This window comes from Salminus brasiliensis, chromosome 16, assembly GCF_030463535.1.
Source record: "Salminus brasiliensis chromosome 16, fSalBra1.hap2, whole genome shotgun sequence".
NCBI lineage: Eukaryota > Metazoa > Chordata > Actinopteri > Characiformes > Bryconidae > Salminus > Salminus brasiliensis.
Window position 1 is genome coordinate 12,579,679 of NC_132893.1, and position 72,089 is coordinate 12,651,767.

Sequence of the window (72,089 nt, forward strand, 5' to 3'; positions counted from 1 at the left end):
AAATTCTCATTTGGGCCTGTTGTCATGTGCTTATGGTCTTATTGGGCCTGTTGTGCTGGTTCTTTAGGTCTCGTTGGGCCTGTTGTGGCATAAAACAAATCCTACAACTTAGGCCTACTTGAAGCCATAGCTGGCACCCATATGACTCCAGTGTTGAGACAAATGGCATGTTTTTTTCTTGGTAATTCCTACTCCGTCCACTATGTGGCAGTATATTGAAAATAGGCCAGGTTACAAGCCAAAAGAAGGGAACCGAGCAGTATCAATGAGATTTAGTTGAGGCTCACTTCAGACCTCACTGTAATGAAGACTGAATGAAGGAACTTTAGGTTTTAATACTCATGGTAAGTTTGCAATCCTTCAATTCTTTGTATATTTTGTCAAGGTTTGTGTATGTTTTATGCATGAGGTTGTGTGCTGTTGTGCTTTTGCAGAAAGCTTCTCTTTTTTCTTGATCTTTGTTTGTTTCTCTATTTGTACTTCCTATATATATATACATTGCTAATATCAGGACCGATATCCAATTGTATTATCGTATGGGTGCATCACTAGTCTCATCGGACCTGTTGTGCTGTTTCTTTAGGTCTTATTGGGCCTGTTTTCATGTTTCTAAATTCTCATTTGGGCCTGTTGTCATGTGCTTATGGTCTTATTGGGCCTGTTGTGCTGGTTCTTTAGGTTTCATTGGGCCTGTTTTCATGTTTCTAAATTCTCATTTGGGCCTGTTGTCATATGCTTATGGTCTTATTGGGCCTGTTGTGCTGGTTCTTTAGGTCTCATCGGGCCTGTTGTGGCATAAAACAAATCCTACAACTTAGGCCTACTTGAAGCCACAGCTGGCACCCATATGACTCTAGTGTTGAGACAAATGGCATGTTTTTTTTCTTTTCTTGGTAATTCCTGCTCCGTCTCCTATGTGGCAGTATATTGAAGAAAAAAAAAATATGCATCACTAGTGTCATCGGGCCTGTTGTGCTGTTTTTTTAGGTCTCATTGGGCCTATTTTCATGTTCCTAAGTTCTCATTTGGGCCTGTTGTCATGTGCTTATGGTCTCATTGGGCCTGTTGTCATGTGCCTATGGACTCATTGGGCCTGTTGTGCTGGTTCTTTAGGTTTCATTGGGCCTTTTTTCATGTTCCTAAGTTCTCATTTGGGCATGTTGTCATATGCTTATGGTCTCATTGGGCCTGATGTACTGGTTCTTTAGGTTTCATTGGGCCTGTTTTCATGTTTCTAAATTCTCATTTGGGCCTGTTGTCATATGCTTATGGTCTTATTGGGCCTGTTGTGCTGGTTCTTTAGGTCTCATCGGGCCTGTTGTGGCATAAAACAAATCCTACAACTTAGGCCTACTTGAAGCCACAGCTGGCACCCATATGACTCTAGTGTTGAGACAAATGGCATGTTTTGTTTTTTTTTTTTTTGGTAATTCCTGCTCCGTCTCCTATGTGGCAGTATATTGAAGAAAAAAAAAAAAAAAAAAAAAAAAAAAAAATTATATATATATATATATATATATATATATATATATATATATATATATATATATATATATTATATACACACTATAACTCCTATGTTTTGAATTGTTTTTATGGACTCCACATTTTCCATACTCATCATGATGCAGTTAAAAAAAGTGCTGACACCTGCAGAGCTGATTGTGCTGACTCCCACAGAACTGAGAACTTTGGACGCTCTCCAAGCTGTTCACCTGTATTTCACCCCTAACTAAGCCCCTCCCTTTTTCGCAAGGGCTTTACACCAGTTTAAGTGCGAGTGTGAGTTTAAGTGTAAGTTGTGTCACGCTAAGGCCTATTGGTATAATATATTTGTTTAACATATTTTTAATGTAAATAACCATCACTTCTCTCTGTGAGAGTTTTAGGTTTCCGCACTTTATAGACAGGCTTTTACCATCTACAGCACCTGCTGCAGGAATTCTGGCTATTTTGATTATAAGACTGGAAATGTTGAGGAAATATAATGATTGTAGTTTCTGTTCTCCATCGTTTCAAAAAAATCTGAGATTTTAAGACCTTGTGAGTGAGAGAAGAAAAGAAGTGAATATCTGCTGATCCAATATCAAACTAACTTGACTGAGCTCTTAAGTGAAAAAACTTAAGTGAAATTTAATTTGCTAGCGTTTTCTGAGGAGACCCTGAAAGCTGTTTGTCATGAAATTCACATGTGTCATACTGTTATATGTGTTCTCTTGTATGATCTTTGTTCTTTGAAATGCAGCTTCTCCTAGTCTTAGAAATATGTGGAAATAGTACCACCAGTGAAAGTGGTGAGATTGGGTATGGGGGGTGAGATTCGGCGCAGACATGTTAACTGAGTTTAGTAAGTTTCTGTGGGTTGCTTTCCTGTCAAACCACAACGCTCTGTCTGTCGATCTAGGCTGATGGGTCTTCTCCTCTGCTGTTTGCTAACTCTCATGTTGCTTGTTAATCCTAGTCATTTTTTATTATTATTTTATTAGCTTTGGCTTGTTTTTTAGCCAGTGTCAATCCTTGTGCTATCGACTATGTGTGTTCCTTTACATTGCTTTGCTTTACTAACCTCTGTGTTTATTCTCAGGAAACATGATGGCCGTGGAGAGACACTGTTAGGAAGAAGACAGACGCCAGAATCGAAGGAACAAGCCATTCAGCAGACTTTTTGCGCTCCACTGCTGACTGCAGGTTTGACGTCCGGTCCTCTACCACCTAGAAAGGCTTCACCTGCGCTGCCTGGGATCTGTCTTGCTTTCCGGTAACATTGAGAAGGTGCTACTCTAGGAATTATTGTCCCTACCCAGTCACACAGGTAAGTCAGGTAAGTATTGATTTACTCGATTCAAATAATTTGTTCTGCCATTTCTCTACTTGTATTAACATAATATTAGTATCATTTGCTCATATTTCAAACCCTGCAGTATCGAGACTATGTCTGTGTTTGTAATCATAGATGAGAAATTGAGTTATAACAATCTTTGGAACAAAAGGAAACATATGTATCAATTTGCCTTCAGCAAATGTATATGGTTGTCTGCATCTCCATCTGGAACTTTGGCTGGCTGATATTCTGATGATCTGCAACTGTATGAGGCTGACTGTTTGTATGCAGCTGTGTAACAGGTAAGTGATCATTCAGTTTCTATACATGTATTGACTCTCTTTCTTGTCATACAGGTTTGCAGGACACCATGATCGACTCCCTCTCTGAAGGTGGACTAACAAGGTTCTATACATCTGATTCACTGTTTACAACTATGGCTGGCTAGTTGGGTTTCCGTCCATCTGCATCTGTATTAGGCTGACTGTTCGCATACAGCTGTGTAACAGGTAAGTGATCATTCAGTTTCTATACATGTATTCTCTATCTTTTTTTGTCATACAGGCTCGCAGGACCACATGACTGGCTCACTTTAAAGCTGGATGCAGACATCAAGGGATTTGACGACTGCAATTGTTCGCAGGACCCCTTGACTGGTTCACTTTGAAGCTGGTTGAAGTTCTGATGATCTGCAAATATATGAGGCTGACTGTTCATATGCATCTTTGTAACAGGTAAGTGATCATTTAGTCTCTATACATGTATTGACTCTCTTTCTTGTCATACAGGTTTGCAGAACCACATAATCGACTCCCTCTCTGAAGCTGGTCTAACAAGGTTCTATGCATCTGCATCACCGTTTACAACTATGGCTGGCTGGCTGACTTTCTGTCGATCTGCAACAGTATGAGGGTGACTGTTCGTATGCAGCTGTGTAAGAGGTAAGTGATCGTTCAGTTTCTATACTTGTATTGACTTTTTTTCTTGTCATACAGGTTCGACGGACCCCTTTGACTGGTTCACTTTGAAGCTGGCTGAAGTTCTGATGATCTGCAACTGTATGAGGCTGACTGTTCGTATGCAGCTTTGTAACAAGTAACTGATCATTCAATTTTGTATACATGTATTGAGTCTCTTTCTTGACATACAGGTTCGCAGGACACCATGATCGACTCCCTCTCTGAAGGGGGACTAACAAGGTTCTATACATCTGGTTCACTGTTTACAACTATGGCTGGCTAGTTGGGTTTCCTTCCATCTGCGACTGTATTAGGCTGACTGTTCGCATACAGCTCTGTAACAGGTAAGTGGTCATTCAGTTTCTATACATGTATTGACTCTCTTTCTTGTCATACAGGTTTGCAGGACCCCATGACCGAATTCCTTTCTGAAGGTGGACTAACAAGGTTCTATGTATCTGCATCACCGTTTACAACTATGGCTGTCTGGCTGACTTTCTGTCGATCTGCAACTGTATGAGGGTGGCTATTCGTATGCAGCTGTATAACAGGTAAGTGATCATTCAGTTTCTATACATGTATTGACTCTCTTTCTTGTCATACAGGTTCGCAGGACCCCTTGACTGGTTCACTTTGAAGCTGGATGCAGACAACAAGGGATTTGACGACTGCAAATGAATGTGGTTGTCTGCATCTCCATCTGGAACTTTGGCTGGCTGAAGTTCTGATGATCTGCAAATATATGAGGCTGACTGTTTGTATGCATCTTTATAACAGGTAAGTGATCTTTCAGTTTCTATACATGTATTGACTCTCTTTCTTGTCATACAGGTTCGCAGGACACCATGATCGACTCCCTCTCTGAAGGTGGACTAACAAGGTTCTATACATCTGATTCACTGTTTACAACTATGGCTGGCTAGTTGGGTTTCCGTCCATCTGCAACTGTATGAGGCTGACTGTTCGCATACAGCTGTGTAACAGGTAAGTGATCATTCAGTTTCTATACATGTATTCTCTATCTTTTTTTGTCATACAGGCTCGCAGGACCACATGACTGGCTCAATTTGAAGCTGGATGCAGACAACAAGGGATTTGACGACTGCAATTGTACCATCTGGAACTTTGGCTGGCTGAAGTTCTGATGATCTGCAACTGTAGGAGGTTGACTGTTCGCATACAGTGATCATTCAGTTTTTATATATGTATTCTCTATCTTTTTTTGTCATACAGGTTCGCAGGACACCATGACCGAATCCCTTTCTAAATGTGGACTAACAAGGTTCTTTACATCTGCATCTCAGTTTACAACGATGGCTGGCTCACCTTCTGTCCATCTGCAACTGTATGTGGATGACTGTTCATATGCATCTGTGTAAAAGGTAAGTGATCATTCAGTTTCTATACATGTATTCTCTATCTTTTTTTGCCATACAGGCTCGCCGGACCCCTTTGACTGGTTCACGTTGAAGCTGGCTGAAGTTCTGATGATCTGCAACTGGAGAAGGCTGACGGTTCGTATGCGTCTGTATAACAGGTAAGTGATCATTCAGTCTCTATACATGTATTGACTCTCTTTCTTGTCATACAGGTTCGCAGGACACCATGATCGACTCCTTCTCTGAAGGTGGACTAACAAGGTTCTATACATCTGATTCACTGTTTACAACTGTGGCTGGCTAGATGGGTTTCCATTCATCTGCATCTGTATTAGGCTGACTGTTCGTATGCAGCTGTGTAACAGGTAAGTGATCATTCAGTTTCTATACATGTATTGACTTTTCTTGTCATACAGGTTCACCGGACCCCTTAACTGGTTCACATCGAAGCTGGTTGAAGTTCTGATGATCTGCAACTGAAGGAGGCTGACTGTTCATATGCATCTTTGTAACAGGTAAGTGATCATTTAGTTTCTATACATGTATTGACTTTTCTTGTCATACAGGTTCACCGGACCCCTTGACTGGTTCACTTTGAAGCTGGTTGAAGTTCTGATGATCTGCAACTGTAGGAGGCTGACTGTTCGTATGCATCTGTGTAACAGGTAAGTGATCGTTCAGTTTCTATACATGTATTGACTTTTTTTCTCTTCATACAGGTTTGCAGGACCCCTTGACTGGTTCACTTTGTAGCTGGTTGAAGTTCTGATGATCTGCAACTGTAGGAGGCTGACTGTTCGTATGCATCTGTGTAACAGGTAAGTGATCATTCAGTTTCTATACATGTATTGACTTTTCTTGTCATACAGGTTCACCGGACCCCTTAACTGGTTCACATCGAAGCTGGTTGAAGTTCTGATGATCTGCAATTGAAGGAGGCTGACTGTTCATATGCATCTTTGTAACAGGTAAGTGATCATTTAGTTTCTATACATGTATTTACTTTTCTTGTCATACAGGTTCACCGGACCCCTTGACTGGTTCACTTTGAAGCTGGTTGAAGTTCTGATGATCTGCAACTGTAGGAGGCTGACTGTTCGTATGCATCTGTGTAACAGGTAAGTGATCGTTCAGTTTCTATACATGTATTGACTTTTTTTCTCTTCATACAGGTTTGCAGGACCCCTTCACTGGTTCACTTTGTAGCTGGTTGAAGTTCTGATGATCTGCAACTGTAGGAGGCTGAATTTTCGTATGCATCTGTGTAACAGGTAAGTGATCATTTAGTTTCTATACATGTATTCTCTATCTTTTTTTGCCATACAGGTTCGCCGGACCCCTTTGACTGGTTCACTTTGAAGCTGGCTGAAGTTCTGATGATCTGAAACTGGAGAAGGCTGACGGTTCGTATGCGTCTTTGTAACAGGTAAGTGATCATTCAGTCTTTATACATGTATTGACTCTCTTTCTTGTCATACAGGTTCGCAGGACCCCTTGACTGGTTCACTTTGAAGCTGGTTGAAGTTCTGATGATCTGCAAATATATGAGGCTTACTGTTCATATGCATCTTTGTAACAGGTAAGTGATCATTTAGTCTCTATACATGTATTGACTCTCTTTCTTGTCATACAGGTTCGCAGGACCCCTTGACTGGTTCACTTTGAAGCTGGTTGAAATTCTGATGATCTGCAACTGTAGGAGGCTGACTGTTCGTATGCATCTATGTAAAATGTAAGTGATCATTTAGTTTCTATACATATATTGACTTTTCTTGTCATACAGGTTCGCCGGACCCCTTGACTGGTTCACTTTGAAGCTGGTTGAAGTTCTGATGATCTGCAAATATATGAGGCTGACTGTTCATATGCATCTTTGTAACAGGTAAGTGATCCTTTAGTCTCTATACATGTATTGACTCTCTTTCTTGTCATACAGGTTTGCAGAACCACATAATCGACTCCCTCTCTGAAGCTGGTCTAACAAGGTTCTATGCATCTGCATCACTGTTTACAACTATGGCTGGCTGGCTGACTTTTTGTCGATCTGCAACAGTATGAGGGTGACTGTTCATATGCAGCTGTGTAACAGGTAAGTGATCGTTCAGTTTCTATACCTGTATTGACTTTTTTTCTTGTCATACAGGTTCGACGGACCCCTTTGACTGGTTCACTTTGAAGCTGGCTGAAGTTCTGATGATCTGCAACTCTATGAGTCTGACTGTTCGTATGCAGCTGTGTAACAGGTAAGTGATCATTCAGTTTCTATACATGTATTGACTTTTTTTCTTTTCATACAGGTTCGCAGGACCTTTTGACTGGTTCACTTTGAAGCTGGATGCAGACAACAAGGGACTTGCCTTCTGCAAATGTATTTTGTTGTCTGCATCCAGCTTCAATCTGGAACTTTGGCTGGCTGATTTTCTTATGATCTGCAACTGTATGAGGCTGCCTGTTCGTATGCAGCTGTGTAACAGGTAAGTGATCATTCAGTTTCTATACATGTATTGACTTTCTTTTTTGTCATACAGGTTTGCAGGACACCATGACCGAATCCCTTTCTGAAGGTGGACCTGCAACTGTATGAGGATGACCGTTCGTATGCATCTGTGTAACAGGTAAGTGATCATTCAGTTTCTATACATGTATTGACTTTTTTTCTTGTCATACAGGTTCGCAGGACCCCTTGACTGGTTCACTTTGAAGCTGGTTGAAATTCTGATGATCTGCAACTGTAGGAGGCTGACTGTTCGTATGCATCTATGTAAAATGTAAGTGATCATTCAGTTTCTATACATGTATTCTCCATCTTTTTTGTCATACAGGTTCGCAGGACCCCTTAACTGGTTCAATTTGACCCTGGATGCAGACAACAAGGGACTTGCCTTCTGCAAATTTATGTGGTTGTCTGCATCTCCATCTGGAATTTTGGCTGGCTGATGTTCTGACGACGTGCAGCTGAGGGTGACTGTTCGTATGCATCTGTGTAACAAGTAAGTGATCATTCAGTTTCTATACATGTATTGACTCTCTTTCTTGTCATACAGGTTTGCAGGACCCCATGACTGGCTCACTTTGAAGCTGGATGCAGACAACAAGGGATTTGACGACTGCAATTGTTCGCAGGACCCCTTGACTGGTTCACTTTGAAGCTGGTTGAAGTTCTGATGATCTGCAAATATATGAGGCTGACTGTTCATATGCATCTTTGTAACAGGTAAGTAATCATTTAGTCTCTATACATGTATTGACTCTCTTTCTTGTCATACAGGTTTGCAGAACCACATAATCGACTCCCTCTCTGAAGCTGGTCTAACAAGGTTCTATGCATCTGCATCACCGTTTACAACTATGGCTGGCTGGCTGACTTTCTGTCGATCTGCAACAGTATGAGGGTGACTGTTCGTATGCAGCTGTGTAAGAGGTAAGTGATCGTTCAGTTTCTATACTTGTATTGACTTTTTTTCTTGTCATACAGGTTCGACGGACCCCTTTGACTGGTTCACTTTGAAGCTGGCTGAAGTTCTGATGATCTGCAACTGTATGAGGCTGACTGTTCGTATGCAGCTTTGTAACAAGTAACTGATCATTCAATTTTGTATACATGTATTGAGTCTCTTTCTTGACATACAGGTTCGCAGGACACCATGATCGACTCCCTCTCTGAAGGGGGACTAACAAGGTTCTATACATCTGGTTCACTGTTTACAACTATGGCTGGCTAGTTGGGTTTCCTTCCATCTGCGACTGTATTAGGCTGACTGTTCGCATACAGCTCTGTAACAGGTAAGTGGTCATTCAGTTTCTATACATGTATTGACTCTCTTTTTTGTCATACAGGTTCGCAAGACACCCTGATCGAATCCCTTTCTGAAGGTGGATTAACAAGGTTCTTTGCATCTGCATCTCAGTTTACAACTATGGCTGGCTGTCTGACTTTCTGTCGATCTGCAACTGTATGAGGGTGACTATTCGTATGCAGCTGTATAACAGGTAAGTGATCATTCAGTTTCTATACATGTATTGACTCTTTCTTGTCATACAGGTTCGCAGGACCCCTTGACTGGTTCACTTTGAAGCTGGATGCAGACAACAAGGGATTTGACGACTGCAAATGAATGTGGTTGTCTGCATCTCCATCTGGAACTTTGGCTGGCTGAAGTTCTGATGATCTGCAAATATATGAGGCTGACTGTTTGTATGCATCTTTATAACAGGTAAGTGATCTTTCAGTTTCTATACATGTATTGACTCTCTTTCTTGTCATACAGGTTCGCAGGACACCATGATCGACTCCCTCTCTGAAGGTGGACTAACAAGGTTCTATACATCTGATTCACTGTTTACAACTATGGCTGGCTAGTTGGGTTTCCGTCCATCTGCAACTGTATGAGGCTGACTGTTCGCATACAGCTGTGTAACAGGTAAGTGATCATTCAGTTTCTATACATGTATTCTCTATCTTTTTTTGTCATACAGGCTCGCAGGACCACATGACTGGCTCAATTTGAAGCTGGATGCAGACAACAAGGGATTTGACGACTGCAATTGTACCATCTGGAACTGTGGCTGGCTGAAGTTCTGATGATCTGCAACTGTAGGAGGTTGACTGTTCGCATACAGTGATCATTCAGTTTCTATATATGTATTCTCTATCTTTTTTTGTCATACAGGTTCGCAGGACACCATGACCGAATCCCTTTCTAAATGTGGACTAACAAGGTTCTTTACATCTGCATCTCAGTTTACAACGATGGCTGGCTCACCTTCTGTCCATCTGCAACTGTATGTGGATGACTGTTCATATGCATCTGTGTAAAAGGTAAGTGATCATTCAGTTTCTATACATGTATTCTCTATCTTTTTTTGCCATACAGGCTCGCCGGACCCCTTTGACTGGTTCACGTTGAAGCTGGCTGAAGTTCTGATGATCTGCAACTGGAGAAGGCTGACGGTTCGTATGCGTCTGTATAACAGGTAAGTGATCATTCAGTCTCTATACATATATTGACTCTCTTTCTTGTCATACAGGTTCGCAGGACACCATGATCGACTCCTTCTCTGAAGGTGGACTAACAAGGTTCTATACATCTGATTCACTGTTTACAACTGTGGCTGGCTAGATGGGTTTCCATTCATCTGCAACTGTATTAGGCTGACTGTTCGCATACAGCTGTGTAACAGGTAAGTGATCATTCAGTTTCTATACATGTATTCTCTATCTTTTTTTGTCATACAGGCTCGCAGGACCACACGACTGGCTCACTTTGAAGCTGGATGCAGAAAACAAGGGATTTGATGACTGCAAATGTATGTGGTTGTCTGCATCTCCATCTTGATCTTTGGCTGGCTGAAGTTCTGATGATCTGCAACTGTACGAGGCTGACTGTTCGCATACCGCTGTGTAAGAGGTAAGTGATCATTCAGTTTCTATACATGTATTGACTTTTTTTTATGTCATACAGGTTCGACGGACCCCTTTGACTGGTTCACTTTGAAGCTGGCTGTAGTTCTGATGATCTGCAACTGTATGAGGATGACTGTTCGTATGCATCTGTGTAACAGGTAAGTGATCATTCAGTTTCTATACATGTATTGACTTTTTTTCTCTTCATACAGGTTTGCAGGACCCCTTGACTGGTTCACTTTGTAGCTGGTTGAAGTTCTGATGATCTGCAACTGTAGGAGGCTGAATTTTCGTATGCATCTGTGTAACAGGTAAGTGATCATTTAGTTTCTATACATGTATTGACTTTTTTTCTTGTCATACAGGTTCGCAGGACCCCTTGACTGGTTCACTTTGAAGCTGGATGCAGACAACAAGGAATTTGACGACTGCAAATGTATGTGGTTGTCTGCATCTCCATCTGGAACTTTGGCTGGCTGAAGTTCTGATGATCTGCAACTGTATGAGGATGACTGTTCGTATGCATCTGTGTAACAGGTAAGTGATCATTCAGTTTCTATACATGTATTAACTTTTCTTGTCATACAGGTTCACCGGACCCCTTGACTGGTTCACATCGAAGCTGGTTGAAGTTCTGATGATCTGCAACTGTAGGAGGCTGACTGTTCATATGCATCTGTGTAACAGGTAAGTGATCGTTCAGTTTCTATACATGTATTGACTTTTTTTCTCTTCATACAGGTTTGCAGGATCCCTTGACTGGTTCACTTTGTAGCTGGTTGAAGTTCTGATGATCTGCAACTGTAGGAGGCTGAATTTTCGTATGCATCTGTGTAACAGGTAAGTGATCATTTAGTTTCTATACATGTATTCTCTATCTTTTTTTGCCATACAGGTTCGCCGGACCCCTTTGACTGGTTCACTTTGAAGCTGGCTGAAGTTCTGATGATCTGCAACTGGAGGAGGCTGACGGTTCGTATGCGTCTGTGTAACAGGTAAGTGATCATTCAGTCTTTATACATGTATTGACTCTCTTTCTTGTCATACAGGTTCGCAGGACCCCTTGACTGGTTCACTTTGAAGCTGGTTGAAGTTCTGATGATCTGCAAATATATGAGGCTGACTGTTCATATGCATCTTTGTAACAGGTAAGTGATCATTTAGTCTCTATACATGTATTGACTCTCTTTCTTGTCATACAGGTTTGCAGAACCACATAATCGACTCCCTCTCTGAAGCTGGTCTAACAAGGTTCTATGCATCTGCATCACCGTTTACAACTATGGCTGGCTGGCTGACTTTTTGTCGATCTGCAACAGTATGAGGGTGACTGTTCGTATGCATCTGTGTAACAGGTAAGTGATCGTTCAGTTTCTATACTTGTATTGACTTTTTTTCTTGTCATACAGGTTGGACGGACCCCTTTGACTGGTTCACTTTGGAGCTGGCTGAAGTTCTGATGATCTGCAACTCTAGGAGTCTGACTGTTCGTATGCAGCTGTGTAACAGGTAAGTGATCATTCAGTTTCTATGCATGTATTGACTTTTTTTCTTTTCATACAGGTTCGCAGGACCTTTTGACTGGTTCACTTTGAAGCTGGATGCAGACAACAAGGGACTTGCCTTCTGCAAATGTATTTTGTTGTCTGCATCCAGCTTCAATCTGGAACTTTGGCTGGCTGATTTTCTTATGATCTGCAACTGTATGAGGCTGACTGTTCGTATGCAGCTGTGTAACAGGTAAGTGATCATTCAGTTTCTATACATGTATTGACTTTCTTTTTTGTCATACAGGTTTGCAGGACACCATGACCGAATCCCTTTCTGAAGGTGGACCTGCAACTGTATGAGGATGACTGTTCGTATGCATCTGTGTAAGACGTAAGTGATCATTCAGTTTCTATACATGTATTGACTTTTTTTCTTGTCATACAGGTTCGCAGGACCCCTTGACTGGTTCACTTTGAAGCTGGTTGAAATTCTGATGATCTGCAACTGTAGGAGGCTAACTGTTCGTATGCATCTATGTAAAATGTAAGTGATCATTTAGTTTCTATACATATATTGACTTTTCTTGTCATACAGGTTCGCCGGACCCCTTGACTGGTTCACTTTGAAGCTGGTTGAAGTTCTGACGATCTGCAAATATATGAGGCTGACTGTTCATATGCATCTTTGTAACAGGTAAGTGATCATTTAGTCTCTATACATGTATTGACTCTCTTTCTTGTCATACAGGTTTGCAGAACCACATAATCGACTCCCTCTCTGAAGCTGGTCTAACAAGGTTCTATGCATCTGCATCACCGTTTACAACTATGGCTGGCTGGCTGACTTTCTGTCGATCTGCAACAGTATGAGGGTGACTGTTCGTATGCAGCTGTGTAACAGGTAAGTGATCGTTCAGTTTCTATACTTGTATTGACTTTTTTTCTTGTCATACAGGTTCGACGGACCCCTTTGACTGGTTCACTTTGAAGCTGGCTGAAGTTCTGATGATCTGCAACTGTAGGAGGCTGACTGTTCGTATGCAGCTTTGTAACAAGTAAGTGATCATTCAATTTTGTATACATGTATTGAGTCTCTTTGTTGACATACAGGTTCGCAGGACACCATGATCGACTCCCTCTCTGAAGGGGGACTAACAAGGTTCTATACATCTGGTTCACTGTTTACAACTATGGCTGGCTAATTGGGTTTCCGTCCATCTGCGACTGTATTAGGCTGACTGTTCGCATACAGCTCTGTAACAGGTAAGTGGTCATTCAGTTTCTATACATGTATTGACTCTCTTTTTTGTCATACAGGTTCGCAGGACACCCTGATCGAATCCCTTTCTGAAGGTGGATTAACAAGGATCTTTGCATCTGCATCTCAGTTTACAACTATGGCTGGCTGTCTGACTTTCTGTCGATCTGCAACTGTATGAGGGTGACTATTCGTATGCAGCTGTATAACAGGTAAGTGATCATTCAGTTTCTATACATGTATTGACTCTCTTTCTTGTCATACAGGATCGCAGGACCCCTTGACTGGTTCACTTTGAAGCTGGATGCAGACAACAAGGGATTTGACGACTGCAAATGAATGTGGTTGTCTGCATCTCCATCTGGAACTTTGGCTGGCTGAAGTTCTGATGATCTGCAAATATATGAGGCTGACTGTTCGTATGCATCTTTATAACAGGTAAGTAATCTTTCAGTTTCTATACATGTATTGACTCTCTTTCTTGTCATACAGGTTCGCAGGACACCATGATCGACTCCCTCTCTGAAGGTGGACTAACAAGGTTCTATACATCTGATTCACTGTTTACAACTATGGCTGGCTAGTTGGGTTTCCGTCCATCTGCAACTGTATGAGGCTGACTGTTCGCATACAGCTGTGTAACAGGTAAGTGATCATTCAGTTTCTATACATGTATTCTCTATCTTTTTTTTTCATACAGGCTCGCAGGACCACATGACTGGCTCAATTTGAAGCTGGATGCAGACAACAAGGGATTTGACGACTACAATTGTACCATCTGGAACTTTGGCTGGCTGAAGTTCTGATGATCTGCAACTGTAGGAGGTTGACTGTTCGCATACAGTGATCATTCAGTTTTTATATATGTATTCTCTATCTTTTTTTGTCATACAGGTTCGCAGGACACCATGACCGAATCCCTTTCTAAATGTGGACTAACAAGGTTCTTTACATCTGCATCTCAGTTTACAACGATGGCTGGCTCACCTTCTGTCCATCTGCAACTGTATGTGGATGACTGTTCATATGCATCTGTGTAAAAGGTAAGTGATCATTCAGTTTCTATACATTTATTCTCTATCTTTTTTTGCCATACAGGCTCGCCGGACCCCTTTGACTGGTTCACGTTGAAGCTGGCTGAAGTTCTGATGATCTGCAACTGGAGAAGGCTGACGGTTCGTATGCGTCTGTATAAAAGGTAAGTGATCATTCAGTCTCTATACATGTATTGACTCTCTTTCTTGTCATACAGGTTCGCAGGACACCATGATCGACTCCCTCTCTGAAGGTGGACTAACAAGGTTCTATACATCTGATTCACTGTTTACAACTGTGGCTGGCTAGATGGGTTTCCATTCATCTGCAACTGTATTAGGCTGACTGTTCGCATACAGCTGTGTAACAGGTAAGTGATCATTCAGTTTCTATACATGTATTGACTTTTTTTCTCTTCATACAGGTTTGCAGGACCCCTTGACTGGTTCACTTTGTAGCTGGTTGAAGTTCTGATGATCTGCAAGTGTAGGAGGCTGAATTTTCGTATGCATCTGTGTAACAGGTAAGTGATCATTTAGTTTCTATACATGTATTGACTTTTTTTCTTGTCATACAGGTTCGCAGGACCCCTTGACTGGTTCACTTTGAAGCTGGATGCAGACAACAAGGAATTTGACGACTGCAAATGTATGTGGTTGTCTGCATCTCCATCTGGAACTTTGGCTGGCTGAAGTTCTGATGATCTGCAACTGTATGAGGATGACTGTTCGTATGCAGCTTTGTAACAGGTAAGTGATCATTCAGTTTCTATACATGTTTTGACTCTCTTTCTTCTCATACATTTTCGCAGGACACCATGACCGAATCCCTTTCTAAAGGTGGACTGACAAGGTTCCTTACATCTGCATCTCAGTTTACAACTATGGCTGGCTGGCTGACATTCTGTCCATCTGCAACTGTATGAGGATGACTGTTCGTATGCATCTGTGTAATAGGTAAGTCATCATTCAGTTTCTATACATGTATTCTCTATCTTTTTTTGTCATACAGGTTCGCCGGACCCCTTTGACTGGTTCACTTTGAAGCTGGCTGAAGTTCTGATGATCTGCAACTGAAGAAGGCTGACGGTTCGTATGCGTCTGTATAACAGGTAAGTGATCATTCAGTCTCTATACATGTATTGACTCTCTTTCTTGTCATACAGGTTCGCAGGACACCATGATCGACTCCCTCTCTGAAGGTGGACTAACAAGGTTCTATACATCTGATTCACTGTTTACAACTGTGGCTGGCTAGATGGGTTTCCATTCATCTGCAACTGTATTAGGCTGACTGTTCACATACAGCTGTGTAACAGGTAAGTGATCATTCAGTTTCTATACATGTATTCTCTATCTTTTTTTGTCATACAGGCTCGCAGGACCACACGACTGGCTCACTTTGAAGCTGGATGCAGAAAACGAGGAATTTGATGACTGCAAATGTATGTGGTTGTCTGCATCTCCATCTTGATCTTTGGCTGGCTGAAGTTCTGATGATCTGCAACTGTACGAGGCTGACTGTTCGCATACCGCTGTGTAACAGGTAAGTGATTATTCAGTTTCTATACATGTATTGACTTTTTTTCATGTCATACAGGTTCGACGGTCCCCTTTGACTGGTTCACTTTGAAGCTGGCTGTAGTTCTGATGATCTGCAACTGTGTATGAGGATGACTGTTCGTATGCATCTGTGCAACAGGTAAGTGATCATTCAGTTTCTATACATGTATTGACTTTTTTTTCTTGTCATACAGGTTCGCAGGACCCCTTGACTGGTTCACTTTGAAGCTGGTTGAAATTCTGATGATCTGCAACTGTAGGAGGCTGACTGTTCGTATGCATCTATGTAAAATGTAAGTGATCATTTAGTTTCTATACATGTATTGACTTTTCTTCTCATACAGGTTCGCCGGACCCCTTGACTGGTTCACTTTGAAGCTGGTTGAAGTTCTGATGATCTGCAAATATATGAGGCTGACTGTTCATATGCATCTTTGTAACAGGTAAGTGATCATTTAGTCTCTATACATGTATTGACTCTCTTTCTTGTCATACAGGTTTGCAGAACCACATAATCGACTCCCTCTCTGAAGCTGGTCTAACAAGGTTCTATGCATCTGCATCACCGTTTACAACTATGGCTGGCTGGCTGACTTTCTGTCGATCTGCAACAGTATGAGGGTGACTGTTCGTATGCAGCTGTGTAATAGGTAAGTGATCGTTCAGTTTCTATACTTGTATTGACTTTTTTTCTTGTCATACAGGTTCGACGGACCCCTTTGACTGGTTCACTTTGAAGCTGGCTGAAGTTCTGATGATCTGCAACTCTAGGAGGCTGACTGTTCGTATGCATCTGTGTAACAGGTAAGTGATCATTCAGTTTCTATACATGAATTGACTTTTTTTCTTTTCATACAGGTTCGCAGGACCTTTTGACTGGTTCACTTTGAAGCTGGATGCAGACAACAAGGGACTTGCCTTCTGCAAATGTATTTTGTTGTCTGCATCCAGCTTCAATCTGGAACTTTGGCTGGCTGATTTTCTTATGATCTGCAACTGTATGAGGCTGCCTGTTCATATGCAGCTGTGTAACAGGTAAGTGATCATTCAGTTTCTATACATGTATTGACTTTCTTTTTTGTCATACAGGTTTGCAGGACACCATGACCGAATCCCTTTCTGAAGGTGGACCTGCAACTGTATGAGGATGACTGTTCATATACATCTTTGTAACAGGTAAGTGATCATTTAGTCTCTATACATGTATTGACTCTCTTTCTTGTCATACAGGTTTGCAGAACCACATAATCGACTCCCTCTCTGAAGCTGGTCTAACAAGGTTCTATGCATCTGCATCACCGTTTACAACTATGGCTGGCTGGCTGACTTTCTGTCGATCTGCAACAGTATGAGGGTGATTGTTCGTATGCAGCTGTGTAACAGGTAAGTGATCGTTCAGTTTCTGTACAAGTATTGACTTTTTTTCTCTTCATACAGGTTTGCAGGACCCCTTGACTGGTTCACTTTGTAGCTGGTTTAAGTTCTGATGATCTGCAACTGTAGGAGGCTGAATTTTCGTATGCATCTGTGTAACAGGTAAGTGATCATTTAGTTTCTATACATGTATTGACTTTTTTTCTTGTCATACAGGTTCGCAGGACCCCTTGACTGGTTCACTTTGAAGCTGGATGCAGACAACAAGGAATTTGACGACTGCAAATGTATGTGGTTGTCTGCATCTCCATCTGGAACTTTGGCTGGCTGAAGTTCTGATGATCTGCAACTGTATGAGGATGACTGTTCGTATGCATCTGTGTAATAGGTAAGTGATCATTCAGTTTCTATACATGTATTCTCTATCTTTTTCTTGTCATACAGGTTCGCCGGACCCCTTTGACTGGTTCACTTTGAAGCTGGCTGAAGTTCTGATGATCTGCAACTGTATGAGGATGACTGTTCGTATGCATCTGTGTAATAGGTAAGTGATCATTCAGTTTCTATACATGTATTCTCTATCTTTTTTTTGTCATACAGGTTCGCCGGACCCCTTGACTGGTTCACTTTGAAGCTGGATGCAGACAACAAGGGACTTGCCTTCTGCAAATGTATTTTGTTGTCTGCATCCAGCTTCAATCTGGAACTTTGGCTGGCTGATGTTCTTATGATCTGCAACTGTATGAGGCTGACTGTTCGTATGCAGCTGCGTAACAGGTAAGTGATCATTCAGTTTCTATACATGTATTGACTTTTTTTCTTTTCATACAGGTTCGCCAGACCCCTTTGACTGGTTCACTTTGAAGCTGGCTGAAGTTCTGATGATCTGCAACTGGAGAAGGCTGACGGTTCGTATGTGTCTGTGTAACAGGTAAGTGATCATTCAGTCTTTATACATGTATTGACTCTCTTTCTTGTCATACAGGTTCGCAGGACCCCTTGACTGGTTCACTTTGAAGCTGGTTGAAGTTCTGATGATCTGCAAATATATGAGGCTGACTGTTCATATGCATCTTTGTAACAGGTAAGTGACCATTTAGTCTCTGTACATGTATTGACTCTCTTTCTTGTCATACAGGTTTGCAGAACCACATAATCGACTCCCTCTCTGAAGCTGGTCTAACAAGGTTCTATGCATCTGCATCACCGTTTACAACTATGGCTGGCCGGCTGACTTTCTGTCGATCTGCAACAGTATGAGGGTGACTGTTCGTATGCAGCTGTGTAACAGGTAAGTGATCGTTCAGTTTCTATACTTGTACTGACTTTTTTTCTTATCATACAGGTTCGACGGACCCCTTTGACTGGTTCACTTTGAAGCTGGCTGAAGTTCTGATGATCTGCAACTCTAGGAGTCTGACCGTTCGTATGCAGCTGTGTAACAGGTAAGTGATCATTCAGTTTCTATACATGTATTGACTTTTTTTTCTTTTCATACAGGTTCGCAGGACCTTTTGACTGGTTCACTTTGAAGCTGGATGCAGACAACAAGGGACTTGCCTTCTGCAAATGTATTTTGTTGTCTGCATCCAGCTTCAATCTGGAACTTTGGCTGGCTGATTTTCTTATGATCTGCAACTGTATGAGGCTGACTGTTCGTATGCAGCTGTGTAACAGGTAAGTGATCATTCAGTTTCTATACATGTATTGACTTTCTTTTTTGTCATACAGGTTTGCAGGACACCATGACCGAATCCCTTTCTAAAGGTGGACCTGCAACTGTATGAGGATGACTGTTCATATACATCTTTGTAACAGGTAAGTGATCATTTAGTCTCTATACATGTATTGACTCTCTTTCTTGTCATACAGGTTTGCAGAACCACATAATCGACTCCCTCTCTGAAGCTGGTCTAACAAGGTTCTATGCATCTGCATCACCGTTTACAACTATGGCTGGCTGGCTGACTTTCTGTCGATCTGCAACAGTATGAGGGTGATTGTTCGTATGCAGCTGTGTAACAGGTAAGTGATCGTTCAGTTTCTGTACATGTATTGACTTTCTTTTTTGTCATACAGGTTTGCAGAACACCATGACCGAATCCCTTTCTGAAGGTGGACCTGCAACTGTATGAGGCTGACTGTTCGTATGCATCTATGTAAAATGTAAGTGATCATTTAGTTTCTATACATGTATTGACTTTTCTTCTCATACAGGTTCGCCGGACCCCTTGACTGGTTCACTTTGAAGCTGGTTGAAGTTCTGATGATCTGCAACTGTAGGAGGCTGAATTTTCGTATGCATCTGTGTAACAGGTAAGTGATCATTTAGTTTCTATACATGTATTGACTTTTTTTCTTGTCATACAGGTTCGCAGGACCCCTTGACTGGTTCACTTTGAAGCTGGATGCAGACAACAAGGAATTTGACGACTGCAAATGTATGTGGTTGTCTGCATCTCCATCTGGAACTTTGGCTGGCTGAAGTTCTGATGATCTGCAACTGTATGAGGATGACTGTTCGTATGCATCTGTGTAACAGGTAAGTGATCATTCAGTTTTTATACATGTATTCTCTATCTTTTTTTGCCATACAGGTTCGCCGGACCCCTTGACTGGTTCACTTTGAAGCTGGATGCAGACAACAAGGAATTTGACGACTGCAAATGTATGTGGTTGTCTGCATCTCCATCTGGAACTTTGGCTGGCTGAAGTTCTGATGATCTGCAACTGTAGGAGGCTGACTGTTCGTATGCATCTGTGTAACAGGTAAGTGATCATTTAGTTTCTATACATGTATTGACTTTTTTTCTTGTCATACACGTTCGCAGGACCCCTTGACTGGTTCACTTTGAAGCTGGATTAAGACAAGAGATTTGATGACTGCAAATGTATGTCGTTGTCTGCATCTCCATCTGGAACTTTGGCTGGCTGAAGTTCTGATGATCTGCAAATATATGAGGCTGACTGTTTGTATGCAGCTTTGTAACAGGTAAGTGATCATTCAGTTTCTATACATGTTTTGACTCTTTCTTCTCATACATTTTCGCAGGACACCATGACCAAATCCCTTTCTAAAGGTGGACTAACAAGGTTCCTTACATCTGCATCTCAGTTTACAACTATGGCTGGCTGGCTGACATTCTGTCCATCTGCAACTGTATGAGGATGACTGTTCGTATGCATCTGTGTAATAGGTAAGTGATCATTCAGTTTCTATACATGTATTCTCTATCTTTTTTTGTCATACAAGTTCGCCGGACCCCTTTGACTGGTTCACTTTGAAGCTGGCTGAAGTTCTGATGATCTGCAACTGGAGGAGGCTGATGGTTCGTATGCGTCTGTGCAACAGGTAAGTGATCATTCAGTCTCTATACATGTATTGACTCTCTTTCTTGTCATACAGGTTTGCAGAACAACATAATCGACTCCATCTCTGCATCACCGTTTACAACTATGGCTGGCTGACTTTCTGTCAATCTGCAACTGTATGAGGGTGTCTGTTTGTATGCAGCTGTATAACAGGTAAGTGATCATTCAGTTTCTATACATGTATTGACTTTTTTTCTTGTCATACAGGTTTGCAGGACCTTTTGACTGTTTCACATTGAAGCTGGATGCAGACAACAAAGGACTTGCCAACTGCAAATGTATGTGGTTGTCTGCATCTCCATCTGGAATTTTTGGCTGGCTGATGTTCTGATGATCTGCAACTGTATGTGGGTGACTGTTCGTATGCATCTGTGTAACAGGTCAGTGATCATTCAGATTCTGTACATGTATTCTCTATCTTTTTTTGTCATACAGGCTCGCAGGACCACACAAGTGGCTCACTTTGAAGCTGGATGCAGACAACAAGGGACTTGCCTTCTGCAAATGTATGTGGTTGTCTGCATCTCCATCTGGAATTTTTGGCTGGCTGATGTGCTGACAATCTGCAACTGTATTAGACTGACTAATACATACTGATCGCATACACCTGTGTAACACGTAAGTGATCATTCAGTTTCTATACATGTATTGATTTTTTTTCTTTTCATACAGGTTCGCAGGACCTTTTGACTGGTTCACTTTGAAGCTGGATGCAGACAACAAGGGACTTGCCTTCTGCAAATGTATTTTGTTGTCTGCATCCAGCTTCAATCTGGAACTTTGGCTAGCTGATGTTCTTATGATCTGCAACTGTATGAGGCTGACTGTTCGTATGCAGCTGTGTAACAGGTAAGTGATCATTCAGTTTCTATACATGTATTGACTTTTTTTCTTTTCATACACGTTCGCAGGACCTTTTGACTGGTTCACTTTGAAGCTGGATGCAGACAACAAGGGACTTGCCTTCTGCAAATGTATTTTGTTGTCTGCATCCAGCTTCAATCTGGAACTTTGGCTGGCTGATTTGCTTATGATCTGCAACTGTATGAGGCTGACTGTTCGTATGCAGCTTTGTAACAGGTAAGTGATCATTCAGTTTCTATACATGTATTGACTTTCTTTTTTGTCATACAGGTTTGCAGGACACCATGACCGAATCCCTTTCTAAACGTGGACCTGCAACTGTATGAGGATGACTGTTCATATACATCTTTGTAACAGGTAAGTGATCATTTAGTCTCTATACATGTATTGACTCTCTTTCTTGTCATACAGGTTTGCAGAACCACATAATCGACTCCCTCTCTGAAGCTGGTCTAACAAGGTTCTATGCATCTGCATCACCGTTTACAACTATGGCTGGCTGGCTGACTTTCTGTCGATCTGCAACAGTATGAGGGTGATTGTTCGTATGCAGCTGTGTAACAGGTAAGTGATCGTTCAGTTTCTGTACATGTATTGACTTTCTTTTTTGTCATACAGGTTTGCAGAACACCATGACCGAATCCCTTTCTGAAGGTGGACCTGCAACTGTATGAGGCTGACTGTTCGTATGCATCTATGTAAAATGTAAGTGATCATTTAGTTTCTATACATGTATTGACTTTTCTTCTCATACAGGTTCGCCGGACCCCTTGACTGGTTCACTTTGAAGCTGGTTGAAGTTCTGATGATCTGCAACTGTAGGAGGCTGAATTTTCGTATGCATCTGTGTAACAGGTAAGTGATCATTTAGTTTCTATACATGTATTGACTTTTTTTCTTGTCATACAGGTTCGCAGGACCCCTTGACTGGTTCACTTTGAAGCTGGATGCAGACAACAAGGAATTTGACGACTGCAAATGTATGTGGTTGTCTGCATCTCCATCTGGAACTTTGGCTGGCTGAAGTTCTGATGATCTGCAACTGTATGAGGATGACTGTTCGTATGCATCTGTGTAACAGGTAAGTGATCATTCAGTTTTTATACATGTATTCTCTATCTTTTTTTGCCATACAGGTTCGCCGGACCCCTTTGACTGGTTCACTTTGAAGCTGGCTGAAGTTCTGATGATCTGCAACTGGAGAAGGCTGACGGTTTGTATGCGTCTGTGTAACAGGTAAGTGATCATTCAGTCTTTATACATGTATTGATTCTCTTTCTTGTCATACAGGTTCGCCGGACCCCTTGACTGGTTCACTTTGAAGCTGGATTAAGACAAGAGATTTGATGACTGCAAATGTATGTCGTTGTCTGCATCTCCATCTGGAACTTTGGCTGGCTGAAGTTCTGATGATCTGCAAATATATGAGGCTGACTGTTTGTATGCAGCTTTGTAACAGGTAAGTGATCATTCAGTTTCTATACATGTTTTGACTCTTTCTTCTCATACATTTTCGCAGGACACCATGACCAAATCCCTTTCTAAAGGTGGACTAACAAGGTTCCTTACATCTGCATCTCAGTTTACAACTATGGCTGGCTGGCTGACATTCTGTCCATCTGCAACTGTATGAGGATGACTGTTCGTATGCATCTGTGTAATAGGTAAGTGATCATTCAGTTTCTATACATGTATTCTCTATCTTTTTTTGTCATACAAGTTCGCCGGACCCCTTTGACTGGTTCACTTTGAAGCTGGCTGAAGTTCTGATGATCTGCAACTGGAGGAGGCTGATGGTTCGTATGCGTCTGTGCAACAGGTAAGTGATCATTCAGTCTCTATACATGTATTGACTCTCTTTCTTGTCATACAGGTTTGCAGAACAACATAATCGACTCCATCTCTGCATCACCGTTTACAACTATGGCTGGCTGACTTTCTGTCAATCTGCAACTGTATGAGGGTGTCTGTTTGTATGCAGCTGTATAACAGGTAAGTGATCATTCAGTTTCTATACATGTATTGACTTTTTTTCTTGTCATACAGGTTTGCAGGACCTTTTGACTGTTTCACATTGAAGCTGGATGCAGACAACAAAGGACTTGCCAACTGCAAATGTATGTGGTTGTCTGCATCTCCATCTGGAATTTTTGGCTGGCTGATGTTCTGATGATCTGCAACTGTATGTGGGTGACTGTTCGTATGCATCTGTGTAACAGGTCAGTGATCATTCAGATTCTGTACATGTATTCTCTATCTTTTTTTGTCATACAGGCTCGCAGGACCACACAAGTGGCTCACTTTGAAGCTGGATGCAGACAACAAGGGACTTGCCTTCTGCAAATGTATGTGGTTGTCTGCATCTCCATCTGGAATTTTTGGCTGGCTGATGTGCTGACAATCTGCAACTGTATTAGACTGACTAATACATACTGATCGCATACACCTGTGTAACACGTAAGTGATCATTCAGTTTCTATACATGTATTGATTTTTTTTCTTTTCATACAGGTTCGCAGGACCTTTTGACTGGTTCACTTTGAAGCTGGATGCAGACAACAAGGGACTTGCCTTCTGCAAATGTATTTTGTTGTCTGCATCCAGCTTCAATCTGGAACTTTGGCTAGCTGATGTTCTTATGATCTGCAACTGTATGAGGCTGACTGTTCGTATGCAGCTGTGTAACAGGTAAGTGATCATTCAGTTTCTATACATGTATTGACTTTTTTTCTTTTCATACACGTTCGCAGGACCTTTTGACTGGTTCACTTTGAAGCTGGATGCAGACAACAAGGGACTTGCCTTCTGCAAATGTATTTTGTTGTCTGCATCCAGCTTCAATCTGGAACTTTGGCTGGCTGATTTGCTTATGATCTGCAACTGTATGAGGCTGACTGTTCGTATGCAGCTTTGTAACAGGTAAGTGATCATTCAGTTTCTATACATGTATTGACTTTCTTTTTTGTCATACAGGTTTGCAGGACACCATGACCGAATCCCTTTCTAAACGTGGACCTGCAACTGTATGAGGATGACTGTTCATATACATCTTTGTAACAGGTAAGTGATCATTTAGTCTCTATACATGTATTGACTCTCTTTCTTGTCATACAGGTTTGCAGAACCACATAATCGACTCCCTCTCTGAAGCTGGTCTAACAAGGTTCTATGCATCTGCATCACCGTTTACAACTATGGCTGGCTGGCTGACTTTCTGTCGATCTGCAACAGTATGAGGGTGATTGTTCGTATGCAGCTGTGTAACAGGTAAGTGATCGTTCAGTTTCTGTACATGTATTGACTTTCTTTTTTGTCATACAGGTTTGCAGAACACCATGACCGAATCCCTTTCTGAAGGTGGACCTGCAACTGTATGAGGCTGACTGTTCGTATGCATCTATGTAAAATGTAAGTGATCATTTAGTTTCTATACATGTATTGACTTTTCTTCTCATACAGGTTCGCCGGACCCCTTGACTGGTTCACTTTGAAGCTGGTTGAAGTTCTGATGATCTGCAACTGTAGGAGGCTGAATTTTCGTATGCATCTGTGTAACAGGTAAGTGATCATTTAGTTTCTATACATGTATTGACTTTTTTTCTTGTCATACAGGTTCGCAGGACCCCTTGACTGGTTCACTTTGAAGCTGGATGCAGACAACAAGGAATTTGACGACTGCAAATGTATGTGGTTGTCTGCATCTCCATCTGGAACTTTGGCTGGCTGAAGTTCTGATGATCTGCAACTGTATGAGGATGACTGTTCGTATGCATCTGTGTAACAGGTAAGTGATCATTCAGTTTTTATACATGTATTCTCTATCTTTTTTTGCCATACAGGTTCGCCGGACCCCTTTGACTGGTTCACTTTGAAGCTGGCTGAAGTTCTGATGATCTGCAACTGGAGAAGGCTGACGGTTTGTATGCGTCTGTGTAACAGGTAAGTGATCATTCAGTCTTTATACATGTATTGATTCTCTTTCTTGTCATACAGGTTCGCCGGACCCCTTGACTGGTTCACTTTGAAGCTGGATTAAGACAAGAGATTTGATGACTGCAAATGTATGTCGTTGTCTGCATCTCCATCTGGAACTTTGGCTGGCTGAAGTTCTGATGATCTGCAAATATATGAGGCTGACTGTTTGTATGCAGCTTTGTAACAGGTAAGTGATCATTCAGTTTCTATACATGTTTTGACTCTTTCTTCTCATACATTTTCGCAGGACACCATGACCAAATCCCTTTCTAAAGGTGGACTAACAAGGTTCCTTACATCTGCATCTCAGTTTACAACTATGGCTGGCTGGCTGACATTCTGTCCATCTGCAACTGTATGAGGATGACTGTTCGTATGCATCTGTGTAATAGGTAAGTGATCATTCAGTTTCTATACATGTATTCTCTATCTTTTTTTGTCATACAAGTTCGCCGGACCCCTTTGACTGGTTCACTTTGAAGCTGGCTGAAGTTCTGATGATCTGCAACTGGAGGAGGCTGATGGTTCGTATGCGTCTGTGCAACAGGTAAGTGATCATTCAGTCTCTATACATGTATTGACTCTCTTTCTTGTCATACAGGTTTGCAGAACAACATAATCGACTCCATCTCTGCATCACCGTTTACAACTATGGCTGGCTGACTTTCTGTCAATCTGCAACTGTATGAGGGTGTCTGTTTGTATGCAGCTGTATAACAGGTAAGTGATCATTCAGTTTCTATACATGTATTGACTTTTTTTCTTGTCATACAGGTTTGCAGGACCTTTTGACTGTTTCACATTGAAGCTGGATGCAGACAACAAAGGACTTGCCAACTGCAAATGTATGTGGTTGTCTGCATCTCCATCTGGAATTTTTGGCTGGCTGATGTTCTGATGATCTGCAACTGTATGTGGGTGACTGTTCGTATGCATCTGTGTAACAGGTCAGTGATCATTCAGATTCTGTACATGTATTCTCTATCTTTTTTTGTCATACAGGCTCGCAGGACCACACAAGTGGCTCACTTTGAAGCTGGATGCAGACAACAAGGGACTTGCCTTCTGCAAATGTATGTGGTTGTCTGCATCTCCATCTGGAATTTTTGGCTGGCTGATGTGCTGACAATCTGCAACTGTATTAGACTGACTAATACATACTGATCGCATACACCTGTGTAACACGTAAGTGATCATTCAGTTTCTATACATGTATTGATTTTTTTTCTTTTCATACAGGTTCGCAGGACCTTTTGACTGGTTCACTTTGAAGCTGGATGCAGACAACAAGGGACTTGCCTTCTGCAAATGTATTTTGTTGTCTGCATCCAGCTTCAATCTGGAACTTTGGCTAGCTGATGTTCTTATGATCTGCAACTGTATGAGGCTGACTGTTCGTATGCAGCTGTGTAACAGGTAAGTGATCATTCAGTTTCTATACATGTATTGACTTTTTTTCTTTTCATACACGTTCGCAGGACCTTTTGACTGGTTCACTTTGAAGCTGGATGCAGACAACAAGGGACTTGCCTTCTGCAAATGTATTTTGTTGTCTGCATCCAGCTTCAATCTGGAACTTTGGCTGGCTGATTTGCTTATGATCTGCAACTGTATGAGGCTGACTGTTCGTATGCAGCTTTGTAACAGGTAAGTGATCATTCAGTTTCTATACATGTATTGACTTTCTTTTTTGTCATACAGGTTTGCAGGACACCATGACCGAATCCCTTTCTGAAGGTGGACCTGCAACTGTATTAGGATGACTGTTCATATGCATCTGTGCAACAGGTAAGTGATCATTCAGTTTCTATACATGTATTGACTTTTCTTCTCATACAGGTTCGCAGGACCTTTTGACTGGTTCACTTTGAAGCTGGATGCAGACAACAAGGGACTTGCCTTCTGCAAATGTATTTTGTTGTCTGCATCCAGCTTCAATCTGGAACTTTGGCTGGCTGATTTTCTTATGATCTGCAACTGTATGAGGCTGACTGTTCGTATGCAGCTGTGTAACAGGTAAGTGATCATTCAGTTTCTGTACATGTATTGACTTTCTTTTTTGTCATACAGGTTTGCAGGACACCATGACCGAATCCCTTTCTGAAGGTGGACCTGCACCTGTATGAGGATGACTGTTCATATGCATCTTTGTAACAGGTAAGTGATCATTTAGTCTCTATACATGTATTGACTCTCTTTCTTGTCATACAGGTTTGCATAACCACATAATCGACTCCCTCTCTGAAGCTGGTCTAACAAGGTTCTATGCATCTGCATCACCGTTTACAACTATGGCTGGCTGGCTGACTTTCTGTCGATCTGCAACAGTATGAGGGTGATTGTTCGTATGCAGCTGTGTAACAGGTAAGTGATCGTTCAGTTTCTATACATGTATTGGCTTTTTTTCTCTTCATACAGGTTTGCAGGACCCCTTGACTGGTTCACTTTGTAGCTGGTTGAAGTTCTGATGATCTGCAACTGTAGGAGGCTGAATTTTCGTATGCATCTGTGTAACAGGTAAGTGATCATTTAGTTTCTATACATGTATTGACTTTTTTTCTTGTCATACAGGTTCGCAGGACCCCTTGACTGGTTCACTTTGAAGCTGGATGCAGACAACAAGGAATTTGACGACTGCAAATGTATGTGGTTGTCTGCATCTCCATCTGGAACTTTGGCTGGCTGAAGTTCTGATGATCTGCAACTGTATGAGGATGACTGTTCGTATGCATCTGTGTAACAGGTAAGTGATCATTCAGTTGCTATACATGTATTCTCTATCTTTTTTTGCCATACAGGTTCGCCGGACCCCTTTGACTGGTTCACTTTGAAGCTGGCTGAAGTTCTGATGATCTGCAAATGGAGAAGGCTGACGGTTCGTATGCGTCTGTGTAACAGGTAAGTGATCATTCAGTCTTTATACATGTATTGACTTTCTTTCTTGTCATACAGGTTCGCAGGACCCCTTGACTGGTTCACTTTGAAGCTGGTTGAAGTTCTGATGATCTGCAAATATATGAGGCTGACTGTTCATATGCATCTTTGTAACAGGTAAGTGACCATTTAGTCTCTATACATGTATTGACTCTCTTTCTTGTCATACAGGTTTGCAGAACCACATAATCGACTCCCTCTCTGAAGCTGGTCTAACAAGGTTCTATGCATCTGCATCACCGTTTACAACTATGGCTGGCTGGCTGACTTTCTGTCGATCTGCAACAGTATGAGGGTGACTGTTCGTATGCAGCTGTGTAACAGGTAAGTGATCGTTCAGTTTCTATACTTGTACTGACTTTTTTTCTCTTCATACAGGTTTGCAGGACCCCTTGACTGGTTCACTTTGTAGCTGGTTGAAGTTCTGATGATCTGCAACTGTAGGAGGCTGAATTTTCGTATGCATCTGTGTAACAGGTAAGTGATCATTTAGTTTCTATACATGTATTGACTTTTTTTCTTGTCATACAGGTTCGCAGGACCCCTTGACTGGTTCACTTTGAAGCTGGATGCAGACAACAAGGAATTTGACGACTGCAAATGTATGTGGTTGTCTGCATCTCCATCTGGAACTTTGGCTGGCTGAAGTTCTGATGATCTGCAACTGTATGAGGATGACTGTTCGTATGCATCTGTGTAACAGGTAAGTGATCATTCACTTTCTATACATGTATTCTCTATCTTTTTTTGCCATACAGGTTCGCCGGACCCCTTTGACTGGTTCACTTTGAAGCTGGTTGAAGTTCTGATGATCTGCAAATGGAGAAGGCTGACGGTTCGTTTGCGTCTGTGTAACAGGTAAGTGATCATTCAGTCTTTATACATGTATTGACTTTCTTTCTTGTCATACAGGTTCGCAGGACCCCTTGACTGGTTCACTTTGAAGCTGGTTGAAGTTCTGATGATCTGCAAATATATGAGGCTGACTGTTCATATGCATCTTTGTAACAGGTAAGTGACCATTTAGTCTCTATACATGTATTGACTCTCTTTCTTGTCATACAGGTTTGCAGAACCACATAATGGACTCCCTCTCTGAAGCTGGTCTAACAAGGTTCTATGCATCTGCATCACCGTTTACAACTATGGCTGGCTGGCTGACTTTCTGTCGATCTGCAACAGTATGAGGGTGACTGTTCGTATGCAGCTGTGTAACAGGTAAGTGATCGTTCAGTTTCTATACTTGTACTGACTTTTTTTCTTGTCATACAGGTTCGACGGACCCCTTTGACTGGTTCACTTTGTAGCTGGTTGAAGTTCTGATGATCTGCAACTGTAGGAGGCTGAATTTTCGTATGCATCTGTGTAACAGGTAAGTGATCATTTAGTTTCTATACATGTATTGACTTTTTTTCTTGTCATACAGGTTCGCAGGACCCCTTGACTGGTTCACTTTGAAGCTGGATGCAGACAACAAGGAATTTGACGACTGCAAATGTATGTGGTTGTCTGCATCTCCATCTGGAACTTTGGCTGGCTGAAGTTCTGTTGATCTGCAACTGTATGAGGATGACTGTTCGTATGCATCTGTGTAACAGGTAAGTGATCATTCAGTTTCTATACATGTATTCTCTATCTTTTTTTGCCATACAGGTTCGCCGGACCCCTTTGACTGGTTCACTTTGAAGCTGGCTGAAGTTCTGATGATCTGCAACTGGAGAAGGCTGACGGTTCGTATGCGTCTGTGTAACAGGTAAGTGATCATTCAGTCTTTATACATGTATTGACTCTCTTACTTGTAATACAGGTTCGCAGGACCCCTTGACTGGTTCACTTTGAAGCTGGTTGAAGTTCTGATGATCTGCAAATATATGAGGCTAACTGTTCATATGCATCTTTGTAACAGGTAAGTGACCATTTAGTCTCTATACATGTATTGACTCTCTTTCTTGTCATACAGGTTTGCAGAACCACATAATCGACTCCCTCTCTGAAGCTGGTCTAACAAGGTTCTATGCATCTGCATGACCGTTTACAACTATGGCTGGCTGGCTGACTTTCTGTCGATCTGCAACAGTATGAGGGTGACTGTTCGTATGCAGCTGTGTAACAGGTAAGTGATCGTTCAGTTTCTATACTTGTACTGACTTTTTTTCTTGTCATACAGGTTCGACGGACCCCTTTGACTGGTTCAGTTTGAAGCTGGCTGAAGTTCTGATGATCTGCAACTCTAGGAGTCTGACCGTTCGTATGCAGCTGTGTAACAGGTAAGTGATCATTCAGTTTCTATACATGTATTGACTTTTTTTCTTTTCATACAGGTTCGCAGGACCTTTTGACTGGTTCACTTTGACGCTGGATGCAGACAACAAGGGACTTGCCTTCTGCAAATGTATTTTGTTGTCTGCATCCAGCTTCAATCTGGAACTTTGGCTGGCTGATTTTCTTATGATCTGCAACTGTATGAGGCTGACTGTTCGTATGCAGCTGTGTAACAGGTAAGTGATCATTCAGTTTCTATACATGTATTGACTTTCTTTTTTGTCATACAGGTTTGCAGGACACCATGACCGAATCCCTTTCTGAAGGTGGACCTGCAACTGTATGAGGATGACTGTTCATATACATCTTTGTAACAGGTAAGTGATCATTTAGTCTCTATACATGTATTGACTCTCTTTCTTGTCATACAGGTTTGCAGAACCACATAATCGACTCCCTCTCTGAAGCTGGTCTAACAAGGTTCTATGCATCTGCATCACCGTTTACAATTATGGCTGGCTGGCTGACTTTCTGTCGATCTGCAACAGTATGAGGGTGATTGTTCGTATGCAGCTGTGTAACAGGTAAGTGATCGTTCAGTTTCTGTACATGTATTGACTTTTTTTCTCTTCATACAGGTTTGCAGGACCCCTTGACTGGTTCACTTTGTAGCTGGTTGAAGTTCTGATGATCTGCAACTCTAGGAGTCTGACCGTTCGTATGCAGCTGTATAACAGGTAAGTGATCATTCAGTTTCTATACATGTATTGACTTTTTTTCTTTTCATACAGGTTCGCAGGACCTTTTGACTGGTTCACTTTGAAGCTGGATGCAGACAACAAGGAATTTGACGACTGCAAATGTATGTGGTTGTCTGCATCTCCATCTGGAACTTTGGCTGGCTGAAGTTCTGATGATCTGCAAATATATGAGGCTGACTGTTCATATGCATCTTTGTAACAGGTAAGTGACCATTTAGTCTCTATACATGTATTGAGTCTCTTTCTTGTCATACAGGTTTGCAGAACCACATAATCGACTCCCTCTCTGAAGCTGGTCTAACAAGGTTCTATGCATCTGCATCACCGTTTACAACTATGGCTGGCTGGCTGACTTTCTGTCGATCTGCAACAGTATGAGGGTGACTGTTCGTATGCAGCTGTGTAACAGGTAAGTGATCGTTCAGTTTCTATACTTGTACTGACTTTTTTTCTTGTCATACAGGTTCGACGGACCCCTTTGACTGGTTCACTTTGTAGCTGGTTGAAGTTCTGATGATCTGCAACTGTAGGAGGCTGAATTTTCGTATGCATCTGTGTAACAGGTAAGTGATCATTTAGTTTCTATACATGTATTGACTTTTTTTCTTGTCATACAGGTTCGCAGGACCTTTTGACTGTTTCACATTGAAGCTGGATGCAGACAACAAAGGACTTGCCAACTGCAAATGTATTTGTTTGTTTGCATCTCCATCTGAAATTTTTGGCTGGCTGATGTTCTGATGATCTGCAACTGTATGTGGGTGACTGTTCGTATGCATCTGTGTAACAGGTAAGTGATCATTCAGATTCTGTACATGTATTCTCTATCTTTTTTTGTCATACAGGCTCGCAGTACCACACAAGTGGCTCACTTTGAAGCTGGATGCAGACAACAAGGGACTTGCCTTCTGCAAATGTATGTGGTTGTCTGCATCTCCATCTGGAATTTTTGGCTGGCTGATGTGCTTACAATCTGCAACTGTATTAGACTGACTAATCGCATACACCTGTGTAACACGTAAGTGATCATTCAGTTTCTATACATGTATTGATTTTTTTTCTTTTCATACAGGTTCGCAGGACCTTTTGACTGGTTCACTTTGAAGCTGGATGCAGACAACAAGGGACTTGCCTTCTGCAAATGTATTTTGTTGTCTGCATCCAGCTTCAATCTGGAACTTTGGCTGGCTGATGTTCTTATGATCTGCAACTGTATGAGGCTGACTGTTCGTATGCAGCTGTGTAACAGGTAAGTGATCATTCAGTTTCTATACATGTATTGACTTTCTTTTTTGTCATACAGGTTTGCAGAACACCATGACCGAATCCCTTTCTGAAGGTGGACCTGCAACTGTATGAGGATGACTGTTCGTATGCATCTGTGCAACAGGTAAGTGATCATTCAGTTTCTATACATGTATTGACTTTTTTTCTTGTCATACAGGTTCGCAGAACCACATAATCGACTCCCTCTCTGAAGCTGGTTTAACAAGGTTCTATGCATCTGCATCACCGTTTACAACTATGGCTGGCTGGCTGACTTTCTGTCGATCTACAAAAGTATGAGGGTGATTGTTCGTATGCATCTGTGCAACAGGTAAGTGATCATTCAGTTTCTATACATGTATTCTCTATCTTTTTTTGCCATACAGGTTCGCCGGATCCCTTTGACTGGTTCACTTTGAAGCTGGCTGAAGTTCTGATGATCTGCAACTGGAGAAGGCTGCCGGTTCGTATGCGTCTGTGTAACAGGTAAGTGATCATTCAGTCTTTATACATGTATTGACTCTCTTTCTTGTCATACAGGTTTGCAGGACCCCTTGACTGGTTCACTTTGAAGCTGGTTGAAGTTCTGATGATCTGCAAATATATGAGGCTGACTGTTCATATGCATCTTTGTAACAGGTAAGTGATCATTTAGTCTCTATACATGTATTGACTCTCTTTCTTGTCATACAGGTTTGCAGAACCACATAATCGACTCCCTCTCTGAAGCTGGTCTAACAAGGTTCTATGCATCTGCATCACCGTTTACAACTATGGCTGGATGGCTGACTTTCTGTCGATCTGCAACAGTATGAGGGTGACTGTTCGTATGCAGCTGTGTAACAGGTAAGTGATCGTTCAGTTTCTATACTTGTATTGACTTTTTTTCTTGTCATACAGGTTCGACGGACCCCTTTGACTGGTTCACTTTGAAGCTGGCTGAAGTTCTGATGATCTGCAACTGTAGGAGGCTGACTGTTCGTATGCATCTGTGTAACAGGTAAGTGATCATTCAGTTTCTATACATATATTGACTTTTTTTCTTTTCATACAGGTTCACAGGACCTTTTGACTGGTTCACTTTGAAGCTGGATGCAGACAACAAGGGACTTGCCTTCTGCAAATGTATTTTGTTGTCTGCATCCAGCTTCAATCTGGAACTTTGGCTGGCTGAAATTCTGATGATCTGCAACTGTATGAGGATGACTGTTCGTATGCATCTGTGTAACAGGTAAGTGATCATTCAGTTTCTATACATGTATTCTCTATCTTTTTTTGCCATACAGGTTCGCCGGACCCCTTTGACTGGTTCACTTTGAAGCTGGCTGAAGTTCTGATGATCTGCAACTGGAGAAGGCTGCCGGTTCGTATGCGTCTGTGTAACAGGTAAGTGATCATTCAGTCTTTATACATGTATTGACTCTCTTTCTTGTCATACAGGTTTGCAGGACCCCTTGACTGGTTCACTTTGAAGCTGGTTGAAGTTCTGATGATCTGCAAATATATGAGGCTGACTGTTCATATGCATCTTTGTAACAGGTAAGTGATCATTTAGTCTCTATACATGTATTGACTCTCTTTCTTGTCATACAGGTTTGCAGAACCACATAATCGACTCCCTCTCTGAAGCTGGTCTAACAAGGTTCTATGCATCTGCATCACCGTTTACAACTATGGCTGGCTGGCTGACTTTCTGTCGATCTGCAACTGTATGAGGATGACTGTTCGTATGCATCTGTGCAACAGGTAAGTGATCATTCAGTTTCTATACATGTATTGACTTTTTTTCTTGTCATACAGGTTCGCAGAACCACATAATCGACTCCCTCTCTGAAGCTGGTCTAACAAGGTTCTATGCATCTGCATCACCGTTTACAACTATGGCTGGCTGGCTGACTTTCTGTCGATCTACAAAAGTATGAGGGTGATTGTTCGTATGCAGCTGTGTAACAGGTAAGTGATCGTTCAGTTTCTATACATGTATTGACTTTTTTTCTCTTCATACAGGTTTGCAGGACCCCTTGACTGGTTCACTTTGTAGCTGGTTGAAGTTCTGATGATCTGCAACTGTAGGAGGCTGAATTTTCGTATGCATCTGTGTAACAGGTAAGTGATCATTTAGTTTCTATACATGTATTGACTTTTTTTCTTGTCATACAGGTTCGACGGACCCCTTTGACTGGTTCACTTTGGAGCTGGCTGAAGTTCTGATGATCTGCAACTCTAGGAGTCTGACTGTTCGTATGCAGCTGTGTAACAGGTAAGTGATCATTCAGTTTCTATGCATGTATTGACTTTTTTTCTTTTCATACAGGTTCGCAGGACCTTTTGACTGGTTCACTTTGAAGCTGGATGCAGACAACAAGGGACTTGCCTTCTGCAAATGTATTTTGTTGTCTGCATCCAGCTTCAATCTGGAACTTTGGCTGGCTGATTTTCTTATGATCTGCAACTGTATGAGGCTGACTGTTCGTATGCAGCTGTGTAACAGGTAAGTGATCATTCAATTTCTATACATGTATTGACTTTCTTTTTTGTCATACAGGTTTGCAGGACACCATGACCGAATCCCTTTCTGAAGGTGGACCTGCAACTGTATGAGGCTGACTGTTCATATGCATCTTTGTAACAGGTAATTGACCATTTAGTCTCTATAAATGTATTGACTCTCTTTCTTGTCATACAGGTTTGCAGAACCACATAATCGACTCCCTCTCTGAAGCTGGTCTAACAAGGTTCTATGCATCTGCATCACCGTTTACAACTATGGCTGGCTGGCTGACTTTCTGTCTATCTGCAACTGTATGAGGGTGACTGTTCGTATGCAGCTGTGTAACAGGTAAGTGATCGTTCAGTTTCTATACTTGTACTGACTTTTTCTTGTCATACAGGTTCGACGGACCCCTTTGACTGGTTCACTTTGTAGCTGGTTGAAGTTCTGATGATCTGCAACTGTAGGAGGCTGAATTTTTGTATGCATCTGTGTAACAGGTAAGTGATCATTTAGTTTCTATACATGTATTGACTTTTTTTCTTGTCATACAGGTTCGCAGGACCCCTTGACTGGTTCACTTTGAAGCTGGATGCAGACAACAAGGAATTTGACGACTGCAAATGTATGTGGTTGTCTGCATCTCCATCTGGAACTTTGGCTGGCTGAAGTTCTGATGATCTGCAACTGTATGAGGATGACTGTTCGTATGCATCTGTGTAACAGGTAAGTGATCATTCAGTTTCTATACATGTATTCTCTATCTTTTTTTGCCATACAGGTTCGCCAGACCCCTTTGACTGGTTCAATTTGAAGCTGGCTGAAGTTCTGATGATCTGCAACTGGAGAAGTCTGACGGTTCGTATGCGTCTGTGTAACAGGTAAGTGATCATTTAGTCTCTATACATGTATTGACTCTCTTTCTTGTCATACAGGTTTGCAGAACCACATAATCGACTCCCTCTCTGAAGCTGGTCTAACAAGGTTCTATGCATCTGCATCACCGTTTACAACTATGGCTGGCTGGCTGACTTTCTGTCGATCTGCAACAGTATGAGGGTGACTGTTCGTATGCAGCTGTGTAACAGGTAAGTGATCATTCAGTTTCTATACATGTATTGACTTTTTTTCTTGTCATACAGGTTCGCAGGACCCCTTGACTGGTTCACTTTGAAGCTGGTTGAAATTCTGATGATCTGCAACTGTAGGAGGCTGACTGTTCGTATGCATCTATGTAAAATGTAAGTGATCATTTAGTTTCTATACATGTATTGGATTTTCTTCTCATACAGGTTCGCCGGACCCCTTGACTGGTTCACTTTGAAGCTGGTTGAAGTTCTGATGATCTGCAAATATATGAGGCTGACTGTTCATATGCATCTTTGTAACAGGTAAGTGATCATTTACTCTCTATACATGTATTGACTCTCTTTCTTGTCATACAGGTTTGCAGAACCACATAATCGACTCCCTCTCTGAAGCTGGTCTAACAAGGTTCTATGCATCTGCATCACCGTTTACAACTATGGCTGGCTGGCTGACTTTCTGACGATCTGCAACAGTATGAGGGTGACTGTTCGTATGCAGCTGTGTAACAGGTAAGTGATCGTTCAGTTTCTATACTTGTATTGACTTTTTTTCTTGTCATACAGGTTCGACGGACCCCTTTGACTGGTTCACTTTGAAGCTGGCTGAAGTTCTGATGATCTGTAACTCTAGGAGGCTGACTGTTCGTATGCATCTGTGTAACAGGTAAGTGATCATTCACTTTCTATACATGTATTGACTTTTTTTCTTTTCATACAGGTTCGCAGGACCTTTTGACTGGTTCACTTTGAAGCTGGATGCAGACAACAAGGGACTTGCCTTCTGCAAATGTATTTTGTTGTCTGCATCCAGCTTCAATCTGGAACTTTGGCTGGCTGATTTTCTTATGATCTGCAACTGTATGAGGCTGACTGTTCGTATGCAGCTGTGTAACAGGTAAGTGATCATTCAGTTTCTATACATGTATTGATTTTCTTTTTTGTCATACAGGTTTGCAGGACACCATGACCGAATCCCTTTCTGAAGGTGGACCTGCAACTGTATGAGGCTGACTGTTCATATGCATCTTTGTAACAGGTAAGTGACCATTTAGTCTCTATAAATGTATTGACTCTCTTTCTTGTCATACAGGTTTGCAGAACCACATAATCGACTCCCTCTCTGAAGCTGGTCTAACAAGGTTCTATGCATCTGCATCACCGTTTACAACTATGGCTGGCTGGCTGACTTTCTGTCGATCTGCAACAGTATGAGGGTGACTGTTCGTATGCAGCTGTGTAACAGGTAAGTGATCGTTCAGTTTCTATACTTGTACTGACTTTTTCTTGTCATACAGGTTCGACGGACCCCTTTGACTGGTTCACTTTGTAGCTGGTTGAAGTTCTGATGATCTGCAACTGTAGGAGGCTGAATTTTCATATGCATCTGTGTAACAGGTAACTGATCATTTAGTTTCTATACATGTATTGACTTTTTTTCTTGTCATACAGGTTCGCAGGACCCCTTGACTGGTTCACTTTGAAGCTGGATGCAGACAACAAGGAATTTGACGACTGCAAATGTATGTGGTTGTCTGCATCTCCATCTGGAACTTTGGCTGGCTGAAGTTCTGATGATCTGCAACTGTATGAGGATGACTGTTCGTATGCATCTGTGTAACAGGTAAGTGATCATTCAGTTTCTATACATGTATTCTCTATCTTTTTTTGCCATACAGGTTCGCCGGACCCCTTTGACTGGTTCACTTTGAAGCTGGCTGAAGTTCTGATGATCTGCAACTGGAGAAGGCTGACGGTTCGTATGCGTCTGTGTAACAGGGAAGTGATCATTCAGTCTTTATACATGTATTGACTCTCTTTCTTGTCATACAGGTTCGCAGGACCCCTTGACTGGTTCACTTTGAAGCTGGTTGAAGTTCTGATGATCTGCAAATATATGAGGCTGACTGTTCATATGCATCTTTGTAACAGGTAAGTGACCATTTAGTCTCTGTACATGTATTGACTTTCTTTTTTGTCATACAGGTTTGCAGGACACCATGACCGAATCCCTTTCTGAAGGTGGACCTGCAACTGTGTGAGGATGACTGTTCATATACATCTTTGTAACAGGTAAGTGATCATTTAGTCTCTATACATGTATTGACTCTCTTTCTTGTCATACAGGTTTGCAGAACCACATAATCGACTCCCTCTCTGAAGCTGGTCTAACAAGGTTCTATGCATCTGCATCACCGTTTACAACTATGGCTGGCCGGCTGACTTTCTGTCGATCTGCAACAGTATGAGGGTGACTGTTCGTATGCAGCTGTGTAACAGGTAAGTGATCGTTCAGTTTCTATACTTGTACTGACTTTTTTTCTTGTCATACAGGTTCGACGGACCCCTTTGACTGGTTCACTTTGAAGCTGGCTGAAGTTCTGATGATCTGCAACTCTAGGAGTCTGACCGTTCGTATGCAGCTGTGTAACAGGTAAGTGATCATTCAGTTTCTATACATGTATTGACTTTTTTTCTTTTCATACAGGTTCGCAGGACCTTTTGACTGGTTCACTTTGAAGCTGGCTGCAGACAACAAGGGACTTGCCTTCTGCAAATGTATTTTGTTGTCTGCATCCAGCTTCAATCTGGAACTTTGGCTGGCTGATTTTCTTATGATCTGCAACTGTATGAGGCTGACTGTTCGTATGCAGCTGTGTAACAGGTAAGTGATCATTCAGTTTCTATACATGTATTGACCTTCTTTTTTGTCATACAGGTTTGCAGGACACCATGACCGAATCCCTTTCTAAAGGTGGACCTGCAACTGTATGAGGATGACTGTTCATATACATCTTTGTAACAGGTAAGTGATCATTTAGTCTCTATACATGTATTGACTCTCTTTCTTGTCATACAGGTTTGCAGAACCACATAATCGACTCCCTCTCTGAAGCTGGTCTAACAAGGTTCTATGCATCTGCATCACCGTTTACAACTATGGCTGGCTGGCTGACTTTCTGTCGATCTGCAACAGTATGAGGGTGACTGTTCGTATGCAGCTGTGTAACAGGTAAGTGATCGTTCAGTTTCTATACTTGTACTGACTTTTTTTCTTGTCATACAGGTTCGACGGACCCCTTTGACTGGTTCACTTTGAAGCTGGCTGAAGTTCTGATGATCTGCAACTCTAGGAGTCTGACCGTTCGTATGCAGCTGTGTAACAGGTAAGTGATCATTCAGTTTCTATACATGTATTGACTTTTTTTCTTTTCATACAGGTTCGCAGGACCTTTTGACTGGTTCACTTTGAAGCTGGATGCAGACAACAAGGGACTTGCCTTCTGCAAATGTATTTTGTTGTCTGCATCCAGCTTCAATGTGGAACTTTGGCTGGCTGATTTTCTTATGATCTGCAACTGTATGAGGCTGACTGTTCGTATGCAGCTGTGTAACAGGTAAGTGATCATTCAGTTTCTATACATGTATTGACTTTTTTTCTTGTCATACAGGTTCGCAGGACCCCTTGACTGGTTCACTTTGAAGCTGGTTGAAATTCTGATGATCTGCAACTGTAGGAGGCTGACTGTTCGTATGCATCTATGTAAAATGTAAGTGATTATTTAGTTTCTATACATGTATTGACTTTTCTTCTCATACAGGTTCGCCGGACCCCTTGACTGGTTCACTTTCAAGCTGGTTGAAGTTCTGATGATCTGCAAATATATGAGGCTGACTGTTCATATGCATCTTTGTAACAGGTAAGTGATCATTTAGTCTCTATACATGTATTGACTCTCTTTCTTGTCATACAGGTTTGCAGAACCACATAATCGACTCCCTCTCTGAAGCTGGTCTAACAAGGTTCTATGCATCTGCATCACCGTTTACAACTATGGCTGGCTGGCTGACTTTCTGTCGATCTGCAACAGTATGAGGGTGACTGTTCGTATGCAGCTGTGTAATAGGTAAGTGATCGTTCAGTTTCTATACTTGTATTGACTTTTTTTCTTGTCATACAGGTTCGACGGACCCCTTTGACTGGTTCACTTTGAAGCTGGCTTAAGTTCTGATGATCTGCAACTCTAGGAGGCTGACTGTTCGTATGCATCTGTGTAACAGGTAAGTGATCATTCAGTTTCTATACATGTATTGACTTTTTTTCTTTTCATACAGGTTCGTAGGACCTTTTGACTGGTTCACTTTGAAGCTGGATGCAGACAACAAGGGACTTGCCTTCTGCAAATGTATTTTGTTGTCTGCATCCAGCTTCAATCTGGAACTTTGGCTGGCTGATTTTCATATGATCTGCAACTGTATGAGGCTGACTGTTCGTATGCAGCTGTGTAACAGGTAAGTGATCATTCAGTTTCTGTACATGTATTGACTTTCTTTTTTGTCATACAGGTTTGCAGGACACCATGACCGAATCCCTTTCTGAAGGTGGACCTGCACCTGTATGAGGATGACTGTTCATATGCATCTTTGTAACAGGTAAGTGATCATTTAGTCTCTATACATGTATTGACTCTCTTTCTTGTCATACAGGTTCGCAGGACCCCTTGACTGGTTCACTTTGAAGCTGGATGCAGACAACAAGGAATTTGACGACTGCAAATGTATGTGGTTGTCTGCATCTCCATCTGCAACTTTGGCTGGCTGAAGTTCTGTTGATCTGCAACTGTATGAGGATGACTGTTCGTATGCATCTGTGTAACAGGTAAGTGATCATTCAGTTTCTATACATGTATTCTCTATCTTTTTTTGTCATACAGGTTCGCCGGAGCCCTTTGACTGGTTCAGTTTGAAGCTGGCTGAAGTTCTGATGATCTGCAAATGGAGAAGGCTGACGGTTCGTATGCGTCTTTGTAACAGGTAAGTGATCATTCAGTCTTTATACATGTATTGACTTTCTTTCTTGTCATACAGGTTCGCAGGACCCCTTGACTGGTTCACTTTGAAGCTGGTTGAAGTTCTGATGATCTGCAAATACATGAGGCTGACTGTTCATATGCATCTTTGTAACAGGTAAGTGACCATTTAGTCTCTATACATGTATTGACTTTCTTTTTTGTCATACAGGTTTGCAGGACACCATGACCGAATCCCTTTCTGAAGGTGGACCTGCAACTGTGTGAGGATGACTGTTCATATACATCTTTGTAACAGGTAAGTGATCATTTAGTCTCTATACATGTATTGACTCTCTTTCTTGTCATACAGGTTTGCAGAACCACATAATCGACTCCCTCTCTGAAGCTGGTCTAACAAGGTTCTATGCATCTGCATCACCGTTTACAACTATGGCTGGCCGGCTGACTTTCTGTCGATCTGCAACAGTATGAGGGTGACTGTTCGTATGCAGCTGTGTAACAGGTAAGTGATCGTTCAGTTTCTATACTTGTACTGACTTTTTTTCTTGTCATACAGGTTCGACGGACCCCTTTGACTGGTTCACTTTGAAGCTGGCTGAAGTTCTGATGATCTGCAACTCTAGGAGTCTGACCGTTCGTATGCAGCTGTGTAACAGGTAAGTGATCATTCAGTTTCTATACATGTATTGACTTTTTTTCTTTTCATACAGGTTCGCAGGACCTTTTGACTGGTTCACTTTGAAGCTGGCTGCAGACAACAAGGGACTTGCCTTCTGCAAATGTATTTTGTTGTCTGCATCCAGCTTCAATCTGGAACTTTGGCTGGCTGATTTTCTTATGATCTGCAACTGTATGAGGCTGACTGTTCGTATGCAGCTGTGTAACAGGTAAGTGATCATTCAGTTTCTATACATGTATTGACTTTCTTTTTTGTCATACAGGTTTGCAGGACACCATGACCGAATCCCTTTCTAAAGGTGGACCTGCAACTGTATGAGGATGACTGTTCATATACATCTTTGTAACAGGTAAGTGATCATTTAGTCTCTATACATGTATTGACTCTCTTTCTTGTCATACAGGTTTGCAGAACCACATAATCGACTCCCTCTCTGAAGCTGGTCTAACAAGGTTCTATGCATCTGCATCACCGTTTACAACTATGGCTGGCTGGCTGACTTTCTGTCGATCTGCAACAGTATGAGGGTGACTGTTCGTATGCAGCTGTGTAACAGGTAAGTGATCGTTCAGTTTCTATACTTGTACTGACTTTTTTTCTTGTCATACAGGTTCGACGGACCCCTTTGACTGGTTCACTTTGAAGCTGGCTGAAGTTCTGATGATCTGCAACTCTAGGAGTCTGACCGTTCGTATGCAGCTGTGTAACAGGTAAGTGATCATTCAGTTTCTATACATGTATTGACTTTTTTTCTTTTCATACAGGTTCGCAGGACCTTTTGACTGGTTCACTTTGAAGCTGGATGCAGACAACAAGGGACTTGCCTTCTGCAAATGTATTTTGTTGTCTGCATCCAGCTTCAATGTGGAACTTTGGCTGGCTGATTTTCTTATGATCTGCAACTGTATGAGGCTGACTGTTCGTATGCAGCTGTGTAACAGGTAAGTGATCATTCAGTTTCTATACATGTATTGACTTTTTTTCTTGTCATACAGGTTCGCAGGACCCCTTGACTGGTTCACTTTGAAGCTGGTTGAAATTCTGATGATCTGCAACTGTAGGAGGCTGACTGTTCGTATGCATCTATGTAAAATGTAAGTGATCATTTAGTTTCTATACATGTATTGACTTTTCTTCTCATACAGGTTCGCCGGACCCCTTGACTGGTTCACTTTCAAGCTGGTTGAAGTTCTGATGATCTGCAAATATATGAGGCTGACTGTTCATATGCATCTTTGTAACAGGTAAGTGATCATTTAGTCTCTATACATGTATTGACTCTCTTTCTTGTCATACAGGTTTGCAGAACCACATAATCGACTCCCTCTCTGAAGCTGGTCTAACAAGGTTCTATGCATCTGCATCACCGTTTACAACTATGGCTGGCTGGCTGACTTTCTGTCGATCTGCAACAGTATGAGGGTGACTGTTCGTATGCAGCTGTGTAATAGGTAAGTGATCGTTCAGTTTCTATACTTGTATTGACTTTTTTTCTTGTCATACAGGTTCGACGGACCCCTTTGACTGGTTCACTTTGAAGCTGGCTGAAGTTCTGATGATCTGCAACTCTAGGAGGCTGACTGTTCGTATGCATCTGTGTAACAGGTAAGTGATCATTCAGTTTCTATACATGTATTGACTTTTTTTCTTTTCATACAGGTTCGTAGGACCTTTTGACTGGTTCACTTTGAAGCTGGATGCAGACAACAAGGGACTTGCCTTCTGCAAATGTATTTTGTTGTCTGCATCCAGCTTCAATCTGGAACTTTGGCTGGCTGATTTTCATATGATCTGCAACTGTATGAGGCTGACTGTTCGTATGCAGCTGTGTAACAGGTAAGTGATCATTCAGTTTCTGTACATGTATTGACTTTCTTTTTTGTCATACAGGTTTGCAGGACACCATGACCGAATCCCTTTCTGAAGGTGGACCTGCACCTGTATGAGGATGACTGTTCATATGCATCTTTGTAACAGGTAAGTGATCATTTAGTCTCTATACATGTATTGACTCTCTTTCTTGTCATACAGGTTCGCAGGACCCCTTGACTGGTTCACTTTGAAGCTGGATGCAGACAACAAGGAATTTGACGACTGCAAATGTATGTGGTTGTCTGCATCTCCATCTGCAACTTTGGCTGGCTGAAGTTCTGTTGATCTGCAACTGTATGAGGATGACTGTTCGTATGCATCTGTGTAACAGGTAAGTGATCATTCAGTTTCTATACATGTATTCTCTATCTTTTTTTGCCATACAGGTTCGCCAGACCCCTTTGACTGGTTCACTTTGAAGCTGGCTGAAGTTCTGATGATCTGCAAATGGAGAAGGCTGACGGTTCGTATGCGTCTTTGTAACAGGTAAGTGATCATTCAGTATTTATACATGTATTGACTTTCTTTCTTGTCATACAGGTTCGCAGGACCCCTTGACTGGTTCACTTTGAAGCTGGTTGAAGTTCTGATGATCTGCAAATACATGAGGCTGACTGTTCATATGCATCTTTGTAACAGGTAAGTGACCATTTAGTCTCTATACATGTATTGACTTTCTTTTTTGTCATACAGGTTTGCAGGACACCATGACCGAATCCCTTTCTGAAGGTGGACCTGCAACTGTGTGAGGATGACTGTTCATATACATCTTTGTAACAGGTAAGTGATCATTTAGTCTCTATACATGTATTGACTCTCTTTCTTGTCATACAGCTTTGCAGAACCACATAATCGACTCCCTCTCTGAAGCTGGTCTAACAAGGTTCTATGCATCTGCATCACCGTTTACAACTATGGCTGGCTGGCTGACTTTCTGTCGATCTGCAACAGTATGAGGGTGATTGTTCGTATGCAGCTGTGTAACAGGTAAGTGATCATTCAGTTTCTATACATGTATTGACTTTCTTTTTTGTCATACAGGTTTGCAGGACACCATGACCGAATCCCTTTCTGAAGGTGGACCTGCAGCTGTATGAGGATGACTGTTCGTATGCATCTGTGCAACAGGTAAGTGATCATTCAGTTTCTATACATGTATTGACTTTTTTTCTTGTCATACAGGTTCGCAGGACCCCTTGACTGGTTCACTTTGAAGTTGGTTGAAATTCTGATGATCTGCAACTGTAGGAGGCTGACTGTTCGTATGCATCTATGTAAAATGTAAGTGATCATTTAGTTTCTATACATGTATTGACTTTTCTTCTCATACAGGTTCACCGGACCCCTTGACTGGTTCACTTTGAAGCTGGTTGAAGTTCTGATGATCTGCAACTGGAGGAGGCTGATGGTTCGTATGCGTCTGTGCAACAGGTAAGTGATTATTCAGTCTCTATACATGTATTGACTCTCTTTCTTGTCATACAGGTTTGCAGAACCACATAATCGACTCCATCTCTGAACTTGGACTAACAAGGTTCTATGCATCTGCATCACCGTTTACAACTATGGCTGGCTGGCTGACTTTCTGTCAATCTGCAACTGTATGAGGGTGTCTGTTTGTATGCAGCTGTATAACAGGTAAGTGATCATTCAGTTTCTATACATGTATTGACTTTTTTTCTTGTCATACAGGTTCGCAGGACCTTTTGACTGTTTCACATTGAAGCTGGATGCAGACAACAAAGGACTTGCCAACTGCAAATGTATGTGGTTGTCTGCATCTCCATCTGGAATTTTTGGCTGGCTGATGTTCTGATGATCTGCAACTGTATGTGGGTGACTGTTCGTATGCATCTCTGTAACAGATAAGTGATCATTCAGATTCTGTACATGTATTCTCTATCTTTTTTTGTCATACAGGCTCGCAGGACCACACAAGTGGCTCACTTTGAAGCTGGATGCAGACAACAAGGGACTTGCCTTCTGCAAGTGTATGTGGTTATCTGCATCTCCATCTGGAATTTTTGGCTGGCTGATGTGCTGACAATCTGCAACTGTATTAGACTGACTAATCGCATACACCTGTGTAACATGTAAGTGATCATTCAGTTTCTATACATGTATTGATTTTTTTTCTTTTCATACAGGTTCGCAGGACCTTTTGACTGGTTCACTTTGAAGCTGGATGCAGACAACAAGGGACTTGCCTTCTGCAAATGTATTTTGTTGTCTGCATCCAGCTTCAATCTGGAACTTTGGCTGGCTGATGTTCTTATGATCTGCAACTGTATGAGGCTGACTGTTCGTATGCAGCTGTGTAACAGGTAAGTGATCATTCAGTTTCTATACATGTATTGACTTTCTTTTTTGTCATACAGGTTTGCAGAACACCATGACCGAATCCCTTTCTGAAGGTGGACCTGCAACTGTATGAGGATGACTGTTCGTATGCATCTGTGCAACAGGTAAGTGATCATTCAGTTTCTATACATGTATTGACTTTTTTTCTTGTCATACAGGTTCGCAGAACCACATAATCGACTCCCTCTCTGAAGCTGGTCTAACAAGGTTCTATGCATCTGCATCACCGTTTACAACTATGGCTGGCTGGCTGACTTTCTGTCGATCTACAAAAGTATGAGGGTGATTGTTCGTATGCAACTGTGTAACAGGTAAGTGATCGTTCAGTTTCTATACATGTATTGACTTTTTTTCTCTTCATACAGGTTTGCAGGACCCCTTGACTGGTTCACTTTGTAGCTGGTTGAAGTTCTGATGATCTGCAACTGTAGGAGGCTGAATTTTCGTATGCATCTGTGTAACAGGTAAGTGATCATTTAGTTTCTATACATGTATTGACTTTTTCTCTTGTCATACAGGTTCGCAGGACCCCTTGACTGGTTCACTTTGAAGCTGGATGCAGACAACAAGGAATTTGACGACTGCAAATGTATGTAGTTGTCTGCATCTCCATCTGGAACTTTGGCTGGCTGAAGTTCTGATGATCTGCAACTGTATGAGGATGACTGTTCGTATGCATCTGTGTAACAGGTAAGTGATCATTCAGTTTCTATACATGTATTCTCTATCTTTTTTTGCCATACAGGTTCGCCGGACCCCTTTGACTGGTTCACTTTGAAGCTGGCTGAAGTTCTGATGATCTGCAACTGGAGAAGGCTGACGGTTTGTATGCGTCTGTGTAACAGGTAAGTGATCATTCAGTCTTTATACATGTATTGACTCTCTTTCTTGTCATACAGGTTTGCAGAATCACATAATCGACTCCATCTCTGCATCACCGTTTACAACTATGGCTGGCTGGCTGACTTTCTGTCAATCTGCAACTGTATGAGGGTGTCTGTTTGTATGCAGCTGTATAACAGGTAAGTGATCATTCAGTTTCTATACATGTTTTGACTCTCTTTCTTCTCATACATTTTCGCAGTACACCATGACCGAATCCCTTTCTAAAGGTGGACTAACAAGGTTCCTTACATCTGCATCTCAGTTTACAACTATGGCTGGCTGGCTGACATTCTGTCCATCTGCAACTGTATGAGGATGACTGTTCGTATGCATCTGTGTAGTAGGTAAGTGATCATTCAGTTTCTATACATGTATTCTCTATCTTTTTTTGTCATACAAGTTCGCCGGACCCCTTTGACTGGTTCACTTTGAAGCTGGCTGAAGTTCTGATGATCTGCAACTGGAGGAGGCTGATGGTTCGTATGCGTCTGTGCAACAGGTAAGTGATCATTCAGTCTCTATACATGTATTGACTCTCTTTCTTGTCATACAGGTTTGCAGAACCACATAATCGACTCCATCTCTGCATCACCGTTTACAACTATGGCTGGCTGGCTGACTTTCTGTCAATCTGCAACTGTATGAGGGTGTCTGTTTGTATGCAGCTGTATAACAGGTAAGTGATCATTCAGTTTCTATACATGTATTGACTTTTTTTCTTGTCATACAGGTTCGCAGGACCTTTTGACTGTTTCACATTGAAGCTGGATGTAGACAACAAAGGACTTGCCAACTGCAAATGTATGTGGTTGTCTGCATCTCCATCTGGAATTTTTGGCTGGCTGATGTTCTGACGATCTGCAACTGTATGTGGGTGACTGTTCGTATGCATCTGTGTAACAGGTAAGTGATCATTCAGATTCTGTACATGTATTCTCTATCTTTTTTTGTCATACAGGCTTGCAGGACCACACAAGTGGCTCACTTTGAAGCTGGATGTAGACAACAAAGGACTTGCCAACTGCAAATGTATGTGGTTGTCTGCATCTCCATCTGGAATTTTTGGCTGGCTGATGTGCTGACAATCTGCAACTGTATTAGACTGACTAATCGCATACACCTGTGTAACACGTAAGTGATCATTCAGTTTCTATACATGTATTGATTTTTTTTCTTTTCATACAGGTTCGCAGGACCTTTTGACTGGTTCACTTTGAAGCTGGATGCAGACAACAAGGGACTTGCCTTCTGCAAATGTATTTTGTCTTTTGCATCCAGCTTCAATCTGGAGCTTTGGCTGGTTGATTTTCTGATGATCTGCAGCTGTATGAGGCTGACTGTTTGTATGCAGCTGTGTAACAGGTAAGTGATCATTCAGTTTCTATACATGTATTGACTCTCTTTCTTGTCATACAGGTTCGCAGGACCCCATGATCAAATCCCTTTCTGAAGGTGGACTTACAAGGTTCTGTACATCTGCATCTTCGTTTAAAAGTATGGCTGGCTGGCTGGCTTTCCATCCATCTGCAACTGTATTAGGCTGAATATTCGCATACACGTTTGTAACACGTAAGTGATCATTCAGTTTCTAAACATGTATTGACTTTTTTTCTTGTCATACAGGTTCGCAGGACCCCTTGACTGCTTCACTTTTAAGCTGGCTGAAGTTCTGATGATCTGCAACTGGAGAAGGCTGACGGTTCGTATGCGTCTGTGTAACAGGTAAGTGATCATTCAGTCTCTATACATGTATTGACTCTTTCTTGTCATACAGGTTTGCAGAACCACATAATCGACTCCCTCTCTGAAGTTGGACTAACAAGGTTCTATGTATCTGCATCACCGTTTACAACTATGGCTGGCTGGCTGACTTTCTGTCGATCTGCAACTGTATGAGGGTGACTATTCGTATGCAGCTGTATAACAGGTAAGTGATCATTCAGTTTCTATACATGTATTGACTCTCTTTCTTGTCATACAGGTTCGCAGGACCCCTTGACTGGTTCACTTTGAAGCTGGATGCAGACAACAAGGGATTTGACGACTGCAAATGAATGTGGTTGTCTGCATCTCCATCTGGAACTTTGGCTGGCTGAAGTTCTGATGATCTGCAAATATATGAGGCTGACTGTTCGTATGCATCTTTGTAACAGGTAAGTGATCTTTCAGTTTCTATACATGTATTGACTCTCTTTCTTGTCATACAGGTTCGCAGGACACCATGATCGACTCCCTCTCTGAAGGTGGACTAACAAGGTTCTATACATCTGATTCACTGTTTACAACTGTGGCTGGCTAGATGGGTTTCCATTCATCTGCAACTGTATTAGGCTGAATGTTCGCATACAGCTGTGTAACAGGTAAGTGATCATTCAGTTTCTATACATGTATTCTCTATCTTTTTTTGTCATACAGGCTCGCAGGACCACACGACTGGCTCACTTTGAAGCTGGATGCAGAAAACAAGGGATTTGATGACTGCAAATGTATGTGGTTGTCTGCATCTCCATCTTGATCTTTGGCTGGCTGAAGTTCTGATGATCTGCAACTGTACGAGGCTGACTGTTCGCATACCGCTGTGTAACAGGTAAGTGATCATTCAGTTTCTATACATGTATTGACTTTTTTTCTTGTCATACAGGTTCGACGGACCCCTTTGACTGGTTCACTTTGAAGCTGGCTGTAGTTCTGATGATCTGCAACTGTATGAGGATGACTGTTCGTATGCATCTGTATAACAGGTAAGTGATCATTCAGTTTCTATACATGTATTGACTTTTTTTCTTGTCATACAGGTTCGCAGGACCTTTTGACTGTTTCACATTGAAGCTGGATGCAGACAACAAAGGACTTGCCAACTGCAAATGTATGTGGTTGTCTGCATCTCCATCTGGAACTTTGGTTGGCTGATGTTCTGACGATCTGCAGCTATATGAGGGTGACTGTTCGTATGCAGCTGTGTAACAGGTAAGTGATCATTCAGTTTCTATACATGGATTCTCCATCTTTTTTTGTGATTCACGTTCGCAGGACCACAAGACTGGCTTAGTTTGAAGCTGGATGCAGACAACAAGGGACTTGCCTTCTGCAAATGTATTTTGTCTTTTGCATCCAGCTTCAATCTGGAGCTTTGGCTGGTTGATTTTCTGATGATCTACAGCTGTATGAGGCTGACTGTTTGTATGCAGCTGTGTAACAGGTAAGTGATCATTCAGTTTCTATACATGTATTGACTCTCTTTCTTGTCATACAGGTTCGCAGGACCCCATGATCAAATCCCTTTCTGAAGGTGGACTTACAAGGTTCTGTACATCTGCATCTTCGTTTAAAAGTATGGCTGGCTGGCTGGCTTTCCATCAATCTGCAACTGTATTAGGCTGAATATTCACATACACGTTTGTAACACGTAAGTGATCATTCAGTTTCTAAACATGTATTGACTTTTTTTCTTGTCATACAGGTTCGACGGTCCTCATTGACTGGTTCACTTTGAAGCTGGCTGAAGATCTGATGATCTGTAACTGTAGGAGGCTGACTGTTCGTATGCATCTGTGTAACAGGTAAGTGATCATTTAGTTTCTATACATGTATTGACTTTTTTTCTTTTCATACAGGTTCGCAGGACCCCTTGACTGGTTCACTTTTAAGCTGGCTGAAGTTCTGATGATCTGCAACTGGAGAAGGCTGACGGTTCGTATGCGTCTGGGCAACAGGTAAGTGATCATTCAGTCTCTATACATGTATTGACTCTCTTTTTTGTCACATAGGTTTGCAGAACCACATAATCGACTCCCTCTCTGAAGCTGGTCTACCAAGGTTCTATGCATCTGCATCACCGTTTACAACTATGGCTGGCTGGCTGACTTTCTGTCAATCTGCAACAGTATGAGGGTGACTGTTCGTATGCAGCTGTGTAACAGGTAAGTGATCGTTCAGTTTCTATACTTGTATTGACTTTTTTCTTGTCATACAGGTTCGACGGACCCCTTTGACTGGTTCACTTTGAAGCTGGCTGAAGTTCTGATGATCTGCAACTTTATGAGGCTGACTGTTCGTATGCAGCTTTGTAACAAGTAAGTGATCATTCAATTTTGTATACATGTATTGAGTCTCTTTCTTGACATACAGGTTCGCAAGACACCATGATCGACTCCCTCTCTGAAGGGGGACTAACAAGGTTCTATACATCTGGTTCACTGTTTACAACTGTGGCTGGCTAGTTGGGTTTCCGTCCATCTGCGACTGTATTAGGCTGACTGTTCGCATACAGCTCTGTAACAGGTAAGTGGTCATTCAGTTTCTATACATGTATTGACTCTCTTTTTTGTCATACAGGTTTGCAGGACACCCTGATCGAATCCCTTTCTGAAGGTGGATTATCATGGTTCTTTGCATCTGCATCTCAGTTTACAACTATGGCTGGCTGTCTGACTTTCTGTCGATCTGCAATAGTATGAGGATGACTGTTCGTATGCAGCTGTGTAACAGGTAAGTGATCGTTCAGTTTCAATACATGTATTCTCCATCTTTTTTGTCATACAGGTTCGCAGGACCCCTTAACTGGTTCAGTTTGACCCTGGATGCAGACAACAAGGGACTTGCCTTCTGCAAATTTATGTGGTTGTCTGCATCTCCATCTGGACTTTTGGCTGGCTGATGTTCTGACGACGTGCAGCTGTATGAGGGTGACTGTTCGTATGCATCTGTGTAACAGGTAAGTGATCATTCAGTTTCTATACATGTATTGACTCTCTTTCTTTTCATACAGGTTCGCAGGACCCCTTAACTGGTTCAGTTTGACCCTGGATGCAGACAACAAGGGACTTGCCTTCTGCAAATTTATGTGGTTGTCTGCATCTCCATCTGGACTTTTGGCTGGCTGATGTTCTGACGACGTGCAGCTGTATGAGGGTGACTGTTCGTATGCATCTGTGTAACAGGTAAGTGATCATTCAGTTTCTATACATGTATTGACTCTCTTTCTTATCATACAGGTTCGCAGGACCCCTTGACTGGTTCAGTTTGAAGCTGGATGCAGACAACAAGGGATTTGACGACTGCAAATGAATGTGGTTGTCTGCATCTCCATCTGGAACTTTTGGCTGGCTGATGTTCTGATGGTCTGCAACTGTATGTGGGTGACTGTTCGTATGCATCTGTGTAACAGGTAAGTGATCATTCAGATTCTGTACATGTATTCTCTATCTTTTTTTGTCATACAGGCTCGCAGGACCACACAAGTGGCTCACTTTGAAGCTGGATGCAGACAACAAGGGACTTGCCTTCTGCAAATGTATGTGGTTGTCTGCATCTCCATCTGGAATTTTTGGCTGGCTGATGTGCTGACAATCTGCAACTGTATTAGACTGACAAATCGCATACACCTGTGTAACACGTAAGTGATCATTCAGTTTCTATACATGTATTGATTTTTTTCTTTTCATACAGGTTCGCAGGACCTTTTGACTGGTTCACTTTGAAGCTGGATGCAGACAACAAGGGACTTGCCTTCTGCAAATGTATTTTGTTGTCTGCATCCAGCTTCAATCTTGAACTTTGGCTGGCTGAAGTTCTGATGATCTGCAGCTGTATGAGGCTGACTGTTTGTATGCATCTGTGTAACAGGTAAGTGATCATTTAGTTTCTATACATGTATTGACTTTTTTTCTTGTCATACAAGTTCGCAGGACCCCTTGACTGGTTCACTTTGAAGCTGGATGCAGACAACAAGGAATTTGACGACTGCAAATGTATATGGTTGTCTGCATCTCCATCTGGAACTTTGGCTGGCTGAAGTTCTGATGATCTGCAACTGTATGAGGATGACTGTTCGTATGCATCTGTGTAACAGGTAAGTGATCATTCAGTTTCTATACATGTATTCTCTATCTTTTTTTGCCATACAGGTTCGCCAGACCCCTTTGACTGGTTCAATTTGAAGCTGGCTGAAGTTCTGATGATCTGCAACTGGAGAAGGCTGACGGTTCGTATGCGTCTGTGTAACAGGTAAGTGATCATTTAGTCTCTATACATGTATTGACTCTCTTTCTTGTCATACAGGTTTGCAGAACCACATAATCGACTCCCTCTCTGAAGCTGGTCTAACAAGGTTCTATGCATCTGCATCACCGTTTACAACTATGGCTGGCTGGCTGACTTTCTGTCGATCTGCAACAGTATGAGGGTGACTGTTCGTATGCAGCTGTGTAACAGGTAAGTGATCATTCAGTTTCTATACATGTATTGACTTTCTTTTTTGTCATACAGGTTTGCAGAACACCATGACCGAATCCCTTTCTGAAGGTGGACCTGCAACTGTATGAGGATGACTGTTCGTATGCATCTGTGCAACAGGTAAGTGATCATTCAGTTTCTATACATGTATTGACTTTTTTTTCTTGTCATACAGGTTCGCAGGACCACTTGACTAGTTCACTTTGAATCTGGTTGAAATTCTGATGATCTGCAACTGTAGGAGGCTGACTGTTCGTATGCATCTATGTAAAATGTAAGTGATCATTTAGTTTCTATACATGTATTGACTTTTCTTCTCATACAGGTTCGCCAGACCCCTTGACTGGTTCACTTTGAAGCTGGTTGAAGTTCTGATGATCTGCAAATATATGAGGCTGACTGTTCATATGCATCTTTGTAACAGGTAAGTGATCATTTAGTCTCTATACATGTATTGACTCTCTTTCTTGTCATACAGGTTCGCAAGACCTTTTGACTGGTTCACTTTGAAGCTGGATGCAGACAACAAGGGACTTGCCTTCTGCAAATGTATTTTGTTGTCTGCATCCAGCTTCAATCTGTAACTTTGGCTGGCTGATTTTCTTATGATCTGCAACTGTATGAGGCTGACTGTTCGTATGCGTCTGTGTAACAGGTAAGTGATCATTCAGTTTCTATACATGTATTGACTCTCTTTCTTGTCATACAGGTTTGCAGGACACCATGACCGAATCCCTTTCTGAAGGTGGACCTGCAACTGTATGAGGATGACTGTTCATATGCATCTTTGTAACAGGTAAGTGATCATTTAGTCTCTATACATGTATTGACTCTCTTTCTTGTCATACAGGTTCGCAGAACCACATAATCGACTCCCTCTCTGAAGCTGGTCTAACAAGGTTCTATGCATCTGCATCACCGTTTACAACTATGGCTGGCTGGCTGACTTTCTGTCGATCTGCAACAGTATGAGGGTGACTGTTCGTATGCAGCTGTGTAACAGGTAAGTGATCGTTCAGTTTCTATACTTGTACTGACTTTTTTTCTTGTCATACAGGTTCGACGGACCCCTTTGACTGGTTCACTTTGAAGCTGGCTGAAGTTCTGATGATCTGCAACTCTAGGAGTCTGTTCCTATGCAGCTGTGTAACAGGTAAGTGATCATTCAGTTTCTATACATGTATTGACTTTCTTTTTTGTCATACAGGTTTGCAGGACACCATGACCGAATCCCTTTCTGAAGGTGGACCTGCAACTGTATGAGGATGACTGTTCATATGCATCTTTGTAACAGGTAAGTGATCATTTAGTCTCTATACATGTATTGACTCTCTTTCTTGTCATACAGGTTTGCAGAACCACATAATCGACTCCCTCTCTGAAGCTGGTCTAACAAGGTTCTATGCATCTGCATCACCGTTTACAACTATGGCTGGCTGGCTGACTTTCTGTCGATCTACAAAAGTATGAGGGTGATTGTTCGTATGCAGCTGTGTAACAGGTAAGTGATCGTTCAGTTTCTATACATGTATTGACTTTTTTTCTCTTCATACAGGTTTGCAGGACCCCTTGACTGGTTCACTTTGTAGCTGGTTGAAGTTCTGATGATCTGCAACTGTAGGAGGCTGAATGTTCGTATTCATCTGTGTAACAGGTAAGTGATCATTTAGTTTCTATACATGTATTGACTTTTTTTCTTGTCATACAGGTTCGCAGGACCCCTTGACTGGTTCACTTTGAAGCTGGATTCAGACAACAAGGAATTTGACGACTGCAAATGTATGTGGTTGTCTGCATCTCCATCTGGAACTTTGGCTGGCTGAAGTTCTGATGATCTGCAACTGTATGAGGATGACTGTTCGTATGCATCTGTGTAACAGGTAAGTGATCATTCAGTTTCTATACATGTATTGACTCTCTTTCTTGTCATACAGGTTCGCAGGACCCCTTGACTGGTTCACTTTGAAGCTGGTTGAAGTTCTGATGATCTGCAAATATATGAGGCTGACTGTTCATATGCATCTTTGTAACAGGTAAGTGATCATTTAGTCTCTATACATGTATTGACTCTCTTTCTTGTCATACAGGTTCGCAGGACCCCTTGACTGGTTCACTTTGAAGCTGGTTGAAGTTCTGATGATCTGCAAATATATGAGGCTGACTGTTCATATGCATCTTTGTAACAGGTAAGTGATCATTTAGTCTCTATACATGTATTGACTCTCTTTCTTGTCATACAGGTTTGCAGAACCACATAATCGACTCCCTCTCTGAAGCTGGTCTAACAAGGTTCTATGCATCTGCATCACCGTTTACAACTATGGCTGGCTGGCTGACTTTCTGTCGATCTGCAACAGTATGAGGGTGACTGTTCGTATGCAGCTGTGTAACAGGTAAGTGATCGTTCAGTTTCTATACTTGTACTGACTTTTTTTCTTGTCATACAGGTTCGCAGGACCTTTTGACTGGTTCACTTTGAAGCTGGATGCAGACAACAAGGGACTTGCCTTCTGCAAATGTATTTTGTTGTCTGCATCCAGCTTCAATCTGGAACTTTGGCTGGCTGATTTTCTTATGATCTGCAACTGTATGAGGCTGACTGTTCGTATGCAGCTGTGTAACAGGTAAGTGATCATTCAGTTTCTATACATGTATTGACTTTCTTTTTTGTCATACAGGTTTGCAGGACACCATGACCGAATCCCTTTCTGAAGGTGGACCTGCAACTGTATGAGGATGACTGTTCGTATGCATCTGTGTAACAGGTAAGTGATCATTCAGTTTCTATACATGTATTGACTTTTTTTCTTGTCATACAGGTTCGCAGGACCCCTTGACTGGTTCACTTTGAAGCTGGTTGAAATTCTGATGATCTGCAACTGTAGGAGGCTGACTGTTCGTATGCATCTATGTAAAATGTAAGTGATCATTTAGTTTCTATACATATATAGACTTTTCTTGTCATACAGGTTCGCCGGACCCCTTGACTGGTTCACTTTGGAGCTGGTTGAAGTTCTGATGATCTGCAAATATATGAGGCTGACTGTTCATATGCATCTTTGTAACAGGTAAGTGATCATTTAGTCTCTATACATGTATTGACTCTCTTTCTTGTCATACAGGTTTGCAGAAACACATAATCGACTCCCTCTCTCAAGCTGGTCTAACAAGGTTCTATGCATCTGCATCACCGTTTACAACTATGGCTGGCTGGCTGACTTTCTGTCAATCTGCAACAGTATGAGGGTGACTGTTCGTATGCAGCTGTGTAACAGGTAAGTGATCGTTCAGTTTCTATACTTGTATTGACTTTTTTTCTTTTCATACAGGTTCGACGGACCCCTTTGACTGGTTCACTGTGAAGCTGGCTGAAGTTCTGATGGTCTGCAACTGTAGGAGGCTGACTGTTCGTATGCATCTGTGTAACAGGTAAGTGATCATTCAGTTTCTATACATGTATTGACTTTTTTTCTTTTCATACAGGTTCGCAGGACCTTTTGACTGATTCACTTTGAATCTGGATGCAGACAACAAGGGACTTGCCTTCTGCAAATGTATTTTGTTGTCTGCATCCAGCTTCAATCTGGAACTTTGGCTGGCTGATTTTCTTATGATCTGCAACTGTATGAGGCTGACTGTTCGTATGCAGCTGTGTAACAGGTAAGTGATCATTCAGTTTCTATACATGTATTGACTTTCTTTTTTGTCATACAGGTTTGCAGGACACCATGACCGAATCCCTTTCTGAAGGTGGACCTGCAACTGTATGAGGATGACTGTTCATATGCATCTTTGTAACAGGTAAGTGATCATTTAGTTTCTATACATATATTGACTTTTCTTGTCATACAGGTTCGCAGGACCCCTTGACTGCTTCACTTTTAAGCTGGCTGAAGTTCTGATGATCTGCAACTGGAGAAGGCTGACGGTTCGTATGCGTCTGTGTAACAGGTAAGTGATCATTCAGTCTCTATACATGTATTGACTCTTTCTTGTCATACAGGTTTGCAGAACCACATAATCGACTCCCTCTCTGAAGTTGGACTAACAAGGTTCTATGTATCTGCATCACCGTTTACAACTATGGCTGGCTGGCTGACTTTCTGTCGATCTGCAACTGTATGAGGGTGACTATTCATATGCTGCTGTATAACAGGTAAGTGATCATTCAGTTTCTATACATGTATTGACTCTCTTTCTTGTCATACAGGTTCGCAGGACCCCTTGACTGGTTCACTTTGAAGCTGGATGCAGACAACAAGGGATTTGACAACTGCAAATGAATGTGGTTGTCTGCATCTCCATCTGGAACTTTGGCTGGCTGAAGTTCTGATGATCTGCAAATATATGAGGCTGACTGTTCGTATGCATCTTTGTAACAGGTAAGTGATCTTTCAGTTTCTATACATGTATTGACTCTCTTTCTTGTCATACAGGTTCGCAGGACACCATGATCGACTCCCTCTCTGAAGGTGGACTAACAAGGTTCTATACATCTGATTCACTGTATACAACTGTGGCTGGCTAGATGGGTTTCCATTCATCTGCAACTGTATTAGGCTGACTGTTCGCATACAGCTGTGTAACAGGTAAGTGATAATTCAGTTTCTATACATGTATTCTCTATCTTTTTTTGTCATACAGGCTCGCAGGACCACACGACTGGCTCACTTTGAAGCTGGATGCAGAAAACAAGGGATTTGATGACTGCAAATGTATGTGGTTGTCTGCATCTCCATCTTGATCTTTGGCTGGCTGAAGTTCTGATGATCTGCAACTGTACGAGGCTGACTGTTCGCATACCGCTGTGTAACAGGTAAGTGATCATTCAGTTTCTATACATGTATTGACTTTTTTTTTTTCATACATGTTCGACGGAACCCTTTGACTTGTTCACTTTGAAGCTGGCTGTAGTTCTGATGATCTGCAACTGTATGAGGATGACTGTTCGTATGCATCTGTGTAAAAGGTAAGTGATCATTCAGTTTCTATACATGTATTGACTTTTTTTCTCTTCATACAGGTTTGCAGGACCCCTTGACTGGTTCACTTTGAAGCTGGATGCAGACAACAAGGAATTTGACGACTGCAAATGTATTTGGTTGTCTGCATCTCCATCTGGAACTTTGGCTGGCTGAAGTTCTGATGATCTGCAACTGTAGGAGGCTGACTGTTCGTATGCAGCTGTGTAACAGGTAAGTGATCATTCAGTTTCTATACATGTATTGACTTTCTTTTTTGTCATACAGGTTTGCAGGACACCATGACCGAATCCCTTTCTGAAGGTGGACCTGCAACAGTATGAGGCTGACTGTTCGTATGCAGCTTTGTAACAAGTAAGTGATCATTCAATTTTGTATACATGTATTGAGTCTCTTTCTTGACATACAGGTTCGCAGGACACCATGATCGACTCCCTCTCTGAAGGGGGACTAACAAGGTTCTATACATCTGGTTCACTGTTTACAACTATGGCTGGCTAGTTGGGTTTCTGTCCATCTGCGACTGTATTAGGCTGACTGTTCGCATACAGCTCTGTCACTGGTAAGTGGTCATTCAGTTTCTATACATGTATTGACTCTCTTTTTTGTCATACAGGTTCGCAGGACACCCTGATCGAATCCCTTTCTGAAGGTGATTAACAAGGTTCTTTGCATCTGCATCTCAGTTTACAACTATGGCTGGCTGTCTGACTTTCTGTCGATCTGCAATAGTATGAGGATGACTGTTCGTATGCAGCTGTGTAACAGGTAAGTGATCATTTAGTTTCTATACATGTATTGACTTTTCTTGTCATACAGGTTCGCCGGACCCTTTGACTGGTTCACTTTGAAGCTGGTTGAAGTTCTGATGATCTGTAAATATATGAGGCTGACTGTTCATATGCATCTTTGTAACAGGTAAGTGATCATTCAGTTTCTGTACATGTATTCTCTATCTTTTTTTGCCATACAGGGTCGCCTGACCCCTTTGACTGGTTCACTTTGAAGCTGGCTGAAGTTCTGATGATCTGCAACTGGAGAAGGCTGACGGTTCGTATGCGTCTGTGTAACAGGTAAGTGATCATTCAGTCTCTATATATGTATTGACTCTCTTTCTTGTCATACAGGTTCGCAGGACACCATGCCCGAATCCCTTTCTGAAGGTGGACTAACAAGGTTCTTTACATCTGCATCTCCGTTTACAACTACGGCTGCCTGGCTGACATTCTGTCCCTCTGCAACTGTATGAGGGTGACTGTTCGTATGCAGCTGTATAACAGGTAAGTGATCATTCAGTTTCTATACATGTATTGACTCTCTTTCTTGTCATACAGGTTCGCAGGACCCCATGATCAAATCCCTTTCTGAAGTTGGACTAACAAGGTTCTGTACATCTGCATCTCCGTTTACATCTATGGCTGGCTGGCTGGCTTTCCATCCATCTGCAACTGTATTAGGCTGAATAATCGCATACACCTGTGTAACACTTAAGTGATCATTCAGTTTCTGTACATGTATTGACTTTTTTTCTTGTCATACAGGTTCGCAGGACCCCTTGACTGGTTCACTTTGAAGCTGGATGCAGATAACAGGGTCTTGCCAACTGCAAATGTATGTGGTTGTCTGCATCTCCATCTGGAACTTTGGTTGGCTGAAGTTCTGATGATCTGCAACTGTAGGAGGCTGACTGTTCGTATGCATCTGTGTACCAGATAAGTGGTCATTCAGTTTCTATACCTGTGTTCTCTATCTTTTGTCATACAGGCTCGCAGGACCCCTTGACTGGTTCAATTTGACGATGGATGCAGAAAACAAGGGACTTGCCTTCTGCAAATGTATGTGGTTTTCTGCATCTCCATCTGGAACTTTGGTTGGCTGATGTTCTGACGATCTGCAGCTGTATGAGGGTGACTGTTCGTATGCAGCTGTGTAACAGGTAAGTGATCATTCAGTTTCTATACATGGATTCTCCATCTTTTTTTGTGATACATGTTCGCAGGACCACACGACTGGCTTAGTTTGAAGCTGGATGCAGACAACAAGGGACTTGCCTTCTGCAAATGTATTTTGTCTTTTGCATCCAGCTTCAATCTGGAGCTTTGGCTGGTTGATTTTCTGATGATCTGCAGCTGTATGAGGCTGACTGTTTGTATGCAGCTGTGTAACAGGTAAGTGATCATTCAGTTTCTATACATGTATTGACTCTCTTTCTTGTCATACAGGTTCGCAGGACCCCATGATCAAATCCCTTTCTGAAGGTGGACTTACAAGGTTCTGCACATCTGCATCTTCGTTTAAAAGTATGGCTGGCTGGCTAGCTTTCCATCCATCTGCAACTGTATTAGGCTGAATATTCGCATACACGTTTGTAACACGTAAGTGATCATTCAGTTTCTAAACATGTATTGACTTTTTTTCTTGTCATACAGGTTCGACGGTCCCCATTGACTGGTTCACTTTGAAGCTGGCTGAAGATCTGATGATCTGTAACTGTAGGAGGCTGACTGTTCGTATGCATCTGTGTAACAGGTAAGTGATCATTTAGTTTCTATACATGTATTGACTTTTTTTCTTGTCATACACGTTCGCAGGACCCCTTGACTGGTTCACTTTGAAGCTGGATGCAGACAACAAGGAATTTGACGACTGCAAATTTATGTGGTTGTCTGCATCTCCATCTGGAACTTTGGCTGGCTGAAGTTCTGATGATCTGCAACTGTATGAGGATGACTGTTCGTATGCATCTGTGTACCAGATAAGTGGTCATTCAGTTTCTATACCTGTGTTCTCTATCTTTTGTCATACAGGCTCGCAGGACCCCTTGACTGGTTCACTTTGAAGCTGGATGCAGACAACAAGGGACTTGCCTTCTGCAAATGTATTTTGTTGTCTGCATTCAGCTTCAATCTGGAACTTTGGCTGGCTGATGTTCTTATGATCTGCGACTGTATGAGGCTGACTGTTCGTATGCAGCTGTGTAACAGGTAAGTGATCATTCAGTTTCTATACATGTATTGACTTTCTTTTTTGTCATACAGGTTTGCAGGACACCATGACCGAATCCCTTTCTGAAGGTGGACCTGCAGCTGTATGAGGATGACTGTTCGTATGCATCTGTGCAACAGGTAAGTGATCATTCAGTTTCTATACATGTATTGACTTTTTTTCTTGTCATACAGGTTCGCAGGACCCCTTGACTGGTTCACTTTGAAGTTGGTTGAAATTCTGATGATCTGCAACTGTAGGAGGCTGACTGTTCGTATGCATCTATGTAAAATGTAAGTGATCATTTAGTTTCTATACATGTATTGACTTTTCTTCTCATACAGGTTCACCGGACCCCTTGACTGGTTCACTTTGAAGCTGGTTGAAGTTCTGATGATCTGCAAATATATGAGGCTGACTGTTCATATGCATCTTTGTAACAGGTAAGTGATCATTTAGTCTCTATACATGTATTGACTCTCTTTCTTGTCATACAGGTTTGCAGAACCACATAATCGACTCCCTCTCTGAAGCTGGTCTAACAAGGTTCTATGCATCTGCATCACCGTTTACAACTATGGCTGGCTGGCTGACTTTCTGTCGATCTGCAATAGTATGAGGGTGACTGTTCGTATGCAGCTGTGTAACAGGTAAGTGATCATTCAGTTTCTATACTTGTATTGACTTTTTTTCTTGTCATACAGGTTCGACGGACCTCTTTGACTGGTTCACTTTGAAGCTGGCTGAAGTTCTGATGATCTGCAACTGTAGGAGGCTGACTGTTCGTATGCATCTGTGTAACAGGTAAGTGATCATTCAGTTTCTATACATGTATTGACTTTTTTTCTTTTCATACAGGTTCGCAGGACCTTTTGACTGGTTCACTTTGAAGCTGGATGCAGACAACAAGGGACTTGCCTTCTGCAAATGTATTTTGTTGTCTGCATCCAACTTCAATCTGGAACTTTGGCTGGCTGATTTTCTTATGATCTGCAACTGTATGAGGCTGACTGTTCGTATGCAGCTGTGTAACAGGTAAGTGATCATTCAGTTTCTATACATGTATTGACTTTCTTTTTTGTCATACAGGTTTGCAGGACACCATGACCGAATCCCTTTCTCTAGGTGGACCTGCAACTGTATGAGGATGACTGTTCATATGCATCTTTGTAACAGGTAAGTGATCATTTAGTCTCTATACATGTATTGACTCTCTTTCTTGTCATACAGGTTTGCAGAACCACATAATCGACTCCCTCTCTGAAGCTGGTCTAACAAGGTTCTATGCATCTGCATCACCGTTTACAACTATGGCTGGCTGGCTGACTTTCTGTCGATCTGCAACAGTATGAGGGTGATTGTTCGTATGCAGCTGTGTAACAGGTAAGTGATCGTTCAGTTTCTATACATGTATTGACTTTTTTTCTCTTCATACAGGTTTGCAGGACCCCTTGACTGGATCACTTTGTAGCTGGTTGAAGTTCTGATGATCTGCAACTGTAGGAGGCTGAGTTTTCGTATGCATCTGTGTAACAGGTAAGTGATCATTTAGTTTCTATACATGTATTGACTCTCTTTCTTGTCATACAGGTTCGCAGGACCCCTTGACTGGTTCACTTTGAAGCTGGATTAAGACAACAAGAGATTTGATGACTGCAAATGTATGTCGTTGTCTGCATCTCCATCTGGAACTTTGGCTGGCTGAAGTTCTGATGATCTGCAAATATATGAGGCTGACTGTTTGTATGCAGCTTTGTAACAGGTAAGTGATCATTCAGTTTCTATACATGTTTTGACTCTCTTTCTTCTCATACATTTTCGCAGGACACCATGACCGAATCCCTTTCTAAAGGTGGACTAACAAGGTTCCTTACATCTGCATCTCAGTTTACAACTATGGCTGGCTGGCTGACATTCTGTCCATCTGCAACTGTATGAGGATGACTGTTCGTATGCATCTGTGTAATAGGTAAGTGATCATTCAGTTTCTATACATGTATTCTCTATCTTTTTTTGTCATACAGGTTCGCAGGACCCCTTGACTGGTTCACTTTGAAGCTGGATGCAGACAACAAGGGATTTGACGACTGCAAATGAATGTGGTTGTCTGCATCTCCATCTGGAACTTTGGCTGGCTGAAGTTCTGATGATCTGCAAATATATGAGGCTGACTGTTCGTATGCATCTTTGTAACAGGTAAGTGATCTTTCAGTTTCTATACATGTATTGACTCTCTTTCTTGTCATACAGGTTCGCAGGACACCATGATCGACTCCCTCTCTGAAGGTGGACTAACAAGGTTCTATACATCTGATTCACTGTTTACAACTGTGGCTGGCTAGATGGGTTTCCATTCATCTGCAACTGTATTAGGCTGAATGTTCGCATACAGCTGTGTAACAGGTAAGTGATCATTCAGTTTCTATACATGTATTCTCTATCTTTTTTTGTCATACAGGCTCGCAGGACCACACGACTGGCTCACTTTGAAGCTGGATGCAGAAAACAAGGGATTTGATGACTGCAAATGTATGTGGTTGTCTGCATCTCCATCTTGATCTTTGGCTGGCTGAAGTTCTGATGATCTGCAACTGTACGAGGCTGACTGTTCGCATACCGCTGTGTAACAGGTAAGTGATCATTCAGTTTCTATACATGTATTGACTTTTTTTCTTGTCATACAGGTTCGACGGACCCCTTTGACTGGTTCACTTTGAAGCTGGCTGTAGTTCTGATGATCTGCAACTGTATGAGGATGACTGTTCGTATGCATCTGTGTAACAGGTAAGTGATCGTTCAGTTTCTATACATGTATTGACTTTTTTTCTCTTCATACAGGTTTGCAGGACCCCTTGACTGGTTCACTTTGTAGCTGGTTGAAGTTCTGATGATCTGCAACTGTAGGAGGCTGAATTTTCGTATGCATCTGTGTAACAGGTAAGTGATCATTCAGTTTCTATACATGTATTGACTTTTTTTCTTGTCATACAGGTTCGCAGGACCTTTTGACTGTTTCACATTGAAGCTGGATGCAGACAACAAAGGACTTGCCAACTGCAAATGTATGTGGTTGTCTGCATCTCCATCTGGAACTTTGGTTGGCTGATGTTCTGACGATCTGCAGCTATATGAGGGTGACTGTTCGTATGCAGCTGTGTAACAGGTAAGTGATCATTCAGTTTCTATACATGGATTCTCCATCTTTTTTTGTGATACATGTTCGCAGGACCACACGACTGGCTTAGTTTGAAGCTGGATGCAGACAACAAGGGACTTGCCTTCTGTAAATGTATTTTGTCTTTTGCATCCAGCTTCAATCTGGAGCTTTAGCTGGTTGATTTTCTGATGATATGCAGCTGTATGAGGCTGACTGTTTGTATGCAGCTGTGTAACAGGTAAGTGATCATTCAGTTTCTATACATGTATTGACTCTCTTTCTTGTCATACAGGTTCGCAGGACCCCATGATCAAATCCCTTTCTGAAGGTGGACTTACAAAGTTCTGTACATCTGCATCTTCGTTTAAAAGTATGGCTGGCTGGCTGGCTTTCCATCCATCTGCAACTGTATTAGGCTGAATATTCGCATACACGTTTGTAACACGTAAGTGATCATTCAGTTTCTAAACATGTATTGACTTTTTTTCTTGTCATACAGGTTCGACGGTCCCCATTGACTGGTTCACTTTGAAGCTGGCTGAAGATCTGATGATCTGTAACTGTAGGAGGCTGACTGTTCGTATGCATCTGTGTAACAGGTAAGTGATCATTTAGTTTCTATACATGTATTGACTTTTTTTCTTTTCATACAGGTTCGCAGGACCCCTTGACTGGTTCACTTTTAAGCTGGCTGAAGTTCTGATGATCTGCAACTGGAGAAGGCTGACGGTTCGTATGCGTCTGTGTAACAGGTAAGTGATCATTCAGTCTCTATACATGTATTGACTCTTTCTTGTCATACAGGTTTGCAGAACCACATAATCGACTCCCTCTCTGAAGTTGGACTAACAAGGTTCTATGTATCTGCATCACCGTTTACAACTATGGCTGGCTGGCTGACTTTCTGTCGATCTGCAACTGTATGAGGGTGACTATTCATATGCTGCTGTATAACAGGTAAGTGATCATTCAGTTTCTATACATGTATTGACTCTCTTTCTTGTCATACAGGTTCGCAGGACCCCTTGACTGGTTCACTTTGAAGCTGGATGCAGACAACAAGGGATTTGACAACTGCAAATGAATGTGGTTGTCTGCATCTCCATCTGGAACTTTGGCTGGCTGAAGTTCTGATGATCTGCAAATATATGAGGCTGACTGTTCGTATGCATCTTTGTAACAGGTAAGTGATCTTTCAGTTTCTATACATGTATTGACTCTCTTTCTTGTCATACAGGTTCGCAGGACACCATGATCGACTCCCTCTCTGAAGGTGGACTAACAAGGTTCTATACATCTGATTCACTGTATACAACTGTGGCTGGCTAGATGGGTTTCCATTCATCTGCAACTGTATTAGGCTGACTGTTCGCATACAGCTGTGTAACAGGTAAGTGATAATTCAGTTTCTATACATGTATTCTCTATCTTTTTTTGTCATACAGGCTCGCAGGACCACACGACTGGCTCACTTTGAAGCTGGATGCAGAAAACAAGGGATTTGATGACTGCAAATGTATGTGGTTGTCTGCATCTCCATCTTGATCTTTGGCTGGCTGAAGTTCTGATGATCTGCAACTGTACGAGGCTGACTGTTCGCATACCGCTGTGTAACAGGTAAGTGATCATTCAGTTTCTATACATGTATTGACTTTTTTTTTTTTCATACATGTTCGACGGAACCCTTTGACTTGTTCACTTTGAAGCTGGCTGTAGTTCTGATGATCTGCAACTGTATGAGGATGACTGTTCGTATGCATCTGTGTAAAAGGTAAGTGATCATTCAGTTTCTATACATGTATTGACTTTTTTTCTCTTCATACAGGTTTGCAGGACCCCTTGACTGGTTCACTTTGAAGCTGGATGCAGACAACAAGGAATTTGACGACTGCAAATGTATTTGGTTGTCTGCATCTCCATCTGGAACTTTGGCTGGCTGAAGTTCTGATGATCTGCAACTGTAGGAGGCTGACTGTTCGTATGCAGCTGTGTAACAGGTAAGTGATCATTCAGTTTCTATACATGTATTGACTTTCTTTTTTGTCATACAGGTTTGCAGGACACCATGACCGAATCCCTTTCTGAAGGTGGACCTGCAACAGTATGAGGCTGACTGTTCGTATGCAGCTTTGTAACAAGTAAGTGATCATTCAATTTTGTATACATGTATTGAGTCTCTTTCTTGACATACAGGTTCGCAGGACACCATGATCGACTCCCTCTCTGAAGGGGGACTAACAAGGTTCTATACATCTGGTTCACTGTTTACAACTATGGCTGGCTAGTTGGGTTTCTGTCCATCTGCGACTGTATTAGGCTGACTGTTCGCATACAGCTCTGTCACTGGTAAGTGGTCATTCAGTTTCTATACATGTATTGACTCTCTTTTTTGTCATACAGGTTCGCAGGACACCTTGATCGAATCCCTTTCTGAAGGTGATTAACAAGGTTCTTTGCATCTGCATCTCAGTTTACAACTATGGCTGGCTGTCTGACTTTCTGTCGATCTGCAATAGTATGAGGATGACTGTTCGTATGCAGCTGTGTAACAGGTAAGTGATCATTTAGTTTCTATACATGTATTGACTTTTCTTGTCATACAGGTTCGCCGGACCCTTTGACTGGTTCACTTTGAAGCTGGTTGAAGTTCTGATGATCTGTAAATATATGAGGCTGACTGTTCATATGCATCTTTGTAACAGGTAAGTGATCATTCAGTTTCTGTACATGTATTCTCTATCTTTTTTTGCCATACAGGGTCGCCTGACCCCTTTGACTGGTTCACTTTGAAGCTGGCTGAAGTTCTGATGATCTGCAACTGGAGAAGGCTGACGGTTCGTATGCGTCTGTGTAACAGGTAAGTGATCATTCAGTCTCTATATATGTATTGACTCTCTTTCTTGTCATACAGGTTCGCAGGACACCATGCCCGAATCCCTTTCTGAAGGTGGACTAACAAGGTCCTTTACATCTGCATCTCCGTTTACAACTACGGCTGCCTGGCTGACATTCTGTCCCTCTGCAACTGTATGAGGGTGACTGTTCGTATGCAGCTGTATAACAGGTAAGTGATCATTCAGTTTCTATACATGTATTGACTCTCTTTCTTGTCATACAGGTTCGCAGGACCCCATGATCAAATCCCTTTCTGAAGTTGGACTAACAAGGTTCTGTACATCTGCATCTCCGTTTACATCTATGGCTGGCTGGCTGGCTTTCCATCCATCTGCAACTGTATTAGGCTGAATAATCGCATACACCTGTGTAACACTTAAGTGATCATTCAGTTTCTGTACATGTATTGACTTTTTTTCTTGTCATACAGGTTCGCAGGACCCCTTGACTGGTTCACTTTGAAGCTGGATGCAGATAACAGGGTCTTGCCAACTGCAAATGTATGTGGTTGTCTGCATCTCCATCTGGAACTTTGGTTGGCTGAAGTTCTGATGATCTGCAACTGTAGGAGGCTGACTGTTCGTATGCATCTGTGTACCAGATAAGTGGTCATTCAGTTTCTATACCTGTGTTCTCTATCTTTTGTCATACAGGCTCGCAGGACCCCTTGACTGGTTCAATTTGACGATGGATGCAGAAAACAAGGGACTTGCCTTCTGCAAATGTATGTGGTTTTCTGCATCTCCATCTGGAACTTTGGTTGGCTGATGTTCTGACGATCTGCAGCTGTATGAGGGTGACTGTTCGTATGCAGCTGTGTAACAGGTAAGTGATCATTCAGTTTCTATACATGGATTCTCCATCTTTTTTTGTGATACATGTTCGCAGGACCACACGACTGGCTTAGTTTGAAGCTGGATGCAGACAACAAGGGACTTGCCTTCTGCAAATGTATTTTGTCTTTTGCATCCAGCTTCAATCTGGAGCTTTGGCTGGTTGATTTTCTGATGATCTGCAGCTGTATGAGGCTGACTGTTTGTATGCAGCTGTGTAACAGGTAAGTGATCATTCAGTTTCTATACATGTATTGACTCTCTTTCTTGTCATACAGGTTCGCAGGACCCCATGATCAAATCCCTTTCTGAAGGTGGACTTACAAGGTTCTGTACATCTGCATCTTCGTTTAAAAGTATGGCTGGCTGGCTAGCTTTCCATCCATCTGCAACTGTATTAGGCTGAATATTCGCATACACGTTTGTAACACGTAAGTGATCATTCAGTTTCTAAACATGTATTGACTTTTTTTCTTGTCATACAGGTTCGACGGTCCCCATTGACTGGTTCACTTTGAAGCTGGCTGAAGATCTGATGATCTGTAACTGTAGGAGGCTGACTGTTCGTATGCATCTGTGTAACAGGTAAGTGATCATTTAGTTTCTATACATGTATTGACTTTTTTTCTTGTCATACACGTTCGCAGGACCCCTTGACTGGTTCACTTTGAAGCTGGATGCAGACAACAAGGAATTTGACGACTGCAAATTTATGTGGTTGTCTGCATCTCCATCTGGAACTTTGGCTGGCTGAAGTTCTGATGATCTGCAACTGTATGAGGATGACTGTTCGTATGCATCTGTGTACCAGATAAGTGGTCATTCAGTTTCTATACCTGTGTTCTCTATCTTTTGTCATACAGGCTCGCAGGACCCCTTGACTGGTTCAATTTGACGATGGATGCAGAAAACAAGGGACTTGCCTTCTGCAAATGTATGTGGTTTTCTGCATCTCCATCTGGAACTTTGGTTGGCTGATGTTCTGACGATCTGCAGCTGTATGAGGGTGACTGTTCGTATGCAGCTGTGTAACAGGTAAGTGATCATTCAGTTTCTATACATGGATTCTCCATCTTTTTTTGTGATACATGTTCGCAGGACCACACGACTGGCTTAGTTTGAAGCTGGATGCAGACAACAAGGGACTTGCCTTCTGCAAATGTATTTTGTCTTTTGCATCCAGCTTCAATCTGGAGCTTTGGCTGGTTGATTTTCTGATGATCTGCAGCTGTATGAGGCTGACTGTTTGTATGCAGCTGTGTAACAGGTAAGTGATCATTCAGTTTCTATACATGTATTGACTCTCTTTCTTGTCATACAGGTTCGCAGGACCCCATGATCAAATCCCTTTCTGAAGGTGGACTTACAAGGTTCTGTACATCTGCATCTTCGTTTAAAAGTATGGCTGGCTGGCTAGCTTTCCATCCATGTGCAACTGTATTAGGCTGAATATTCGCATACACGTTTGTAACACGTAAGTGATCATTCAGTTTCTAAACATGTATTGACTTTTTTTCTTGTCATACAGGTTCGACGGTCCCCATTGACTGGTTCACTTTGAAGCTGGCTGAAGATCTGATGATCTGTAACTGTAGGAGGCTGACTGTTCGTATGCATCTGTGTAACAGGTAAGTGATCATTTAGTTTCTATACATGTATTGACTTTTTTTCTTGTCATACACGTTCGCAGGACCCCTTGACTGGTTCACTTTGAAGCTGGATGCAGACAACAAGGAATTTGACGACTGCAAATTTATGTGGTTGTCTGCATCTCCATCTGGAACTTTGGCTGGCTGAAGTTCTGATGATCTGCAACTGTATGAGGATGACTGTTCGTATGCATCTGTGTAACAGGTAAGTGATCATTCAGTTTCTATACATGTATTCTCTATCTTTTTTTGCCATACAGGTTCGCCGGACCCCTTTGACTGGTTCACTTTGAAGCTGGCTGAAGTTCTGATGATCTGCAACTGGAGAAGGCTGACGCTTCGCATGCGTCTGTGTAACAGGTAAGTGATCATTCAGTCTTTATACATGTATTGACTCTCTTTCTTGTCATACAGGTTCGCAGGACCCCTTGACTGGTTGTTTTACTTTGAAGCTGGTTGAAGTTCTGATGATCTGCAAATATATGAGGCTGACTGTTCATATGCATCTTTGTAACAGGTAAGTGATCATTTAGTCTCTATACATGTATTGACTCTCTTTCTTGTCATACAGGTTTGCAGAACCACATAATCGACTCCCTCTCTGAAGCTGGTCTAACAAGGTTCTATGCATCTGCATCACCGTTTACAACTATGGCTGGCTGGCTGACTTTCTGTCGATCTGCAACAGTATGAGGGTGACTGTTCGTATGCAGCTGTGTAACAGGTAAGTGATCGTTCAGTTTCTATACTTGTACTGACTTTTTTTCTTGTCATACAGGTTCGACGGACCCCTTTGACTGGTTCACTTTGAAGCTGGCTGAAGTTCTGATGATCTGCAACTCTAGGAGTCTGACTGTTCGTATGCAGCTGTGTAACAGGTAAGTGATCATTCAGTTTCTATACATGTATTGACTTTTTTTCTTTTCATACAGGTTCGCAGGACCTTTTGACTGGTTCACTTTGAAGCTGGATGCAGACAACAAGGGACTTGCCTTCTGCAAATGTATTTTGTTGTCTGCATCCAGCTTCAATCTGTAACTTTGGCTGGCTGATTTTCTTATGATCTGCAACTGTATGAGGCTGACTGTTCGTATGCAGCTGTGTAACAGGTAAGTGATCATTCAGTTTCTATACATGTATTGACTTTCTTTTTTGTCATACAGGTTTGCAGGACACCATGACCGAATCCCTTTCTGAAGGTGGACCTGCAACTGTATGAGGATGACTGTTCGTATGCATCTGTGCAACAGGTAAGTGATCATTCAGTTTCTATACATGTATTGACTTTTTTTCTTGTCATACAGGTTTGCAGGACACCATGACCGAATCCCTTTCTGAAGGTGGACCTGCAACTGTATGAGGATGACTGTTCATATGAATCTGTGTAACAGGTAACTGATCGTTCAGTTTCTATACTTGTATTGACTTTTTTTTTTGTCATACAGGTTCGACGGACCCCTTTGACTGGTTCACTTTGAAGCTGTCTGAAGTTCTGATGATCTGCAACTGTAGGAGGCTGACTGTTCGTATGCATCTGTGTAACAGGTAAGTGATCATTCAGTTTCTATACATGTATTGACTTTTTTTCTTTTCATACAGGTTCGCAGGACCTTTTGACTGGTTCACTTTGAAGCTGGATGCAGACAACAAGGAATTTGACGACTGCAAATTTATGTGGTTGTCTGCATCTCCATCTGGAACTTTGGCTGGCTGAAGTTCTGATGATCTGCAACTGTATGAGGATGACTGTTCGTATGCATCTGTGTAACAGGTAAGTGATCATTCAGTTTCTATACATGTATTCTCTATCTTTTTTTGCCATACAGGTTCGCCGGACCCCTTTGACTGGTTCACTTTGAAGCTGGCTGAAGTTCTGATGATCTGCAACTGGAGAAGGCTGACGCTTCGCATGCGTCTGTGTAACAGGTAAGTGATCATTCAGTCTTTATACATGTATTGACTCTCTTTCTTGTCATACAGGTTCGCAGGACCCCTTGACTGGTTGTTTTACTTTGAAGCTGGTTGAAGTTCTGATGATCTGCAAATATATGAGGCTGACTGTTCATATGCATCTTTGTAACAGGTAAGTGATCATTTAGTCTCTATACATGTATTGACTCTCTTTCTTGTCATACAGGTTTGCAGAACCACATAATCGACTCCCTCTCTGAAGCTGGTCTAACAAGGTTCTATGCATCTGCATCACCGTTTACAACTATGGCTGGCTGGCTGACTTTCTGTCGATCTGCAACAGTATGAGGGTGACTGTTCGTATGCAGCTGTGTAACAGGTAAGTGATCGTTCAGTTTCTATACTTGTACTGACTTTTTTTCTTGTCATACAGGTTCGACGGACCCCTTTGACTGGTTCACTTTGAAGCTGGCTGAAGTTCTGATGATCTGCAACTCTAGGAGTCTGACTGTTCGTATGCAGCTGTGTAACAGGTAAGTG